The sequence below is a fragment of the Erythrolamprus reginae genome, chromosome 2, assembly GCF_031021105.1.
Source record: "Erythrolamprus reginae isolate rEryReg1 chromosome 2, rEryReg1.hap1, whole genome shotgun sequence".
NCBI classification, from domain to species: domain Eukaryota; kingdom Metazoa; phylum Chordata; class Lepidosauria; order Squamata; family Dipsadidae; genus Erythrolamprus; species Erythrolamprus reginae.
Window position 1 is genome coordinate 293,910,952 of NC_091951.1, and position 72,089 is coordinate 293,983,040.

The window sequence follows — 72,089 nt, forward strand, 5'->3', positions numbered from 1 at the left end:
TCATATATGTGACAGGCAACATGGCAGAACAATGATCAAGACAGCTGAAGATCAGATGTAGAATACTCTCAGCTGCTTGTAACTGCACACTATAACTTTCCCATAAAAAGTGGGACATTACATGGAAAGTCTTATCTGCTAATAATCTTTTGAAATTTATCCTTGCCTAGGGCCCGACTGAGAAATCCTCCTTCATTTTTTCTAATAGTTCTCACTCACATTGGTGAAAGAGTTTGCTTTTGAAATTCTTTTAAAGAAGAAGAGAATTTTGGAAAAATGTTTTGTAAGAAGAGGGAGGTGTCTTGCACTTATCTGGATAGTTAAATCTCAGGGAAAGATATTATGAGGGAACTTCACCCATTAAGCAAGCTGCCAGTCTAATCTTTTTCTTGGAAAATCTAGATAAAGCATTCAGCAAAAATATATTCACATGTGTTTTATATTAGTTCTGTATTTTAAATTAGTTCTGTTAAGATTTGAATTAATTGTTAGCTTCTACATTACTCAGGACAACTAGATGTTGTTTTAATTCAGGACAATTTAGCATGCTTTTATATTTATTTCAAAACTTTCAATATTGCAATGTATCATAAACTTATTGTGAATAAATAAATTGTATGTGTGTAGGATATGTGTGTAAAAAGGGTAGATACTTTCTAGGTAATTCACAGAGCCAACTGACCATTGTGTATATTCATTGCAGTTCTCATTTATGACATGTTGCTTTACTTTTCAGCAACTAAACACTGCAATATTTTTTTCCACAACAAGATTACTATATGTTTTTAGAACTCCTTCTGTTGTATCCTGAAATGGCTACCTTGTAACTCTGTAAATAGTTTGTTCCTCTTTCCAGCGCTGTCTGAGCCCAAGCAGGAAGTCGCTCCTGATTGGCTCAGACGCGGCCGGCTCTAGCTTTGGCGGGAACCGCAAAAGTATAAAAGAAGCGGTTTCTCCAGGCAGAGCCAGTCGGTACTCGCTGAATTGTCACTTTACCTTGCTGAGCTGTCACTTGTTCTCTGAGCTGAATAAAAGTACCGATTGCTCAAAACCCTGTCTCTGGGTCTACTTCACTGGCGACGAACGAACGGAAGAAACTTCGCGTGCAACATGGACAAAATCCAGATCGGCCAGGCTCCGGAACTCTTCGATCCCGAGAAAATGACATGGGACGAGTACATGGCCACCTTCGAGATATTCCTCGAGGCGGCGGGAATGCAGGACGCCGGAGCCGATCGCAGACGGGCTATTTTTCTTAACTACTGCGGCGCAGAGATCCGTAGACTTGCCCAAACTCTCACCGAACCAGAACAAGCAAGAACCACAGCGTGGGACGTCCTTCAACAGAAACTAGCGAGCCATTTCAAACCAACCAGACCAGCCATGGTTTACCGGCATCAATTTCACATGATGGCTCAGAGAGAAACCGAGTCGATCAGCCAATTTACAACGCGGCTTCGAACGGTACTTGCTCAATGCAAGTTTAAAGACCCGGAAGCTCGCCTCACCGACGCCTTGGTTTTCGGCATGAAGAGCAACACAGTGAGAAATAAACTCCTCACCGAAGAAGAGCCGACTCTACAAACCGTGATTAAATTAGCGCAAACCGCGGAAGCAGCCGACGCAGCGGCAAGAGAATTAAAAGAGCACGGAAGGCGAGAAATCATTGCCAAAATCGACGCCGAGTCTCCCAGCGCCATGGGAACAGACGACCGCAGCCAGCCAACTAGCAACGGGGACAACTGCCTCCTCCTGCAAGACCAGCCGAGACACCCTAGAGCTACTCACCCAGCCCCCTGCGCGGGCTGCCGGGGAAATCACCAGCGCCATCGATGCCCTTTCCGAGACGCTACTTGCCGCCGTTGCAACCGGAGAGGCCACATCGCCATCGCATGCAGGGCAACGGCACCAGAAGAAACTTTTGCCACACAACAATACCAGCGACCTCAAAACCAGCCCCCCCAATCGCGAGAAAGGAGACCGTTCCGCAACTCGGGTCAAAGGAACTACTCCACCGCTAACCGCGACTACAATAGAGGTAACTCTCAATTTTCCGTGAATAACACGGCAACCAAAAAGGGGGCTAAAATTGTTATCTCATTGTTACTAAATAACCAGCCTTGCTCAATGGAGCTGGATACGGGCTCGAGATATACCATCATGCCCTGGGAAAAATTTAAGCTATATATGCCTAATGTGTCTAAGGCTGACCTAATTCAAACCTCTTTGGTGATCAGAGACTTCCAAGGGGGGGTAATCTCGGTCCTGGGAACAGCAAATGTACCTATTGCATTCAAGAATGTTAAATGTACCCTTCCCATGCTTATTGTGACGGGGGCCAAACACTCCCTGCTAGGTCTAGCGTGGATGGAACCGTTGGGGATCGAAATTTCGGGTGTGTGTAATGTAAACTGTGATAATATGCCTAACTTTGTGAAAGAGTTCCCTGAAGTGTTCAGCCCCACCTTGGGATTGTATAAGGGACCCCCTATATCTTTCTCTATTGACCCCAAGGTCCCACCAGTTAGACTGAAACCTCGCAGGGTCCCCCTTCCGCTTCTCCCCAAGCTAGACATACAGCTGGACAAACTCATTAGTCAAGGTATCTTGGTCCCTGTGGAACAGGGGCCATGGGAAACTCCCATAGTGACACCCCTGAAGCCAGATGGCTCTTTAAGAGTTTGCGCTGATTACAAATCAACCCTGAATAAGGCACTCCAACACCACCCCTACCCCATCCCGGTTGTGCAACAACTCTTACACTCCCTGGGGGAGGGGAAAAGGTTCGCAAAGATCGACCTGGCGCAGGCTTACCAGCAACTTCCGGTCGATGAACAGACAGCAAACGCTCAAACGATTGTAACACACAGGGGGGCTTTCAAATGCACGAGGTTACAGTTTGGGGTAAGCATAGCCCCAGGAATATTCCAGAGCATCATGGAACGCCTATTGTCAGGGGTAAATGGGGCAATTCCATATTTTGATGACATCTTAATTGCAGGGGAAAACCAGGGACAAGTGAACAAAAGAATAAGGGAAGTACTTAAGAGGCTACAGGACAAAGGGTTACGAATCAAGCCTGATAAATGTGTCTGGGGAACTGACAGTATTGAATTCCTTGGGTATAAAATAGATAAAGAAGGTATCCACCCCACAACAGAGAAGCTGAGAGCAATTAGAGAAGCCCCAGAGCCACGAGATAAGAATGAGTTGCAGGCATTTTTGGGCCTCCTTAATTTTTATTCCGTTTTTTTAAAGCAGAAGGCAACAGTAGCAGAGCCTCTCCATCGTTTACTCCAGAAGGAAGCCCGCTGGACATGGGGGAAAACTGAACGTGAAGCTTTTTCTCAAATAAAAAATTTATTAACTTCTAAAAGTGTAGTAGTCCAATATAGTGCTTCACTACCCATTAGGCTCACGTGCGACGCTTCGCCGTACGGCATAGGAGGAGTCTTAGCTCACGTTCTACCTAATAAGACAGAGGCCCCAATAGCATTTTTTTCAAGAACCATGACCAGCACAGAGAGGAATTATAGCCAGTTAGACAAGGAGGCTCTAGCATTAGTGGCAGGGGTAAAGAAGTTTCACAATTACATTTTTGGAAGAAGCTTTGAGCTAGTCACTGACCACAAACCCCTACTAGGCCTGCTAGCCCCCAACAAGCCCACTCCACCTTTTATGTCTCCAAGACTAATCAGATGGGCTCTTTTCCTCTCAGGGTATCAGTATGAGCTCACCCACAAGGGGGGGAAGGAAATCAATCATGCAGACGGCCTCAGCAGATGCCCCATAGCAGACTTAGTAGAAGACCCTGTTCCTTCCACAGATGTGCTAATGATAGAACTCGAGGAAAACCCACTAACCACAGCAAAAGAGGTAGCTGCACACACGCAGCAAGATCAAATCCTTAAACAAGTGGTGAACTGTGTTCTAAAGGGATGGCAAAATGATATTGTTAAACCTGAATTGTGTGATTTCAAAAACAAAAGGCTTGAATTATCATATGTAAAAGGTTGTTTGCTGTGGGGGGATAGAGTGATCATCCCCAAACGCCTAAGGGAAAAGGTACTCAAAATGTTACACGTGGGCCATCCTGGGATTGTCAGGATGAAGAGCCTAGCAAGGGGGCATTTATGGTGGCCAGGGCTAGATGCTGATATTGAAAGTTGGGTTTCAAAGTGTGACCCGTGCCAAGAGTCAAGGCCCAGTCCCCCCAAAACAACTCCGGCTGAGTGGGAACAGCCTGCTGGTCCTTGGTCTAGGATCCACATTGATTTTGCTGGCCCAGTGGGGTCTCAGTACTTTTTAATAGTGGTTGATGCCTTCTCCAAATGGTTGGAAATAATAGCAATGAACAACATAACCACAAGTGCCACTATCAAGGTATTGAGCAGACTGTTTGCATCCCATGGTTGCCCCGATCTCTTAGTGTCTGACAATGGGCCACAGCTAACAGCCAGGCAATTCGAATTATTCCTAGATGGCCTAGGGGTCAGGCATGCCCTCATCTCGCCTTACTCGCCCTGGGCTAACGGGTTGGCAGAACGTTACGTACGGGTGGCAAAGGAGGCATTGCACAGGTCAGGCCCTGGGGATGTGCAACAGAACTTGGACCAATTCTTATTAACCCAGCACATTACCCCTAACTCGCACACACATGTAAGCCCTGCAGAATTATTGATGGGAAGAAAGTTGAGGTCACCATTAGACAGGTTAAATCCAAGGTTCTGTGTTAATAATAACCAAATGTGTATGAAACCAGAAAGAGAAATGTATTTGGGACAAAATGTATATGTAAAATGTTTTGATGGAAATGTAAACTGGATGAAGGGAATTATTGTTAAGCAAAACGCACCCAAGACTTATGTTGTTAAACTAGAGGATGGTCGTTTGTGGAAACGACACATAGACCACATTTGGAAACGAACTGAAAATCAATTGCCACAAACCGCTGACATGGACTCTCCCCCTTCAACAGACCTTAGTACATTGCCCGAACTAAGAAACACGCAAAGAGACTTATCGGGCCAGGGGGAACCATCCAGCGACGCCGAGCCATCCTCGTCCTCCGAAGCCTTCGTTGGGCCCGCCAGGCCAAGTCCGCCGCACCGGGAGAGCGGCGGCGAGCCATCCTCCACAGTCAGTGGCGAAGGAGAAATTGAACTGCGCAGGTCAGCGCGAGAGCCTCGGAGGCCTCACCGATTGGACGACTTCGTCACATGGCTTTCTTGATGGATGAGTCCAACTATGAGGGGAGGGGTGTTGTATCCTGAAATGGCTACCTTGTAACTCTGTAAATAGTTTGTTCCTCTTTCCAGCGCTGTCTGAGCCCAAGCAGGAAGTCGCTCCTGATTGGCTCAGACGCGGCCGGCTCTAGCTTTGGCGGGAACCGCAAAAGTATAAAAGAAGCGGTTTCTCCAGGCAGAGCCAGTCGGTACTCGCTGAATTGTCACTTTACCTTGCTGAGCTGTCACTTGTTCTCTGAGCTGAATAAAAGTACCGATTGCTCAAAACCCTGTCTCTGGGTCTACTTCACCTTCCCTTATAAATTATTTCTGTCCCATCCTTCAGAGTATAATTATTTCCATCTTTTCATCACAGAAAAATCATTAATGGCAGTATTTCTTTTAGCTCCTCTTTGTTGTTATTAAGGGAGTACAATGATAGCTCAGCAACAATCTGGGAACTGTGACAGAAGCAGCAAAAGCAATTCTAATGAAGTAAATTTGACCAAAAAATCCCCAGAGATTAGGAATGTATTTATTTATGCAATTCATTTTTTTTGAGATCTAAACAAAGCTGTCAGAAAAAAATTGCCTTTTTCACACAACTGAGTCTACTATCAATGTGATATGATAAATGTGGCAAAATAAAGGAGTCATCGGAGAGGGGTGGCAAATGAATGAATGAATGAATGAATGAATGAATGAATGAATGAACCGTAGAAATGGTGGTAGACTTTAGGAGAAACCCTTCCACCTCTCACAATACTAGACAACACAGTATCAACAGTAGAGACCTTCAAATTTCTAGGTTCTATCATATCTCAAGACCTAAAATGGTCACCTAACATCAAAAATGTCATCAAAAAAGCACAACAAAGAATGTTCTTTCTGCACCAGCTCAGGAAGCTCAAACTGCCCAAGGAGCTGCTGATACAGTTCTACAGAGGAATCATTGAGTCTGTCATCTGCACATCTACAACTGTCTAGTTTGGTGCTGCAACCCAACAGGACCGACACAGACTTCAGAGGATAATCAGAACTGCAGAAAAAGCAATTGCTGCCAACCTGCCTTCCATTGAGGACCTGTATACTGCACGAGTCAAAAAGAGGGCGGGGAAAATATTTACTGACCCCTCACATCCTGGACACAAACTGTTTCAACTCCTACCCTCAAAACGTCACTACAGAGCACTGCACACCAAGAGAACTAGACACAAGAACAGTTTTTTTCCGAACGCCATCACTCTACTGAACAAATAATTCCCTCAACACTGTCAGACTTTCTACTAAATCTGCACTTGTATTCTACTAGTTTTTCTCATCATTCCTATCACCCATTTCCTCCCATGTTGACTGTATGACTGTAACTTGTTGCTTATATCTTAAGATTTTTATTAATATTGCTTCTTCATTGCTTATTTGACCCCTATGACAATCATTAAGTGTCGTACCACATGATTCTTGACAAATGTATATTTTATTTTATGTACGCTGAGAGCATATGCACCAAGACAAATTCCTTGTGTGTCCAATCACACTTGGCCAATAAATTCTATTCTTCTATTCTATTCTATTCTATTCTATGAATGAATGTTGACTTGTTGAATCCAGCAATTACAAGGGGAAGACAGTTTTGCCCTGCCTTGCTACTGAAGCAAACACTTTAGTTGTATGGATTTTCTCATAATGTCATAGAGCCAGATGTTAATCTGTAAGGATTTTAACAATTTAACATGCAGATATGACAAGTGAGAAATAAATGAATTACCGATGAATGCTATTGCTAAAAACTGTTCTTACACAAATATTTCCCAACTATGACAACTTCTGGAAGTATGGCTTCTAGTGTATAAAATTCTCCAGTCAGCATAGTCATTGCTGAGAATTAGGTGTACAGTGGTACGTCTACTTAAGAACTTAATTCGTTCCGTGATCAGGTTCTTAAGTAGAAAAGTTTGTAAGTAGAAGCAATTTTCCCCATAGGAATCAATGTAAAAGCAAATAATGAGTGCAAACCCATTAGGAAAGAAATAAAAGCTTGGAATTTGTGTGGGAGGAGGAGGAAGAAGAGGAGGAGGACAGTCGCTGCTGAAGGAAGAAGATAAGGTGAACGGAATAAAAAATATCCAAAACTTTAAGACTTTAAAAAAAAGGACTCTGTGGTGGCAAGGAGGAGCACACGCATTCCGTACACCCAGCACAAGGCTGCCTCCCATATACTGCACCACAGAGAGATACCCAGGTGGGCGAGAGGGGGGGAACCGAAAGGCGGCGGCTGCTGCTACCTGCTTCCTCTTTCTTCCCATGCTGAAGGGCTCCCCTGTTCTCTCGCTCGCTCGCTTTGTAGCCAATGCCTTGACTTCATTGTGGTGACTCCTTGGTTTGGCTGAAGCCAAGTTGATTCAGCCGGGGTGAAGCACCCTCTTTAGCCTTTCTGCACCCAGATGCTCTGGGAGGTAACCTTGCACCGGGTGCAAGGGAGGCAGCACGAGGGAGCCACCACAGTGAAGTGGTTTATTCCCTCTTCAAGCGCCCAGAGAAAGGAAAACGTTCCGTTCACTCTGGACTGCCAAAGCCCCCTTAAGCGCCACCAAAAGGCTCCTCTGGCAGCCTAGAAAAGCCTAAAATGGCCGGGATTAAATGGAAATGGCAGGAAACTGGCCGGGTCTTCATGCCGCTCTCAAATTTCCTGGGAAATTTTTCCAGACTCAGGTTCTTAAGTAGAAATTGGTCCTTAATAAGAAGAGGCAAAAAAATCTTGAACAACTGGTTCTTATCTAGAAAAGTCCTTAAGTACAGGCATTCTTAAGTAGAGATACCACTGTATTTAGATCTAGCATCGGCCCAAATGTGCTTTTTTCAAGAGGCAACTGAACTTTCTGTTATCATTGAGAAATTAGAGCTGTGCTTTCTGTAGGGATATTTTCTATCCTGTGTCCCTTTACTGTGGAACCGGTGTGGCGATGAGCCGGGGTGGTGCAGCAGGTGGAGTGCTGTACTGCAGGGCACTGAAGCTGACTGTAGATCTGATCTGTAGGTCAGCGGCTCAGATCTCGTCACCAGCTCAAGGTTAACTCAGCCTTCCATCCTTCAGAGGTGGGTAAAATGAGGACCCAGATTTGGGGGCAATATGCTGGCTCTGTTAAAAAGTGCTATTGCTAACATGTTGTAAGCCACCCTGAGTCTAAGGAGAAGGGCGGCATAAATATCAATCAATCAATCAATCAATCAATCAATCAATCAATCAATCAATCAACAAACAAACAAACCCAGGCGCAGGCTGGTGGAGATTGAGTCTGTGTTATCTGCCTTTCGAACTGAAGTGCAAATGGTTCCCGCAGTCTGCAATTTTTCAGGAAATTTTGCTACCATCTTTCCCACTTTTCCACTTTGTCTTCTATTACCTTTATTTTTTGTTGATTTTACTTTAATGTTTGTTGCATATCTACTATTCTTTCGTCAATTCCCTTAACCTTATCTTTGAATTCTCCCATCTGTGTTTTTAATTCTCCGTGTTGTTTTTTAGCTTCTTCTCTATTGTTTTCTAATGCTTTTGTCATTGAATCTTGGAGTTGTATCAGCATGTCTTGTATAGATTGTAGACTAGTTGCAGAACTTGGTTTATCTTTTGTTAACATTGCATCTAGCATCTTTTGATGTATTGGCGAGTCTATGTTTTGTTTTTCTAACTATTTCTAAAGGGTTGTCTTTTTCTGTGCATCTTCAGAGAACAAAGGCAAGGTTTTCCTATATACGGACTTGTGGGGAAGAGATCAGGGTGGCCACCTCCAACAGCTGATTTGGTAGTTTGTCTGTATTGTACTCTAAGAAATAAACTTCATTCTGCTTCAAGCAACTACCTATGTCCTGCATTCTTTTTCTTGTCCCAGTATGGAACAAACTGGATTTCTTTCTAACAGATTGACTATGTTGTTTTAAAAAATTATGTTTTAACTAATCTTAATTCTATTGCGTCCCCACTTGGGGATTGCCAGGAAAAAAATGAAATTACCTATTTCTACCAAAAACTTTCAGAGAGACTTTTTTTGTAAAACTGTTTTCAGCATTGATCATACTAGAATTGATGAACATTAATGATGAATATTACCTGTCCAAATAAAACATTCAGAATGAAACCTTTTGCCAAGTGCAAGCTTGTGCTATCCAATTTACAGAAGAATACAAAGAGTGGTTTCTAAGCAGCTTAAGCCAAACTGGAAGAGAAAGCTCTATTTTACAAAGGAGACAAATTTAAGAAAAATTGGATACAGATGTTTTTAAACAATTATGTGCTGTTCCTATAGTCTGAATGTATAATTATACAGTAGCACACTAGGAAATAAATAACTACTAAGATATTTTTTATAAATCTCTATGTTGACTTTGTTATAGTAATTTTGAAATGATTGTGCCCTTCTTTCTTTTCTCCCTCATTAGTTTTTATCTGTGTACACACACACACACACAAAGACAGAGGGGGAGAGAGAGAGGAAGAGAGAGGAAGGAGGGATGAAGTTTAGGTTCTTTCTTTAATTTATTTAATTTATTCATTCATATGTTTACCACAGTCCATAAGTCTAAAGCTATCTAAATATATAGGGACTACAACTTCGACCATGCTGTCTGAAGCGGGTTCTAGGTTATTGTTTTAAGTATTTAGAATATATATATATAGCCTCCAATCTCCTAATTATCTTTGTTGCTCTTCTCTGCACTCTTTCTAGAGTCTCCACATATACTGTACCTGTGCATTTTGTTTTTCTTGTCTAAATGTAGAACCTTACCTTTTTCACAATTAAATTTCATTTTCTTAGATAGAGCCCAATGTTCAAGTCTGTCAAGATCCTTCTGTATCTTGAGCCTAACTTCTGGAGTCTTTTATCTTCCTCTCAGTTTGGTATCATCTGCAAATTCAATGAGTTCCCCATCTATCCCCTCACCCAAGTCATTGATGAAGATGTGGAAGAGTACTGGGCCCAAAACAGAGTTTTGGGGTACTCCACTGCATACTTCCCTCTAGGTAGATGCATTTCCATCGAGCACTACACTTTGAGTGTGGTTGGTCAGCAGTTTTGAATCTATCTGGTGGTGTTGCTGTCTAACCCACATTTTTCTATTTTATCTAGTAGTAGGTTAAAGTAAGTCTACTTTATCAAATGCCTTACTAAAGTCCAAGTAAATTCTACCAACAGCATTCCTCTGGCCCACTAATTTTGTTATTTTGTCAAAGAATGCAATGACATTAGTCTGGCATGATCTGTTTTTGAGAGACCTATGTTGGCTTTTTGTTATTATTTTCTTTGCTTCTAGGTGTTCATTGCTTCATTGCTTGATTATCTTTTTCAGAATCTTCCCTGGTATTGAGGTCAGGCTGATAGATCTGTAGTTTCCTGGGTCTATCCCACCCTTTTAAAGATAGCAACTACATCAGCTCTTTTCCAACCATCTGGCAGTTCCCTGGTTCTCCAGGATCTTTGAATGGTATAGTTCAGTGGCCCTGGTGATTTGAACTCAACTAGGATAGACAGGTGTTCATTTACCATTTTCTTCCCTATTTTAACTAGTGTTCCTAATATGTTTTTTTGTGGTGCTGTTTTTGATAGATTGGACTGTTTTTTTCCATTTGTGTAAACACAGATGCAAAAGAATGAGTTAAGTAGCTCTGCTTTCTCCCTGTTGTTTGACACCTTCTTGCCACTTTCTCCCAGCAATGGACCAATTGTTTCCTTGAATTTTTTCCTATTTTTAATACGTTGGAAGAAGCTTTTTTTTTTGTTATTTTTTGCTTTTGTTGCAAGCCTTTGTTCATTTGAGCCTTAGCTTTCCTCATTTCATCTTTAAAGGCTTGGGTTGTTTGCTGTTATTCTGCATTAGTTATTTCTCTTTCCACTTTTTTACTTGTTCTTTTTGTCTTTCAATTTGTCAAAGAGTTCTTTTTGCAACCACGCTGGTTTATTTTTCTTCTTCATTGGTATTGTGCTAGATGGGCTTTTAAAATCTCACTTTTCAAAATTTCCCAAGCTTCTTAAATTGTTTTCTCCTTGAGGATTCTCATCTGTGGAATTCTTTCCAAGCTTCCCAAGTTTATTAAAATTAGCTATCTTAAAGTCCAAGACTCTAGTTTGACTTTGTTCTACTGCTTGCGTTTGCATAATGTTTGTTCTGTCTGGGTTTTCCCAGACCTCCACACCCACTGAAAAAACAGCCAGACACTCTGGTAAAATCCAAAAGTATTTTATAGCAGGAAAAAATAAGCACAAAGGAAAACCTGTCTTCACAGCAGACAGGTTACAATACGTTACAACAGGGTCCTGATGTCCAGTCAATTTCACAAGCTTCTTGCTGGCACCCCCCCCCCCCAAGGTTTCAATAGTCCAAGGCACAAACCAGGATTGTAGCCACCAAAGTTCACAGACAGGTCTCACGAATCTCCAAGATAAAACTCCACAAGCCAGGAAGGGTGGGGCCGCCTTTTATCCTTTCCCAAGCACCACACCCAAACCCAGCTGTGACCTCTAATGCTGGAAATACCTAGCCAATTGAGTTCGTCTCTGATTAGCTCTCCTTTGTCGCATATCTATGATGTCATGAGCATCTTCCCCCAGGGAATCCAGGCTGCTTGCTGGGGAGAGCTCCCCCTGGTGGAACTCTGACTGTCCTTCTTCTTCAGCCTGGGATTCCGCTTCCTCGTCAGTCTGCACCTCCTGGTCCTCAGCCTCTCCCTCTGAGCTGGAAGCCGACAGCAAATCAGCCATTCCCAGAGGGGTCCCAGGCTGAACCACAACAATGTTGAATTCCAATATTTCATGACAACTTGCCCCCAAGATTCCTGTAGTTTCCTGGAATTAACTGGGATCCCTTTGCTCAATGATAAAATCCTGCCTTCAGAACTTTTTGAAAGAGTATCATGGTGGTGGTTCAGAGCAATATTATCTCTGCAGGAAATATGTTCCATCATATGTTCCACCAGGGAACTACAATTTAAAAGTTCCTTCATCTTGATTCCACTGGATGAATCTCCTTAATAGAGGGGACCCATAACATACCTGCCTCCCCACTCTGATTGGTCAGGTAGATGTAACTGGGAAAACACATTATTTGGATCATCTGTATTAAACCCTGTAGGACTTTAGAGATGACAAATAATAACTTAAATTCAACTCAGAAGCAAAGCAACAACCAATGCAAACTACTTAAGAGAGGAAACATGTAAATCTAGACTTGCAGCAAACCACATTTGTCATCATATTTTGAACCAGTTAAAGTTTCCTGACACTTTTAAATGTTAGCTACATGTAGGGAACATCATCTAATCAATAAGGTGTGGGGTATAATGAAGACAGATTGTTGGTCTAGAAAAGGGCATAACTTGTGTATATTCTACAGTTGCGCAAAGATGCTCCTAGCCATGATTGATACCTGCTCATTGAACAGTGATTTTATAGGAGAATCCCCAGATTATAACCTGGGTCTCTATGTGGCAATACAATCCCATTCAAGAAAAAGATGGCAATTTTCTCTGGACTAACATTCCTCCACCACCCAAAATCTAGATATTTTTCATCTTGTTGGAGTTCAGCTTCAGCCCATTGCTCCTCATCAAGGTTGGCCACAGGCTCACTTAATTCACCATGGACTAAGATATACAACTGGGTACCATCAGCATGTTATTTATTACTTAGATTTGTATGCCGCCCCTCTCCGAAGACTAATATTTAAGAATTGTTTAATTTATTAAATTAGTCTTATTAGAATTGGATTGGATAGACTCTTTTATTTTGACATTGGATTATTAAATAAAGGTAATATTTAATTTAATGACAGACATTTGCAATAAAATAATATCACAATGTCTATATAACATGACTATATTCATAATCATGGGAGGGAGGAGGAAGGAGAGAAGAAGGAAAGGAAGGAGAGAAGAAGGAAGAAGGGAAAGAAACGAGGGTGGAAGAAGTGGAAGAGTAAGGGGAGGGAGGGAAGAAAGGATGGATGGAGGGAGAGAGGGAGGGAAGAAGGAAGGAAGGAAAGAAGGAAGGAAGGAAGGAAGGAAGGAAGGAAGGAAGGAAGGAATTGGGAAAACCAAGAAACATAGTTTCAAGTGACTAAAATGCATATGTGATTTTGTGTCATGTATCTGCACTGCCTGAAATTACGGTGATCCACCATGAAAGAAAGGAAGTACAATCTGAGATACATTTTCCCACGCATTTTTAATTCCCATGCATTTGGATTCTGGAGCTTAGGAAAAAAATCTGTCATGAATATACTTCTAAATGTCTTTATTCATATGATGAAGCACCAGCTGCAAATATGTAGACTGTATAAAAATATTGCGTAGGAGGTTATCTAACAAACATTTACCAGAAGCAAATTGCTTTTCAAGGGAACAAATTAAGTGTACTGCAGGGATGTCATCGATTTATATGGCAGGTTCAGAGTATTGGGGAGCTGCCACCCATTAAACATTGAAGGAAATTACATTCTTAGAGAAACATTAGGCATTAACCTTCAAGCGCTAAAATAAATGTTGTAAAAAACATTTTAGTCTCTTCATTTTATTTTTTTTTAATTTGTAGACAACAATATAAAGGTGCTTAATGGCTTTGTTCATGAAAAGGTTAGCAGAGTAATAAATATCAGGGCTTAAGTCAATGGTTAATTAATATCACATAAATAGAGGCTGATACATAAGCAATCTTGTTTAATTCCATTCTTGTGAGAAAATGAGACAAATGCCTTTGAATGCCGGCTGCTATTTGACTAAATTCAAAGATCATTAATGCTCATGTCTATGAAAAGAAGAGTCATTACATACATAGGTTAGCAAATGATAGCTTCGGTCTCTATTGGAATTATGGATGCCATTACTTTATTATTTAAAACTTGTCATATTGTCTTTAGCAAGGTTATACTTTGAATACTCTAAGTCAAGTGATAACATAATTCTATTTATTAGAATTCCAACCTTTTCAAGTTAGGCTTAAGTCAAGTAAAAACACTAATGCAGATCTGTTCCCACACATGCAGATTTTCCTATTTCTCTGTGTACAGATATGCTGTGACAATTCTCTACTTGAAATTTTGGTTCTCTACTTGACTATTTCATTAAGGCACTTTATTTCAGTGAATGAGCTAGGACATACAACATGAATAAGCTAAGACTTACAACAAATGCCAAAAATGGGGGGGGGGGGGGATCTTTCAATATTGAAAGAACAAAAGGAAAATCAAGGAAACAGTTGGTCCATTAGTGGGAGAAGATGGCAAGAAGGTGACAGGCAGCAGAGAAAAAGCAGAAATTACCCAAAAGGTAATACAGTGATATCTCGTCTTATGAACTTAACTGGTTCGGGGTCGAGGTTTGTAAGGTGAAACGTTTGTAAGATGAAACAATGTTTCCCATAGGAATCAATGGAAAAGCGATTAATGCGTGCAAGCCCAAAACTCACCCCTTTTGTCAGCCAAAGTGCCCGTTTTTGTACTGCTGCTATTCCCCTGAGGCTCCCCTCCATGGGAAACCCCACCTCCAGACTTCCGTGTTTTTGTGATGCTGCAGTGGAATCTCAGCAGGGGAATCCCAGCAGCGCAAAAATGGGTGCTTCGCTGGCAACGGAAGTCTGGAGGTGGGTTTTCCCAGCAAGGGGAGCCTCAGCGAAATTGCAGCATCGCAAAAACATGGAAGTCCTCGAAACCCCACCTACGGACTTTCATGTTTTTGTGATGCTGCAATTTCGCTGAGGCTCCCCTCGCTGGGAAACCCCACCTCTGGACTTCTGTTGCCAGTGAAGCACCTGCTTTTGCACTGCTGGGATCAGTGTTCCCTCTAATTTTTTGGGGGGGTGGGCGGAAAAGTATAGTGTCTGAGAGGCAGTCCCTTCGGGACTGGGCGGCACAGAAATATTAAATAAATAAATAAACAAACAAACAAACAAACAAACAAACAAATAAAAAACCCACCCTGTTTTGCCTCAGAGAATTTCAAAATAAAATACTGTATGTGTCTATAACAGTGAGGTCATAATAGGGCAACTCTATCAATATCAAAATGCCACTTAAATAGTTGAGCTAGTTTCAAACTAGATTTTGATTTTCTTTCTCTCTTCCTTACTCCCATTCTTTTTCTTTCTCTTTTCCTTCCTCTCTTTTTTCTATCTGTTTCTCTCTCTTCCTCTCTTCCTCTCTTCCTCTCTCTCTCCTTCCCTCTCACTCTTTCCCTCTCGGCTTCTGGGCAGGTTTGAAAAACTCTGAGTTGATGATGATTTTTAAGTGAGCGATTGCTCACTGCTCAGCTTAGAGGGAACTATGGCTGGGATTCCCCTGCAGCATAGCAAAAACACAGAAGTCCGGAGGTGGTGTTTCCCATGGAGGGGAGCCACAGGGGAATACCAGCAGCGTAAAAATGGGTGCTTCACTGGCAACAGAAGTCCGGAGGCGGGGCATCCCAGTGGTGGCAGCTTGGGTTTGTAAGGTGAAAATAGTTTGGAAGAAGAGGCAAAAAAATCTTAAACCCCGGGTTTGTATCTTGAAAAGTTTGTATGACGAGGGTTTGTAAGACGAGGTATCACTGTATTGTCAAAAGCAGCTCCATGGGAGACACAAGGGCAATGCATGACAAAACAGGGAGGAAATGGTTAGAGAAAATCTACCTTCTCTGAATGAGTTTAAGTTTCCTGGATCATATGTTTACTGAAGGAGCTGGCAGATGTGTTTTTTTGGGTTTATAGCATTGACAGTTACACATTTTTGGCTCCAGCGACACAATTGTCAGTCATGTCTTCTTTCTGTGAGTATCAGAAACATCAGTTGCTGTGCTTTATGAAAAAGAGCAATGAAAATTAGCAAATAGAAGCTGCATGATGAAGTTATCACCTTAGCCTACAGGAAAGTGACCTTGACTTTCTAATGTCTTCTTAGTCAGCTCAGGTTCATGATAGGCAGCTCTACCTTCTATCACTGGCTTGAGATAAAATCATTAATGAAGAAAATTGCTGAACAAGTGGTTTTAGTTTTTTGGGGTCAAGGAGAGACAATCCGTAGCACCCAGAGTCCATCAAGTTTATAATAAGGACATTTGGCATAAAATAGTGGCACAATTTCTCACTGTAGAAATAAAATGTATAAATTAAGCCTTTTGTGGCATTTTTTTTCTGATTCAAATGGAACTAAATCTACGTAGCAAAATGAGAAAAGTAGGTTGGAAAATCTTGCCTTCTTCCTCCTGGGAGGTATGTTTGTCACCTTGAGTTATTTCTAGAAATAGTAAAAGTGAAATAAAAATAAGAATAAATAAAACAAACATAAATGAATCTCAGAAATTGAACTGATAACTTATGTGTGTGTGTGTGTGGGGGGGGGTTCCATCATCAAACTCTACCATCAGTTATTTTTGCACGATTCAGAACCCGTTAGATTTTTCTATATTGTCCAGCAGCTGGTTTTATTTGTGGATTTAATGTCTGGAAAAGTATTATTTTCCCAGCTTTGAGCCCACTTACATACACCAATGTAAGAGGGGAAATTATATTCATAGCACACAAGAAAGAAATCAATGCTATTAAAGGTGTTTAGAATTGTTACACTGCACTGGCAACAGTGAATAGGGCTGATTTTAGCCTTAGTCCCAACAAAAGGACCATTTGGGTGGAGTTTGCCCTGAGTAAGACTAATATTTTAGTTGTTCGTTTTGCACTGGATTATAGAATGCCAGCCTTTTCCTTATGGAAGGAGTTTATAATCTTCCTGAATATGTTCTTACATAGAAGGAGCTTCAATGAGAATAAAGATGCAGTTCTGGTTACATCCCTAATGTGAAGAATACTACTGATCCTGATAGTTTAGGATTATTTTCAGAAAGAAAGAAAGAGAGAGAGAGAAGGGAGGGAGGGAGGAAAGAAGGGAGGGAGGGAGGGAGGATATTTACTCCAATATGGACTTGATAATATAATGGATCAACCCAGCTGGATGTCCAAATTGTATAAAAACTGATGTCCAAAGACATACTCATATGTCTGGTTTTCTTCAACAAGAATACAATAGCTGATTCTTTATGCATTCTTATGGTAATGTAATAGCTCCCAATGACTTCATAATATCAAAATTAAATTGCTGGGAATAAGACATTATTGAATAGGATTACTGTGCATTGATTTGCCTCAGATTGTTTATCTTTTCAATCCTTAAATCATCACCCTATTATGTCTTTCAAATATATATTTAAAAAGTCAGCTAGTATGTTATTTTTCAAATTTAAATGTTCAATTCAGGCTGGTTAAAGATAAGATTTAGATGGTAGGAGAAAACATACATGAACCTAGGAGGGGACATACTGTATATTAGGAAATATATATACAGTGATCCCCCGAGTTTTGCGATCTCGATCTTTGCGAAACGCTATATCGTGATTTTTCCACCCGATGACGTCACTCCCTTCCTTTCTCATCTTTCTTTCTCTCTCTCTTTCTCTATCTTGCTTCTTCCTCTCTCACACTCTCTTCCTCCCTCTCTCATCTCTTTCTTTCCTTCTCTCTCTTTCTCTATCTCTCCCCCTCTTGCTCTCGAGCGGCGGGCGGCACCCAGGGAAGGTTCCTTCGGCCGCCCACCAGCTGATCTGATCGGCAGCGCAGTAGCAGTGAGGAGCCGAAGATGGGGTTTCCCCTTTGCGTGGGCAACGGGGAAACCCCATCTTCGGCTCCTCGCTGCTACTGCGCTGCCGAGCAGATCAGCTGGTGGGCGGCCGAAGGAACCTTCCCTGGGTCTTCAACTCCCAGAGCGGCGGACAAGCGGCGGCCGGACAAGCGGCGGACAAGCGGCGGCCGGACAAGCGGCGGACAAGCGGCGGGCGGACAAGAAAAGCGGCGGCCAGACAAGCGGACAAGCGGCGGACAAGCGGCGGGCGGAAAAGTGGCAGCCGGACAAGTGGACAAGCGGCGGACAAGCGGCGGACAAGCGGCGGGCGGAAAAGCGGCGGGCGGACAAGCGGACAAGCGGCGGACAAGCTGAAAAGCGGCGGACAAGCGGGCAGGCAGGCGGCTCCTCAGCTGCTGGGTCTTCCCAGGTGCGGAAGTAAAAACACCATCTGCGCATGCGCGGCCATGGAAAAAGGGGCACGCATGCGCAGATGGTGTTTTTACTTCCGCACCACTACATCCCGAAAAATCGATTATCGCGAGGGGTCTTGGAATGGAACCCTCGCGATAATCGGGGGATCACTGTATTAGCAATCATATATTAAAAAAGATTATTTCGGTTCTTGAAATATGTTTTCTTATCAGTGCTTTCAATCAGTGCCTTGACTGAATCTACCAGATCTACCTCTCTGGTTGCTATTTTGTGACTGGTACAGTTGTGAATGGTCCACTGGTCTGTGACCAGTTAGTCACAGATTTTGAGGAGGATGAACCGGGTCTGTCTTGGTACCCTAGGCCCGTGTTCTTGACAACTGAGTAAGAGAGTGAGAGTACGGAAGAATTGGAAACTGTGAAAGCTGAGGAACCACCAGAGACTGTAGCAACCCCAATGATGGTAATGTCTGACTCAGAGGAGAAGGGGGACCTATTAGATGCCCGGGTCAGGAGGTCATGAAGCAGGCAGGAATATCTTTATGAGAAAAGTTCTAGAAGGTGATCTCTTTATAAAATAAAATCTAGACAGTGAATATATCGAGGAAACAGTTGACCACACTCAGACAGTATAAAAGTGAGGATTTATGGGTAAAGAGGTCTGAAGTTTCAACGTTTCTAATGGAGAAGGTCTTAGATCTGGGGTTCCAAAAATGCCTTGCTGGCAAAATCCTTTAAATTCATCATGTGGAGATGCAGCTGTCTAAGGAACATCTGAAGACTGTGAGTGTGGGTTTAAAAACAAACATTACATCCAGTGATGGGCTCCTATGGGTAGGGTCAGGAACGCAATTCCGGTAGCAAAATTTGGAGTTCCACCTCAGATCACCCAATTTGCACTAAAAGATGTTGAAACAAAATGCATAAGCCACGCCCACAGTGTGGTAGCAAAAATCTATCTGTCTGTCTGTCTATCATCTATCTATCTATCTATCTATCATCTACCTACCTACCTATCATCTATCTGTCTGTCTGTCTGTCTGTCTGTCTGTCTGTCTGTCTATCTAGCATCTATGTACCCCAAATCACCTCCAATTATAGTTCTTTTCCTTATCATTTAAACTAATGTTCAGCACAACTCATTTCCAGTATCTCTTACAGAATCCAGCTAATGGAGAATCTAAAGTAGATAGTTATACTATTTCATCCCTGCCAATCATCCTTACATGAATTTCATTAGCAGTTACTGAATTTCAGAACTTATTAAGCATCAGAGCTGAGTATTTTCATATTCACATTGTCCTCTTATAAAAATATCTCCCTGTGCTGTCACAAATTAAATTAGAACTGGTAAAGGGGAATCGTCACATTCTCCTGACTTCTCAAGTAGTAAATCCTTTATAAGCCTACCTGAGAAATAAGGCATGTACAGAATTCTATTGTGAAAAATTTTAAAAGAATATCAGAGTAAGGGAATTTAAGGCTATCTGTTGGAAGACCAGTGGAGTTCCTTTTGCTTAGGGTCAGCCCCTGTGTCAAGAGACTTCTGGCTAAATGGGCGAGGGATCTGATCCAGCAGAACACTACTTATATTCTTATGATATTTATATGATGGACGTAATTTTCTTTATTGTGTACTTACAAAATATCCCTCTGTTTAAAAAATAAACAAATGCATTGATATAAGTTTTATAAAGTTATTTAAAATAAAAAAACCTAACCTTCTGAAATTGAACAATCTCTCCATTCTCTAAATCTATATAGCTATATTTATTTATTTGTTTGTTTGTTTGTTTATTATTATTATTATTATTATTATATTTATTATTATTATTTTTTTATACCACCCTTCTCTTTAGACTCAGGGCGGCTTACAACATGTTAGCAATAGCATTTTTTAACAGAGCCAGCCTATTGCCCCCACAATCCGAGTCCTCATTTTACCCATCTCAGAAGGATGGAAGGCTGAGTCAACCTTGAGCCAGTGATGAGATCTGAACTGCTGACCTACAGATCTACAGTCAGCTTCAGTGGCCTGCAGTACAGCACTCTACCTGTTGCGCCACCCCGGCTCTGGAAGGAATGCCCAAAGCAGGCGTGTGCACACCAATGCCCCCAAAATGCTATGCATGTGCGCCCTCACATGCACCCCACCCCATGCATGCATATGCAACCTCCACATGCGCCCCACACATGCATGTCAGAGACCCGATGACCCACTGGCGGATGGAAGGCTCACGCACATGTGCATCAGAGTGGAACTAGGGCAACAGCTTGAATGCCCACAGAAAGGGCACTGTGTGCCACCTGTGGCAGACATGCCCTATGTTTACCATTACGGTACCTTTACCTAAGAACACCTCTACTTAAGAATTTTTCTAGATAAGAACTGGTTGTTCAAGATTTTTTTGCCTCTTCTTAAGAACCATTTTCTACTTAAAAACCCAAGCCTGGAAAAATTTCCCAGGAAATTTGAAAGTGGCCCGAAGGCCCGGACATTGCCCTGCCATTGCCCCTTTAATCCTGGCCATCTCCCCCAGAGATCAGAACTGTCCCCACCCTCCTTGTCTTTCGTAAATTGCTTAAGACCCATCTGTATCATCAGGCAGGGGGAATTGAGAGAGCTCTGCCAGGCTTATATAGTTTATGTATGGTTTATGTATGGTATGCATGTGTTGTATGGTTTTTTAATGACGGGTTTTTTAGATGTTTTTTAAATATTAGATTTGTTACATTGTTATATTGTTACTATTCTTGTTGTGAGCTGCCCCGAGTCTGCGGAGAGGGATGAAATACAAATCTAATAATTAAATTAAGTTAAGTTAAGTGAAATGAAATAATGAAGTTAAGTTAAATTAAATTAAATTAAAAAATTAAATTAAATTAAATTAAATTAAATTAAGTTAAGTTAAATTTTAAATTAAATTAAATTAAATTAAATTAAATTAAATTATTAAATTAAATTTCGGGCTTTTCTGGGCTGCCAGATAAGCCTTTCGGTGGTGCTTAAGGAGACTTTGGCAGTCCAGAGCGAATGGAGGGAGGTATGTGCTCCTCCTCGCCGCCTCAGAGTCCATCATTTTTTTTAAGCCTTAAAGTTTTGGAATTGTTTTGATTCCCCTCACCTCACCTTCTTCCTTTGGCAGTGACTGTCCTCTTCCTCTTCTTCCTCCTCCTCATCCCACCCAAATTTCGAGCTTTCATTTCTTTCTTAATGGGTTTGCACGCATTATTTGCTTTTAACATTTATTCCTATGGGAAAAATTACTTCTACTTACAAACGTTTCTACTTAAGAACCTGGTCATGGAACGAATTAAGTTCTTAAGTAGAGGTACCACTGTGTATTGTATTTCAAAGCAGCCTAAGTCAATAAGTAAAGAAGTAAAATATAATGATTATATAAAATCTTTTTTATATATAATAAATAATAAATAAACTCAGAAGGTCAAATGATCAATTCTCAAAATGCCTTTTAGCCTGCTGGCTCCCATTCTAGAAAAACCAATGTGGTTTCAGTCATTCTACCCAGTGTTTTGCCTAAACAACAGAAAGTTAAACAGTAAAAACTCAACATTTGGCTGCTAAAATATGCAGTGAAATCTGTCTACAGCAACTGCTCAGGAGATTAACAAAAATAGCATTTGAAGATATATCGCCTCCTATTGTGGTTGGAACTGAAATGCAGCCAGTAATCTTGGGGATATATAAAACAGGAGATTGTTATGGTTCAAATAGTATAGGTTTCATTGGTTTTAAAATAACCCATTTAAAAGTTTTGTCCACAATTTCCTTCTATCTTCAAAGCAGCATATCTCATTTAAGTTTATTAATTCATTCAAAAGTCACACGGGGACTATAGCCTAAAGCCACTCATTATCTCCCATTATTAACACATCAAAATTATCAAATTTACAGACAACATTTATTATGTATACAATAAACACATCTTAAAAATTGCAAGCTACAAAAATGAAGGAAAGATGCAAGGTTGAAGATATCAGTACACCTTTTCAGATCCAAGTAAAGTTGGATGTAGGGGAACAGCATTGGGAAATCTGGAGAGATTTATTGAATGAATGAATGAATGAATGAATGAATGAATGAATGAATGAATGAATGAATATGTATGTATGTATGTATGTATGTATGTATGTATGTATGTGTGTGTGTGTGTGTGTATATATATATATATATATTCATTCATTCATTCATTCATTCATTCATTCATTCATTCATTCAATAAATATAAATGAAGGTCTTGGCATATTTGGGTTTCTTCCCGTGTAAGTTTCATAGATTTCTGGCGATGTTCGCCCTGGCACAAGGACAAAAGCACCAGCCTGAAGATGACGAGTGGGACCTCATCGAAAATGTCTGAAACTTACACAGGAAGAAACCCGAATATGCCAAGACCTTCATTCCTGTACCCGTGAAAATCTACGAAAATATATATATATCCAAACATATATACATATATATATCCAAACAATAGTCAGATTATTAATCAGGAGAAGTGATAAATAGAAGTCAAACTCTTTGCTGGATTTTCATGAATGTCTGTTATGTCTTAAATACAGAGTGAGTAAAAGTCATATTGGATTCTCTATAGAAGAACTACAGGATTATATCCCTCAAGAACTATCCCCATGTGTACACAGATGTAGGGAAACATTTATTGGATGTAAGGAACTGTTGTGAGTAACGATTCAGCCTTGCCAAAGTGAATCCTTTGAAGATAATGTAGCTTAGAACACTCTAAGGAAGGGGTGTGGATGACTACAATTCACTTAAATTTTACAGACACTTTCTGGCAACCCAAGAAACCAAGCTTTGTAGAAGAAAACTGTTCCCCATTTCAGACGAAAGCAATAGAGAGTGATCATTTGAGTTTCACTAACTGATAATTTTCTATCCTCTTCAACATACTGATTTGATCTCTGATCCAGTAGGGAATGATATATATTTATATATTTCAGTTCATTTGTGATACTGTACACAGACATTTTTTAAAAGGATAGCCTGACAGACAGATATTTATTTATTTGTTTATTTATTTTATTTGTTTGTTTATTTTATTTTGTAGCTTTGCACACTCATAGAAAATATATTAAAAGCAAAGGAGTAATTGAGTCTCCTGTCTTCTATCATATTCATCCAATGGTATTAGGTACATATTCTCTTTAAATATATTAAAGAAAAGTAGAGTTTAGGAAGTGTCGGATAATATGACATGTAAAAATCTTCATGCAATTTTATCTAATTTGCATATCTTATACTAAACATAAACTGTGTGATTAGTATCATTTGATTTTATAATTCTATAACATTTTAAAATTTCATAATTAGCTCTTCATTATTTATACTTTGAATTAAATATATGGAAGTACAGTATATGTTTAAATTGGTATTTTTCCATACCTCCTTTGTGTAAATCACACATTAAAGTGAAAATGGGGAAAACATCAAGCATTAAAAAAAAAAAAAAGGAGTCCCAGAAAACATCATTGACAATCTGTATAGTGGCAGGATTTTCAATTTTAGCCACTGTATCCCTGACAACTAAGAAGTGATTTTAACTAAATTATTTTGTGTAAGATTATGGGGAAAATATTTTTCTGCTCTGAGTAACAATCAGAACAAATCAATGTAGCAAGGATTAATAATTTTCATTATATTTCTCTTTTATTGAACTATACATTAGCATGCAAGCATGTGTGCTTTGATTAAACTTATAAATATACAAATACATCAATTACTTAAATGAATGTTTGATATTTTTCGCTCATGTTGGACCAATGCTTCTTGTACAATATAGATTTTTTTACTACTGACATCCCAATGAATCCAGATATGTACTGGTTATTCATGTGCCCCGTATGAGACTCCATTGGTGGAGATTAGCGCCGGTGGACTTACCCGCCGGCGGCGTTTGCGGGAGGGGCCGGGAAGACACCGGACCCCATGGCGGCCACCATCTTGGTTCTCGGGCGAAGTCTCGCGATGCGAGACTTCGCCCGAGATTTGGGCCTGTAGAGGCCCGGCTGCTGATTGGTCCGGGCGGGGCCTGCTCACCCTATTTAAGGGCGAGCAGGCCCGGGGCTCTGCCTGTTCGCCCGGGCCATCGCCCCGAGCAGACGCTTGTCAGTTCTGCTCGCAGCGGCCATTTTGGGTGCGGCCTCGTGCGCGGCCGCCATTTTGTGGCCTTGTTGGATCCAGAGAAGAGGGCCTCTCGATTGTCTCGGCATTTGGGCAGCAGGAGCTGTTTTCTCTCCTAGCGGAGCCAGTATCGGCTTGGCTCCGCCCTGGTTTTTACCCTCTGGTTGCCCCGGGATCGGGGGCATGGGGAGGGGTGCCCTTTGGGGGGTGCGGCCTGGTGTTCCCTCCAAGGTTGGGGGGGGGGGGGTGATTCTTCACCTTCAGGGAGCCTTAGGTTGGGCTGGTGTCTACAGGCCCCCTTGCTGGATCGGTGGGCAGTGAGGCCTTGATCCCATTGCTGGGGAGGGGGAGTGGATTGGCCTTCCTGGTGAGGCCTACGGTATTTCGGCCGGCCTTGCTTCACGGCTCGGGCCTCTTTGGGTCAGGGTTTTCTTTGGGGAATTAATCTGTGAAGGTATGGGCCCCAAGAAGAGGCAGGCTCGGGGGGCCCCGGCCCAACCGGTGGTGCAGCCTAGGAGGGCTTTGAGACCTTCTGCCCGGGCTCTGGCTGGTATGGAGGGGCCCCCTGGGGTGGTCCCGGCTGAGGGGGTGGTGGGATTTATGCCCGCAGCCCCTCACCCCGAGGTTTCTCCCTCTCTCTCCTGGGCCAGCGTCTTGGAGAGGCTTGATGAGCTGGAACGCTGGCGGTCCGGAGCGGGCCCAGGCGGACTCCCCCTGGATGCATTGGCAGCCTGGGGAAGGGATCCAGAAGAGGAGGCGGCCCAGGCCGGGCAGATGGCCCAGACCGGGCAGATGGCCCAAACCGGGCAGATGGCCCAATCCGGGCAGATGGCCCAAATTGGGCAGATGGCCCAGGCCGGGCAGATGGCCCAGGCCGGGCAGATGGCCCAGTCGGGGCAGATGTCAGCTTTCCAGGGCCCACCTCGGATGGGCCCTCCGTGGATGTCTTCCACCCCATATGGGGCAGGTGAGGTTGCACCACACTTAGCCACTACACCGCTCCTCCCTGTGCGGGGTCCGGGGTTTAGCCCGCCTGCATTGGGGAGTGGCATGAGTTTTTTGGGGTCCACGTTAGGTACATGTGGGCAGGTGTGGGCTCCGCCGGCCCCGCCGGCAGTAGCACCAGGGGTTGCTTTCCCACCTGGGGCAGGGGTGCACAGAGGGGTTAGCATCCAGCTTAGTGCGGCCGCCGACCAGTCGGTGTGTCCGGTGGCCGCCCTACAGCTTTATTGTGGCTTGCGAGGGTCTGGGCAAGGGTATCTTTTTAGGCATTGGGACGGTACCCCCCTGACCCGTTACCAATTTTGGGTGTTAGTGTCCAGGGCAATGGCCCAGGTAGGCATGGATCCTGCCGGATATGGAACGCATTCGTTCCGTATCGGCGGCGCCACTAGCACGGCACTTTCTGGTTTCCCGGCCCATCGGATTCGAGAGATCGGCCGCTGGCGGTCAGCGGCATATTTGGGTTATGTTAGGCCCGCTGAGGATTCTAGGCAGGGCTTAGGCTAGGTAACCTCTCTGTGTGTGTCCTCTTGCAGGTCCCCATGCCAACGTGAAACCGACGGCGCTGCTGTGTGGCCACAGCATGATTTTTTGGGCTGGCCGCTCAGCAGCCAGAAGCGCCATCGGGACCCAGTTGTCATTGGGACGGTGGGTCACTGTCGTTTGGATGGGCCGCAGAGGTATGCGGTGGGAGGGACTCCTACCGTCTTTGCTGGGAGGGCGGCATCCGGTGGCTGCGCCCAGATGGCTGGTCTTGCACCTGGGTGGCAATGACCTGTGCCTGCTTGGCGGTCTACCGTTGATCGTCCAGGCGAGCGAAGACCTATGACAGCTTCGCGAGGTGTGGCCCACCACGCAAGTGGTGTGGTCAGAGATCCTCCCCAGGATCGTGTGAAGGGACGCCCTTTCCCTTAGGGCCATTCACCGGGTCAGGCGTAGAGTGAATAAGGCCCTGGGACGGATAGTTAGGGAATTAGGTGGGGTTGTAGTGGCCCACCCCCTCATCACTGTAGATCGGCCGTGGCTTTACCGGGCTGATGGCGTTCACCTGTCAGAACAGGGGAACGCCATTTTCTTACAGGACCTGCAGCGGTCTCTGCGTGAGCTGGCGCAGCTAGAGGGGGGAGTCGGGGGGACAAGATAGAGATCTGACCTCCGCTCCATGGCAGGTTAGGGGCGGAAAACTGGGTGGTGGTCTAGCAACTGGTGTTCTCCCTTGGGCATCTTTGGGGATGATTGACAGGTTCTCTCCAAGCTTGTGGTGGAAGCGACCTGAGCAGTTGGGGGGAACCTGTCTTTGGGTCACGCACCTTTAAGTCCCCTGTTAGGGGTTAGCCGGCGTGACCCCCCTCATGCAAGGCATGGCAGGGTCTCAGGTGAGGGAGGGGTCCCTCACCTGGACTAGCATCGAGCTACGCCCATAAGTTGCCCAGGAAGTTTATGTGACGTAACTTTTCCGCCCCGGAAGCAATTGTTTGATCCTGCAGGTCCATTGTTTGGGTCTTAGTTTGTTATGCAAATTTATGTTAATTTATGCTAATTTTTGAATAAATTATGCTAATTTAATTTAATAAAAATGACCCAGTTAAATCCAGCTCTTGTGTCCGTGTCGTTACTCCGCCTCTCCTGCAAATGAGCATAATTATCAGCTGTTCTCATTACTCGGTGAGAAAGCGGAAATGAGCTAAAAGCATAAGTGACATATAAAGTCCCAAACCTTGGGAAATTCTACAAGATCAGAATAAATTCTTATACTAAACTAGAGTTTTAAACTTTTTTAAAAAAAAATCTTCTTTTCCCTATCTTTACACACTTCATCTGAAAAGTTATTTCTCTTGGAAATTTTATTACAGTACTCCTCTTTGAGGTCATGTGAATCTACCTCCAGTCACAAATATCATCTAAACCTTAAAAATCCTACCTCTTTGGCTTTTAAACTTAAACCTGGAAAATTACTAAATGATGAACCCACCTTATAACTCCCCTGGAAATGTTCATTGCAGAGAATCCTTTACAAATAATGTTTTTTATTATTTATTGCTTACCCAGGATATTTTTCCTCTCTTAGGAATTTAGTAAGGAATTGCTAGAAATAAAATGTAATATTAGCAAAACTGCACTCTAATACTTACATAACATTGCCATTAAATTCCATAATTGCCACATATTCATTTAACATTGGAATTTGACATTTAATCCCTTAAGAAAATGTAACAGAAAAAAACAGATGCTTTAGAATTATATTTCATGGAAGTTCTATGCATAGATATATCATAGATGTTCTTTTACCTTATAGGAAAGAGATGATGCTGATCATACACTGGATAATATTTTTGGATAATATATTATTATTATTATTATTATTATTATTATTATTATTATTATTTAGATTTGTATGCCGCCTCTCTCCGCAAACTCGGGGCGGCTCACAACAACAATGAAACATTGTACAACAAATCTAATAATTTAAAAATCACTAAAAAACCCTTATTAAAAAGCAAACATACATACAAACATACCATGCATAAACTGTATAGGCCCGGGGGAGATGTCTCAATTCCCCCATGCCTGATGGCAGAGGTGGGTTTTAAGGAGTTTGTGAAAGGCAAGGAGGGTGGGGGCAGTTCTAATCTCTGGGGGGAGCTGGTTCCAGAGGGTCGGGGCCGCCACAGAGAAGGCTCTTCCCCCGGGTCCCGCCAAATGACATTGTTTAGTCGACGGGACCTGGAGAAGGCCAACTCTGTGGGACCTAACCAGTCGCTGGGATTCGTGCGGCAGAAGGCGGTCCCAGAGATATTTTGGTCCGATGCCATGAAGAGCTATATAGGTCATAACCAACACTTTGAATTGTGACCAGAAACTGATCAGCAACCAATGCAGACTGTGGAGTGTTGGTTAAAAAATAAAGTTCATTTCGTTAGAATCTGGGTGAAAGAAATATACTACTAGACCTGTAATATAAAGACCTGAAAGAAATAGACTACTAGACCTGTAATCAGCATTTGATAACATTGACCATGGTATCTTTCTAGGTAATCATTTTACAGTGATCTTTTCTTTTTTTAAGGTTTTCAATGATATGTGAGTGAGAGCCAATAAGTCGCAAGTTTCCTATGGTATAACTGGGGCTTCAGTTCTTTTCCCCATGCTGCTGAACATCTACATGAAAAATCTAAGAAAAGTCAAGTATTGATTTGACTGAGGTTTCTGTAGTAGATGATATCACTTAGTTATAGATTATAGCCCAAACTGAGCCAGAGATAGTATACAACTCATGACCTGGGATTGTAAACTGAATAGATCGAAATAAGCCCAGCTAAAAATTCTTTTGAACTACCATCTCTTTGAGATAGTTCAGATAGGTCTGGAAAAATATGAGCACTAATAGTACCTTTATTGTAAAGTTACAGTAACAAAATCTTGAAAGTCTGAAAGCACTTCCTCCTTTCTGCTATCCCTTTGAGACCATTTTTGTATAGCCTATTCTCCTTTGAATCCGTATTTCCTTTATCATACTGTTGTCTAAGCTGCAGCTCTTCCTATTGTTCCCAAGTAATTCTCACAGCCCATTACAAGGACATTCTGTTGGAAATAAATCTAGCTTGATCCCAGGTCTAGGTTTAGCTGTAGATGTAGCCTCATTCTCTTAGAGCATTGTTTTTCAACCAGTGTGCCCTGGCACACTAGTGTGCCGCGAGACATGGTCAGGTGTGCCGCGAAGAAGGAAGCTCAGGCTCCGGTCTCGCAACTTTTTGCTGAGAGAGAGAGAGAGAGAAAGAGAAAGAAAGAGTGAGAGAGAAAGAAAGCAAGAGAGAGAGAGAGAGAGAAAAGGAGAGGAAGGGAGAGAGAGAGAGAGAAATGAGCAAAAAGGGGAGGAAAAAAGAGAAATGAGAAAATGATTGAGACAGAGAATGAGAGGAAAGAGAGAGAAACAAAAGAGAGAGAGAAGTGACTCTTGATTTAAAGCATATGATAAAAAGCACCCAAAGAATAAGAGAGAGAGAAAAACCCAGCCCTCACCTGTTTTTGGAAATGGTTCAAGAGTGTGTACATACACACACACACACACAAGGGGGGGAGGAGACAGGGATGGAAAAAGAGAGGAGAGTGTCTTAGGGTGTCATTTTGTGTCATTTTGGTTGGTGGTGTGCCCCAGGATTTTGTAAATGTAAAAAATATGCCGCGGCTCAAAAAAGGTTGAAAATCACTGTCTTAGAGTAACTAATCTATGATTTACAGGTCTTCCTTAACTCAGAGCTTCTTTTGTGAAAGTTGTGATCTAGTTTGAAACTACCCCTGATAAAACTGATTGAGGCCTTCTTCAACTCACAATTAACCCTACATGGTTCTGCCAATTTCAGAAGATCTAAAATGCATAGCAGATTCATAAATGTAACATCAATTCTGTAATCTGTGATTTTGCTATTAATTTGCTTCTGACTGTTGCAAAAAGCTGATTTTCATTCAATAGATAGTTTGGCTCCTGGATATCTTCAGAACTACATCTACTAAAATATCTGGCCCAGCCACTAAGTTTTTGAAAAGTGAGTTTGCTGTGGGTTCTTACTTCAAGGAGTGACTTAATCTCACCCAAAAAGAGAGTCAAATATACATTGGTTTATATAGTTTAGTACATTCTTTGAAAAGATTTCGTATCTTACATCTCCAGTTTAAGTAGTCATGGGAAACAGTTATATATCAAAACATAGATATTAGATGGTCAAATTATAAAAGGCCAGTGTCAACCCTGAAGCTGACCTGACTGAGGCCATTTTGAGACTTCAGTGCTGACACACTGGAGAAGAGGTATAGGGAGGGGGAAATAGAGATAGTTGAGGTATTGCAGTCAAAACAGCACACTTTCTGTTGAGAACCAAGGACATTCCTGCAGGTGCTTGGAGGGCGGGGACTGGAGTCACCTAGCAACTGGATAGTATCTTGATTGGACATTTGTGATTGATTGTTTTGAGAAAGTGAAAAACTTACTTTTAAGTAGGTGAAAACTGTGGGAATCATCGGAATCGGTTTTCATTAGCCTATGCCAATACGACATATCTAATAAATTTATTTTGGGGGGAATGTACCTTCCTCGGAGTCTTGTTTGCTAACACTATGCTACTTGGAACTCTGACAGACAGGATATTTGGTCATTAATTATTAGTTTTATGTTATGCCAAAATATAAAATACTTTTTTTGTATATTTTCAGTCCTTTATCGGGACTGCAAGCCTATGTTGATTTCATTAGAAGCCAATCTTTAAGATGAAAGATACATTTTTAATATAAATCTTGATCAAATATTTATTACATCCATGCCTCAACAGTGACAAAAATAGGTGTCAACAGTGACAAAAATAAGTTTCCAGAAAAAGAAACTGAAAGCATTTAATTTAATTGATTCACTTCTATCAAATACATGAGATTTTCTATCTTGCCTTATCCAAGACTGTCTATCTAAGATACTGTCAAATACTTATGAGAGTATTTTTCGAATTGTCAGCTTGATTCACACAAAACTGAATCTCCCATCTGATTCATATTCTTATATGAGATGTATCTTCCATTGCAATCATATTGTAAAATTCTTAAATCCTACAACTTAAATTTAATCTAGTATCTTTCATAATGTTTCCCACTTTTTGTATTTACTGTTTTAAGCATAAACTGTATTCTTCATTACTCCATCAAACCTCTTTTTAAAACCCTTGTTTCATGTGGGTTTTGTCAGTTTAAGTAATTTCTTTTTTATATAAAGTTTGATGTAGAAGTCAACATTTTAATTAACACAACTGACCTTTAAGATATTTGCCCAAATTTCAAAATGTTCACTAATTATCTGAAAGGTTATCAGGATTTTTAAATAATAAATCTGGCACATTAATTGCTTTCAGTATTTAAGTACTATTTCAAAACACTCTGCTAGTTGTCCTTGGGTTATACAGTGGTACCTCTACTAAAGAACTTACTTAGTTCCATTACCAGGTTCTTAAGTAGAAATGTTCTTAAGTAGAAGCAATTTTTCCCATATGTAAAAATGAATAATGCGTGCAAACCTATTAGGAAAGAAATAAAAGCTCGGAATTTGGGTGGAAGGAGGAGGAAGAGGAGGAGGAGAACAGAAAAAGGTGAGGTGAGGGGAATAAAAAAATCCAAAACTTTAAGGCTTTTTTAAAAAAGAGGGACTTTGAGGTGACGAGGAGGAGCATGTGCCTCCCATACACCCGGCATGAGGCTGCCTCCCATACACTGCGCCAGAGAGACAAACCCAGGTGGGCAAGATGGGGGAACTTCCCGCTCCTTTGACTGAAAGGCGGCTGCTGCTGCTGCTACTTGCGCCTCTTCCTTCCCCTCTCCTCTCGCTCGTTTGCTTTGTAGCCCACACCTTTCCTTCACTGTGGTGACTCCTTGGTTTGGCTGAAGCCAAATTGATCTGGCCAGGGCAAAGCGCCCCCTTTTGCCTTTCCATGCCCAGATGCTCCGGGAAGCAACCTTGCGCCAGGTGAATGGGAGGCAGCGCGAGGGAGTCACCACAGCGAAGTGGTTTATTCCCTCTCTAAGCACCCAGAGAAAGGAAAATGCTCCGTTCGATCTGGGCTGCAAAAGCCTCCTTAAGCACCACCGAAAGGCTCTTCTGGCAGCCCAAAAAAGCCCAAGATGGCCAGGATTAAAGGGGGAATGGCTTCGTGCCACTATCAAATTTCCTGGGCAATTTTTCTGAGCTTGGGTTCCTAAGTAGAAAATGGTTCTTAAGTAGAGGCAAAAAAATCTTGAACACCCGGTTCTTATCTAGAAAAGTTCTTAAGTAGAGGCATTCTTAAGTAGAGGTACCACTTTACCACTAAAGTTAAACAAAAACTTACCCCAATAACTAATCTATAAATTACCAAAGCATATTAAAGAGAAAAATAACTATGAAAAAGTAGTTAGAACTAAATCAAATAAATATTTGACAGAATGCCTAGCCAGCAGACTTACCCGCCAGCCAGATTTGTGCCGGGGCTGCCAATGACGCTGCCGGGGTGGGGCATTTGCCTGCCCGGGGCCTTCCTTTTCACCCCGGCATTCAAAGGGCGAACACCCACCCACCCACCCTCCCTATCTTTCAGTGTGCCTGGTGAGTCGCCCTTAGGGGGCCGAATAGGAATTTTTGGCTGTCTTGACGCTTTAGTGCGTGATGGATGGTTAGTGGGTGTTTTGCATATAGTTTTGATTTGGTTAATTTGGCTTACCTTGGTCACTGGGTAGGCAGGTTAGAGGCGGAAAATGGGAGGTTGTTAGCAACTTGTGTTCTACTTTGGGTGTCTTTGGGGATGATTGGCAGACTCTCTCCAAGAGCTCATGGTGTCATAAATCGGCCTGAATGATTGGGGAGAGGTTGCCTCTGGGACTCACCCCACCCAATTGCCTGTTTGGGATTGGATGGCGAGACCACCAACATGCGTGCCATGGCTTGGATCCAGGTGAGGGCATGGCCCCCTTCACCTGGATCAGCAAGAAGCTACGCACATAGTTGCCCAGGAATGTTTATTGATATCATCTCCTCCCCAAAATTCTTAGTTGACCTCTGCAGGTCCCAGTTTGTTGTTTAATTAAGTAAACTTATATTTATTTAATAAAAGTGACCCAATTTAAAATCCAGATCTGTGTCCACGTTTTCACTCTGCTTCCTGTGCAATATACAGTTATCAATAACAATTTAGAAAAGGGTGTAATTTTTACTTCTCAATACTCAATGCTCCATTAATCTTGGACAGTGGGTATGCATATATGCTTGTATATGTGTATTCACACACATACAAACATTTAAATCTTGGTGTAGAGTTGCCTTTTTTATTACAAAAACAAACAACCCAGCTAAATACAAATGATTAGCACTTTTTCAATTGCTAATTTCCATGCCAGTTTTACTTAGCAAATATGTCTATGCCCATTGCCAAAGAAAGAAGTTATCAATTTTATACAATTTATAATCTCTTTTATGAAGAAACCGTCAGGCATGGGGAAACTAAACATCTTCCCCTGGGCACGTTGAATTTATATATGGTATGCTTGTGTGTGTGTATGTTAGTATAGGGGTTTTTCTTAAATTTATAATATTTTAATTAAATTGGATTATGTATTGGATTGTCTTTTCACTTGTTGTGAGCCGCCCCGAGTTTTCGGAGAGGGGCGGCAAACAAATCCAAATAATAAATAAATAAATAAATAAATAAATAAATAAATAAATAAATATACCAAATAGACAGGAAGAGGATAGAAATGGCCCTGAATTAATTTTCTGCTCTATAGTGTATACAGTTACCAAAAGCATGGACAAAATGTGATAGTATATCTTGTTTTATTTTTGTTTAGAATTAGTTTTAATAAAAAGTAGGATGCAGAGTTCGGATTCGGAAATGTGTAATTGCTTATGGTGAAGAAACATAGAATGCAGTCTTATCAATTCTCTTCTTAATTCTAGTGAGATGAAGGATTCTCTAGGAATCTGAAGTGAAGGAGAACTTCAAGGGAATCAGATAATAAATCAGATAATAAATTATTCACTTTGTTCCACTAGAAGCCTCAGCTTGATCCCTGCTCTTTTCTGTAAACAGCCCCTCCCTTTTACAAAGGAAGAAACATGGATCCATTCAACTTTTTATTAATTCATACCAACAGTGAAATTTATCTACCTTCTCTACAGCTTTGAAATCATTTTGAGGGCTTTGAGCCTGCACAGAGATTTTTTAAAAAATAAATGGCAATGTCCAGGCGAGTGGGCAGAGCCTAACATGGCCGCCACTACCAGTTCCCTAAACCAGTGTTTCCCAACCTTGGCAACTTGAAGATATTTGGACTTCAGCTCCCAGAATTCCCCAGCCAATGAATGCTGGCTGGGGAATTCTGGGAGTTGAAGTCCAAATATCTTCAAGTTTCCAAGGCTGGGAAACACTGCCCTAAACTACTGGTGGCTGCCACTACTGGTACACCAAAACCAGGCCAAACTAGTAGCATATCACCATTTCGTACACTGCTGATCTGGCCCCATTTTTAAGTCTTAGGATGCACAAGTTTCTCATTTTATAATGTAGGGAAAGAGGCTCATAAATAACAATCTTAGGAAGATACATTTTCAAATCAGCAAACTGGAATTGCAATAGCTTGACTTGAAAAGCAGTTCTAAGCAGACATAGGCACAAATAATGTGAGATATCATAATCTTAAAATTAATAGAACTGTTAACATTTTGTTGCTTTGTTGACTATTGACATATTTTTTTCCAGCCGTGCATCCATTTTATGCTGTAAAATAGTGAAATACGCATGAATCATTGACAACTCCAGCATTTCTAAAATAAATAAAGTCATGCTAGTGATACACTAGAACTGATGGATGAAAGATCTAGTTACAATTAAAATGAGATGTCAGAAAGACATAAAAAAGACATTTAAATATATTTTGTCTTTAGGACTCTTAAAGCTGCTATTGATTTAAATTTAACATCTCATATATTTAAACCAACTTCAGTTTTCCTTCTTTCAAATAAAACAAAGCTACAATTTTGATAAATCAAAGGAGAAATAAAGAAAAGTAAGAATGATTGCATCAGAATGGTTTTTTAATTAATTAGAAAACAGGTGATAATGGTGCTGGTTGGCTAAAGTTTTCAAGATATTTCACAATAAAGATTTATACACAGGCCTACAAGGGAGGGAGATTCCTTGTAACATCTCAATAAAATACGGTGGAACAATTAAAATGGTATCACATGAAAGTATATAAATATAGCTTTACTTTGAGAACAGCAAGACAGATGACTATGAAAAACATGTGGAATTTTTTTTAGGACTTATAAAGCACTTGATGCAAATATCACTGAAAATTCAATTTTTACACTTGCATTTAATCTGATGTTAGAGCTTGTCGGTTTTCTTGCAAAGAGAATAAAAATGTTACATGAAAAACCAATAAATGAATGGAAGGTTATTGGCATCAATAAATTGTATGTTATTGGTATCAATAAAAATATACATTCATAACTATTAGTGTACACATCCCCCTCATAATTTTGAATTATGTTGACCTGAAGCTGTATTTTGGAAACTGGAGCCAATTAATACTCAGGACTTATTTTTTCTTTATTAGTGACCCAATTCTGATAAAATTAAGCTACTTTCATTTCTGAGGCTTTCTCCTTGTAAACCAGTGTAACAAATCATGAAAAAGTCATGCTTAGAATAATTTGTTTGGAAACATGACTAATGAAAAAAGTCATGCCAGGAGTGTAGAAACTACTTCATGCTCTAGCTCTAAATATCTTTCCATCACCTTATATCATACCAGATAGCAGATGGCTGATTCCCAGCTCTTGTTACACTTGAACCTGGGAAAAAATACCCAACACATTCCCTTTCTAGTCTTGAATAGAAGTACTTAGACAGGAGAGTCAGGATTGGAAATTTGGTTTTATTTATTATTATTTATAGGTAATGAAACAAAAGTAACTATTATAAAGATTGTGTAACTGTAAGCAAATTTTAGAGTAGCACTAACATCAGTTATTATTTTAAATGAAGCTGAGAACTTCTTCCCTTGTAGCTTGATCCTCCAAAAAAGTCTGTAGGGTAACTGTGGTTTTGAGACAGGGGTGGGCTGCTGCCCGACAGGAGGAAATACAGTTGGGTAGCAAAAATGGAGCTCCACCCAATTTGCACTGAAAGATGTTTTAAGAAAATGAAGGGCATCCTCCATAAGCCATGCCCATAGTGTGATAGTAAAAAATTTGGTAGCCCTTTGAGACCCTATTTGATATAGAAAAAAACTTAAGAAAGGAGATGGTGGCAACTACATTAGCCATAACAGAAAATTATAGAGAGATTATAGAGACTAAAAGGTGTGATTAATGATAATAATTATAATAATAGAAAATTCATATCCCATTGGATACATCATTTCAGATATATTTATTTACCTAAACAGAGAAACTATTGGGTGAAAATCAATGGGTGGGCAAAAAAGCCGTGAGAGCAGGAGTAACGTCCAATTTCCTACCAACTTTCCCATTGAGTTTCCTTGTAGTAAGTGCCAAGGGGGATTTGAAATCTTCTTTCCTTCCTTCCTTCCTTCCTTCCTTCCTTCCTTCCTTCCTTCCTTCCTTCCTTCCTTCCTTCCTTCTTTTCTTCCTTCCATTATCTTACTAGTAATTACGATAAATACAAATAAATATATTTCTTAACAATGTAAGCCACCTGAATTGATGTCTTACAGTCTACAGACCACTCTATAGCTGCTTCCAAACAACAGGTTGCACTTTAATCGAGTCATTGTGTAATATTTAAACAATTCTACTTGAATTTTGTTAATACTTTCAACTTTGAAGTTACCAATACTTTATAGGGCCCATATACTGTAACTTAATTATTTTTAAAAAGAAAAAATGAAAAGAAAAAAATTAGAATGATCTGAATTTGCATCCAAGGCAAGTAAAACAGCAAATAAGTAGTTCTTAATTTATGATAATAGGAACTGGAAAATGTTGCTGTTAAGCAAGATATTGTGTGACAATCACACAAGGTGCTGTGACATCACTAACACCTTCTCCATTGACTTTGCTTGTCAGACGCCAGCCGGAAGGTTACAAATGGCAATCCTGTAACTGCAGGATGCTGAAGCTATCATAAATGAAAACTAGTCATAAATCCCAATCTATGGCCATTGGAATTCTGTGATGGCCCTACATATGAGGACCACATGCCCCCTTTTTCAGATGATGTAACATTGAACAGCTGCTAAATGAAATTTGTAAGTCATAGACTACCTATAGTATATTAGGGTAATATCTGTTCTACAGTGTGTTGTGGTTCAGCCTGAGGCTACTCAGGGACCGGCTGTGTCTCTGCTGGCTCCATGCCCGGAGGAGGATGACAGCGAAGAGGAGGGGGCTGAACAGTCGGACAGGGGAGAGGAAAATCAGGAATGGGATGAAGGAGAACAGCATGAGAGCCCCGGGGAAGGGGGGGGGGCTCTCCCCAGCCAGTAGTTTTGAGTCATTAGGTGATGAAGCTCAAGACGTCATTGACATGCGACAGAGACGGTCAGATCAAAGAAAGGAGCAATTAAAGAAGTATTATCAGCACTGAATTAGGAACAGCTGGGTTTGGGTGTGGTCCTCCTTAGCAGGGTTTAAAAGGCAGGCAAGCCCTTGAAGCCATGTGGAGTGTTATCAGTTTGGAGTTGCGTTATCCTGTCTTGTTTCTCGGCGTCTCTGTTCCTGACTTGTGGCCCAGCAGCTTTGGAAGACCCGTGGGAGGTGTAGGTCTGCTATCTACAGCCTCGGCTTGGCAGCAAGAATTCTGTATTGCTACATGGACTTTTGCCTTCGTGGATATATCTGACGATACAGCATTTTCCTGTTTGTAAGGACATTTTCTGTTACCTGTGTTTTTCTTGAATTTTATAAAACTGCCTTTGCCTTTTACCATTGTTTCTGGCTTCTCTTTTTGGGTTGGTATTGGCTTCTGGAGTGACCCAGACAGAACACAGTGGAAGACCTGAAACTTTTCTTATGTAAGGTGATCTATTCTACTCCAGTTCTGATTCTGAGAATTCAATTTTTAGTCTTGATATTCCTCTCTGACAACATCATGTTTGCCCTGGTTCTTGGCTCTGACATTCCAGTTATAGAAATGGCATGTTTGCAGCATTGAAATTTCTAGACACGTTCTTGGTTTTTATCTGTCTGTCTGTCATTCAAGTACGTATTGGTAGTATACAATGATATAACAATGTTTATATATATGATACTAGTAAGAGAGAATCATCAGGACAGGGGACGAAGGCACTCTGGTGCACTTATGCACTTATACACACTGATTATCCTCTGACTTAATAAACTCCAGTTACCTGTGTTTGCTCTGTGTTCTTCCTTGGGAATTCTTTGGATGCCTTCAAGTCCAGATGGTTCATTTTTCAATAACGTGTTATCATTGTCCTCATTTGACAATGTCATTTGGGTTTGAGTGGTCCTTGGTGATGTCCGGGGTGGTGGTTTTCTTGCAGATGGTTCATTAACCAAGCTAAGTAAAATCATAAGCACTTCTAATAAGCAGGAGGACTTTTCATGAAAATAAGTCTGGTTATATTTAGAGACTTTTGACATGGGAGTCTACTAATGTGATCTACAATCTTATAAACTATAAAGCAATTTTAATAAACATAATTCAGGATCAACTTTAATGTACAGCCCTAATAACCTAGTATTAAATATTTCTATTACAGCTAGGAGTTTCCAATGAATTAATGGAAAAGAAGCATATTTATAGTTGTAGCCAAAGCCATAAAAAGATATTAGAAGGTAATTTAAGCATATATTACCTGTGACCTCCTAGGCTGTATGCAATGCCCCTTGGGTAAATCTCCCAAGGCCATTCAAAAATGTGCCGAATTGAAAATTGTTATGCGGTGGATTAGGAAAATTATATATATATATATATATATTCCATTTTACAACAACACAAAGATTGGAACTTTAGCCTGATGATGGTGAATGTGATTTCGCCGAAACGTCGCATAAACATGCAAAATATTACACAGGGCAAAACCCGAACTCAGAACAATCTACATATATATATATATATATATATATATATATATATATATATATATATATATATATATATAAATATACTTTATTGGTTTATACAAAAGGGAATAAAACAGGGGGAAAGGGGGATGGGAGTACAAAAAAGAGAAGTGGGAGGGGGAGGGAGTAAACAATATTGTTATATCACAGCTTATATATATTATTGTATACACATTCCAAGTATTTGTCCATATGTAGATATTTTGTATTCAGTATTCTTATTTGGATAATCTTATAGCTGTAATATTTGGTAGTCCAACAATAATGTGAAAAAGGAAGGGGTAGAAAGGGAAAGAAGGAAGACAGAAAGGAAGAAGAAAGAGAGAAGAGAGAGAGAGAGGAGGAGGAGTACCTGCAAGCAAGCAGGCATTTGGATTGTGACGGCTTAGTGGATTAGGAAAATTATTAAATTTACTGAAATAAATTAAATTAACTGCTCTCAGAAGATACCATCCACAATTTCAGCTTTGGATATGTATCCCAAGTCATATTTAAAGGAAGAATAAGTGCAGTTGAAGAACCTCGGAGATTCAAAGAATTATCCATTTATATGTCTAGATAAAACTAAATTCACCCTTCCATCTATCCACCTATCTGCCAAACTCTTGGTATAATTAAATCCTTTGCAATGAAATTAGAAGAATGACAGTCACGCTCACAATTTTATTTAGGATATTAGCATGTGGTATAATCCCTTTAGGAATATTACTAATCAAATTAATTCAGTGATCTTGAACAGGATCTGTTACATGTAGACTTAGAATGAAGAACAAGCTGTAGTATATTTCAATTTCTGTCATTACACAAATACAAAGTTCAAAAAAGAGATCGTTCAAACATATGATAATTCCATTTACTGAATATAGCAAATGAAACTGGGTAAAGATTAATCTCAAATTCTCACAATTATGGTTTGACTCTTCTTAATGTATATTGTTTATGAAACAAATGAAAACCCCACCTGCAAATATTTTCCATGTTCTAAGAAAGGGAAGCACCTTGCATCTAGAACAAGGCAAGGAAGGAGAAACATATATGATTGCATATACCTGTATCCATCTACATAGTGTAACAAGTAGGAATGTGCGACACTTCAGGTTCAGTTCCCAAAAGCTACTTTGAAAGACATTAAGATATACTGTATGCACAAATTATTATGTAATATCATTTTTCTCCAGGATCATGGTGGCATCTTCCTGCTTCTCAAATCCCTTTCTGGAATCGTATCTGAAGCCCTGCAAACTTATCTATTACCTGATCTTTTAGAACCCCATTCCATCACAATTTGTGTGATCAAAGTGTTTCAAGAGATTTCTGGAGATATGGAAGCACTAAATGAGATTTCCAAGTTGGAACATATTGCACCTAGAATCAGGAACAACAATGAGGAACAGCTATTGTTTTCTCTGGTTGAGAACAATAACACTTGAGATTTACCTGTTCAAGGAGAGAATCAGGCAAACTAGAACTAAGGAAAAGTTTCCTGACAGTGAAAATAAGTAACCATTACAATAACTTGCTTTCAGAAGTTCTAAGTGTTCTAACACTAGAAGTTTTTAAGAAGAAAATGGACAACCGTGTATGGAATGGCATAGGCTTCCTGCCCGAGCAAGGGATTGGACTAGAAGATTTCCAAGGTCCCTACAAACTCTGTTACATTCAGTTCTCATTTCTGGTTTCTATTTATGCTTCATAGAGCCTGGCTAAGCTTCATAGTGACCTATATCAGTGTTTATATAATTTCCTTGCCTTGAGTAATCCTGACTCACAGCCAAATTGTATTGATTTGCTGTAGCTAAAGCTACTGTATAGAAGTCCTGGATTGTGCTGCTATAAAAATACATAGTTGTCTAACTCAACTCTTCTGATTAACAAATCCTCTCACTTGGTTTACAGGTGAAATGAAGGCAGATATTTTTTTTAAAGTCTTCCAAAATGTATATTTGTTTCCTTCTCAGCTTTCTTCCCTGTTGTACCAGAATAAAGCAATAACTGAAAAAGGATATCTTCCAATGACGCTGGAGTTAAAAAAAGGTCAACATTTGTTTGTTGGCATTTGTTTGGCCAATATCAATCATTTAAATAAAGTAAATGGTAACAAACTGGAAAATAGAGATTAATGTATTTATATTAGTGTGTTTGTGTATGCAGGTGACTATTTCTATATAAGGGACAAGTGCATTTTTATTTTATTTTATAAAAAGCCAACTTGTATTTTGGATATGAACTTATGAAGAACAATTACAGGAACTGGATATTGTAGTCTTATGAAAATTGGAAGCAGTGTTCCAATTTTTTTTGGAAGGAGGCGTTCTACAAAGTTGAGGAAATCAAACTATTTTCCAAAGCATCAAAACACAAGACAAGAAACATTGGATAGAAACTAACCAAGGATAGAAGAAACCTATAACTAAGGAAAAATTTCCTAATGGGGAGAGCAATTAACCAATGGAGCAGTTTGCCTTCAGGATCTGTGGGTGCTCCACCACTGAGGCTTTCAAAAAGAGACTGTACAATCTTTTATCTGAAATGATATAGTGTCTCCTGTGGTGGGCATGGCTTGGTGGGCATTGCAGAGGAAGGATAGTGTAAAATCTCCATTCCCACCCCACTCAAGCAGAAGGATCCTGCAAAATTTCCATTTCCTCCCAATCATCAGAGAATCGGGAGACAGAAAATAAATGCGGGCAGCACCAATCAGAAGTTCTCAGAACTACTCAAGATTTCCACTACAGGTTCTCCAGAACTGGTCAGAACCTGCTGAAACCCACCTCTGATATGCATTCTCAGTTTTTCAGACAGCCTTGCTAAGAGCATGTTTTATTCAAAACACTTGACCACAAATAGATCATTGGTGTTAAAGGGGATTCTTATTATTTTCTTGTGAAGTCGAGAGTTATTCCACCATCCTTCCCCTTATTTATCACCACTCATCTGAATTTCTACCATTAATCTTTAAATGCAAAGCAAATACATGAAGCAAAGGTGAAGGCTACTTCCAGTCAAGCAGCGGGGAATTCAAAACTGCTTCAAGCAAAAGAGTAAATGGAGCTGCAGATTTGAAAGATACAGTAACGTTATTAAAAAGCTCACTTAATCACAAGAAATTAGTCATTTCAGCAAATGATTACTTGGGCATGTGAGGTCAGCTTGAAAGCAGCTTGTGTCACTAAAAGACACACAGACATTACAGGAGGAAGATATATTAGTTTATGGTAATAAAAAAAAATCAGGGCTCTGGTTTTCCAAATAGTATATTTCATTAAAAGAAATAAGCTGTTGTGAACTGCAACTTAGTTCATCAAATGGGACTAGATCATTTTTTAGAAATATAAGAACCCCTCATAGCAACCTAGGTAAGAGAACTAGATAAATTATCTGCCAGTATCTAAATGAAGCTTTCAAGAAAAGGGAGACAAGGAGGGATGTGAATAAATCATAAAATATTCACAATTTATTACTGACATAATAGAACATTCAGTTTCAAAATTAAACTTCTATATTTTTGCCCTATCAACATCATTCATTCACCTTCTATATTTAAAAGCATAGTTGATTGGGATCTTGAGCAGTCATTCATCATTACAACCATGTTACTGCAGTTCCTAGGTACTCAAAAATTTGTTGACCATGTCCTCACTGTTGGGTCTGCAGGTGTCATGAGCCCTGATGGCCAAATTTAGTGCTAGTTTTCCATATGATGTGCAAGCCTAGCTGGATTTGCAGTTACACCAGAGGTGGGTTTTTCCCAGTTCAAATCACCCAAACCAGTAGTGACCTACTAGTGATGTCACTCTAAGTGCTGGTGTGTGCGCGCCACCATATTTTTTAAAAAATGCAAATGCATTTGGATGGTTTCTGTTCTTCCACTGCTTGAAAAAGGGCCCTCTCACTCGCCCCTGGGATAATACTGACCTTTATTTCTTCACCCAAAGCACAGCTGATCAGTTCCTCAGCTGTGTTTTGGGCTGATTCCTGCTACTGAGCATACACAGAAGCCAAATTGCATGAGGGGATGTCTGTGCACTCTCACTTCACTTGTGTGTGCATGCAAAATATTGATATGAACCAGTGAGGAAGGTAAGTGGAAATCCACCCCTGAGTTATATCAGATATACAGTGTTCCCTCGATTTTCACGGGGGATGTATTCCGAGACCACCCGCGAAAGTCGAATTTCCGTGAAGTAGAGATGCGGAAGTAAATACACCGTTTTTGGCTATGGACAGTATCACAAGCCATCTCTTAAGACTTTAAATCCCTAAATTATCATTTCCCATTCCCTTGACAACCATTTACTCGCCATTATTACTGGTACTCACCAAAGAGTAAGACACTTAGTGATCCTGATATTTATAAACATAATTATTTATTAACAATAATTATTATTTTTTGTTATTTATTTGCAAAAATTATTAGTTTGGCAATGACATATGACATCATTGGGTGGGAAAAACCGTGGTATAGAAAAAAACCACGAAGTATTTTTTAATTAATTTTTTTTTTAAACCGTGGTATAGGCTATTTGCAAAGTTTGAATCCACGAAAATCGAGGGAACACTGTATAACCATATCAGTAGTCTCCGCTCCTCCACTTCACAGAAGGATTTTAACCCCAGCTTCATCTTCAGGCCCAGTTCTGGAGCACGACATAATAATCACACACAAAAATGCACAAAAATCTCAGCCATCTCACCAAGTCCCCCAGTATCAACCATTTTTTCTGTTATTTACTGTACCTTGTAAGCATAGTTTTTAAAATATCCCCTAGAAATAAACAGCATGCTAAATCAGACAAGCAAAACCTCTGATCCTTATCCTTATCCGCACTGAATGTATAATTGGTTTTAATAATTCCAGTTTTACTATAGTGTTCTACAGTGGTGAGTTTCTACCAGTTCAAGCAAATCAATAATAGTGGCAGGAGGCTCCTCACACCCACCCAGACATAATTACAGGTGTCCTTAGATATGCAGAAGGTTCTGCGCATGAACAGAAGCATCATATGTGCTCCCACTCCTGAACTGGTAGCAAAGTTAAGTGAAACCTACCACTGTTATTGTACAGTATCAATTTATATCTTATCCACATAGTTATTCTATCATTAGTATTTGCTTTCAAAATTCTAAGTTAGAGTATGGTAGTTTTTAAAAAGAGTTTAAAAATATACATATATTTGTTTCCTATGCACCTTTCCTTATTCAGTTTGCCCTGATCTACAAAACTTGTGTGATGCATTAACACCATTTCTATTGTGATGAAATCTATGTTTTCTTATCCCTAATCACAAATTGGTTACTGTTGGAAATAAGATAATCCTGCAAAGCTTTCCTTATGGGCCTAATAAAATATATTTCAAGTTTACAGAATATATTATTTTGATGGCAATTTGATTAGTCAACTGTGTGACAATTATTGTGGATTACTGTATAGAATAAACCATAGAATAAACATAATCTAGGAAAGAGCTGCATAATATTTTAATTCAGTAGAAAATATTATATTCTATCCTTAATATTAGACTGTGCCACCAAACTAATTTGTACAGCAATAGATAGTCCAGGCTTACCAACTCCTTCATTTAATGATTGTTGAAAATTAGGGTTGTAAAAAAAAACCCTTTGTGATTAATCTTTACATTTATGACCATCACAGAACTGCAGAAAAAACAATTGCTGCCAACCTGCCTTCCATTGAGGACCTGTATACTGCACGAGTCAAAAAGAGGACGGGGAAAATATTTACTGACCCCTCACATCCTGGACACAAATTGTTTCAACTCCTACCCTCAAAACGTCGCTACAGAGCACTGCACACCAAGACAACTAGACACAAGAACAGTTTTTTTCTGAACGCTATCACTCTACTAAACAAATAATTCCCTCAACACTGTCAGACTTTCTACTAAATCTGCACTTCTATTCTACTAGTTTTTCTCATCATTCCTATCACCCATTTCCTCCCATGTTGACTGTATGACTGTAACTTGTTGCTTATATCTTAAGATTTTTATTAATATTGCTTCTTCATTGCTTATTTGACCCCTGTGACAATCATCAAGTGTTGTACCACATGATTCTTGACAAATGTATATTTTATTTTATGTACGCTGAGAGCATATGCACCGACAAATTCCTTGTGTGTCCAATCACACTTGGCCAATAAAAATTCTATTCTTTTCTATTCTATCACAGCATCCCATGGTCATGTGATTACCATTTGGGTGCTTCCCAACTGCCTTGTGAAAAGCAGAGTTAATAAAGAAGGCAAAAGTAAAATTGTAATTCATGTTGCTTTAAAATGGTGGTCATTTCCTCAGCAACTGAATCATTTATCAAAGATAAATTACATGATTCTTGAATCCCAGGTTTCATATATGCTACATTTGGCTCACAGTTCTTTGAGGTTTGTTTGTTTGTTCATTTTAATTACTGTTGCTTATGTAGGTTTAATGGGAGGACTGAGTTTTCTCTGAGATTTGCATCCCACTTTGGCCAATCAGAGCAGCTCTGGGTTTGCCCAGGGTAAATGGAAGCAAATTTTCAAAGCTCTCCCCTTTTGCCTGTGCTAGCCTACAGCAAGCAACTATAAGTATGCAAAGTTGGAGAAATCCTGTGAGAGATACATTGCAATTTAATGATTAAATGTAGCGGGTATATTTCTTTCCTGCCCGACTCTAGGTTTATTCCTTTGGGAAAGAGTGTCACACAAATTTATTTATCACTTTAGAAGGTCACAGCCACAGTGTTAAGATGTATGTCCCTGCCCCAGAAGCAAATTAGTAATCTTCAGGCAATCAAATGATAACAATATTTTATATTTTTTTATCTATTCTTTATAAGACCTGGTTCACAGGCTCATTTTATAGTAGTTGACTTTAATGAGAAAGTGTATGACAGCATACCTAGAAAAACAAACCATGCAAATCTGTTTAACAAGAAGATTGACCTTCAAAACTTGAGCATTGGACATTCTGTGCAGTAATCAAAATGTTCAAGATACATTTTCCCCACTGAGAGATACTTTTATGGGAAAAGCATGCATATATCAGCAAAATTCTCTGTCTCTCTGTCTCTGTCTCTCTCTCTTTCTCTCTGAATATTATGAATATTGAATATTATCAGCAAAGATAGTTTTTAATAAATTTTAAACGTTCTGGAGATCGCAATGACTGTTGCTCTTCTTTTATAAATACACCCGGAACTCACATTTATACGCACACAGAGACACACATGCACACACATACACACATATACATACATACAGTGAAGGGCTACCTACACTGTGGGTATGGTTTATGCATTTTCTTTCAACATCTTTCAGTGGAAATTAGGTGCTGTGGGCTGGAGCTCCATTTTCGCTACCCCATTTCATCTCCCCCCCATCTGTGCAGTAGCCCATCCCTGGGTATAACTATTCTGCCGGCTACTAGTACAAGCCTCCAATGAAAAGTAAATTGGTTCAAAACAGACACACACACACAGTAGAAGTACAGTAAATGTTTTTTATCTCAACAAAAGAGAAGCAACACTCCCTTTTAGAATTCAAAGGGATTTCTTGTATAAACAAGGCAGTAATGGATTACAGTCTGATAACAAGGCAAGTAATAAATCAGCAATAAACCAGTACTGTGAAGTTCGGCACAAATACTGTTTGTTCCAGACGTGGCAAAAACTTACAAGGATTTCTTTTCTCAAACTCCGTGACTCCCAACAACTACGATCAGATAATCTCCATGCTGCTAAGCCTGCACGCTGCCCATATAACAGCTGCTATAATTACATGAGCCCCACCCAACCACAGGTGGATTCTCTACCACCTGTAATATTTCTTCAGTTGTTCTCTCCTATGCATAACTCTACGCATGCGTGGGTCTAGCAATTCATCATCCGATTCTACCGAAGATAATGGAGATTGGCTTCCTGTGCTGTCTGCCAAGCCCTCCTCTTCCAAGTCACCCCCACCTTCTTCCTCCAAGGAAACTTCACTACCTGACTCTGTCGGCAATAAAACAGGCCTATGATATGTTAATGTTTCCCCTGCATCCACCTCCACAGTCCTTGGGGCAGAAGCTGGGCCAGAGCCAACCACAACAATAACTAGCTGATGAGAGCCCCCATCCCTCCCAAAATGAAATAGATCTATACTAATCTCCCTTTATTTCTTTGTCAGCTCTTTGCAAGTTTGGAAAATATGGTTTGGTGACTGGATGTCCTCTGGAGTGGGGCTGAAAAGCAAAAGGAAGCAATATGCTTCCTCCCATATTTGGACATGCCAGAGGACTCGACAGAAAATTGTTTGTGTGTGTGTGTGTGTGTTACTTTATAATGTACAGTATAAGAAATAAAGTATATGCATTTATAATTTATAATGTACTGTATATGCATTGCTTTATGTATCAATAAAAATACTCTATGGAAAGACAAATATTCTGATGCATAATTTATATATACTATATATATATAGTGTATGTATATATAAATTCTGCATCAGAATATTTGTCTTTCCTTGTAATATTTTGATTGATACATAAAGTAATACATATACTTTATTCAAACCATTTCCTATCTGCTTTTGAAATCATTAAGAGGTTAATAACATTGCTGTTCTATACATTAGACCAGTGTTTCCCAACCTTACGCTGGCTGGGGAATTCTGGGAGTTGAAGTCCAAATATCTTCAAGTTGCCAAGGTTGGGAAACACTGCATTAGACTTTCATTACAGGATACATATAAACTATATAGTATGGTGTGATTCACAATCTAATGATAGGAGCAATGCTTTGCTCTTTTATAATCTCTGTACTCCTGATCAATCATAACAAACGTTGTGACTCTGGAGAGAGAGATGTGGATGTGGATGACAGATGAGATAGGAATTAGTAACATCATCCAAAGAGAAAAAACTGGAAATGGGCTTTGTACCTTTGGGGCAGTAGTGTACATGTGAGTGAGAAAATGAACAAGAAAATAATTTTTGAAAGTTGCAGAAATGACTGACCAGCTTCATTGCCTCTATTGTTCTGGTACATTCTTCTATGATGGAAGTGTGACATGAAAGTGAAAGCATTCCATGCTCTCATTCCCCTCTTACCAATTTATATTCTTGAACAAAAAATATGGCCTAATGGAATAGATGGATTTGAGATATTTTTTATCAATCATAATTCAATTGAATCATTTATATTTCATCAGGGGCTGCAGACTTAAAGGCATGCTCTGCAACAGGCTGGAGATGGAATAGGATAATATGGTATGACCAACTCACCACAGCAACTTGCCACAACTCACCACAAGACAACTAACCATGGCCAATGGGCCATGGGACAATTCAACAATTCAATTTAATTATTTCAATTAATTAAAAGTTATTTTAACTTTTAACTTGTCACTCACATTATTCCCCCCTCCTTTTGTATCCTTTATTTAATGATTCTATTCCACCATGTTTTCCTAGACCTTGCTGGGTTTTCCTAGACCTGGGAATGTGAAAGTGTCATCCAATTACAGTTCCTGAAAACCAATATGTTGCCTGTTGAATTCACAAAATGGCTGCAGATTCAGAAACAAATCTCCAAGTCACCTTCTGAATTGAAAGCGTGACATGGTCCGAGAATCTCTTTCTTCAAGCTTCAAGCTAAAATTCAATGGACTATTTTCCTTTTTCTAACACGAATACTGATAAATGAAAATAAATTTTGTAGAAGGACAGTCTATTACATTTTTATATTCATTAGCACAAATCATATTATATTATCTGTATCCAGGGGTGGGTTACGGCCCAGATGGGGGGGGCGCAGTGGAGTAGCAAAAATAGAGCTCCATCCCAGAGCACCCAATTTGCACTGAAATATGTTGAAACAAAATGCAGGGCATCCTGCATAAGCCACACTCACAGTGTGGTAGTAAAAATTTTGGTAGCCCTTCACTGTCTGTATCCATGACTTAAAACAAATAATGCAAGACTCTATTTTAAGTATTTTTCCTGTCTTGTTAAAATCAGAATATTATAAATTATTTAGCAAAGGCTTGGGAACATTTGCTCTCCCCTCTTGACTCTTAAATGGTATCAAGTTCCTTGTTTTCATCTGATGACAAATTCCCTTCCCTCTCATTGCCCCTGATTCTCTACTGGCCTATTCTTTGTACAGCCACTTTTGGCCCAAATGCTCCACTTCCTAAATGAAATTAATTCCCATAATCTATTCCACAAGGGCATTCTTGAGATGCAAAGCCTGGAATAAAATAATATCTACACTACACGCTGTATTCCCTGAGAAAAGATAAGTATTTCTAATCAATGTAACTGAGGTTTTAATCATACTAACGAGTATCTTAATGTATACTAATTGTTGCAATACAGTAATATTAGTACATCACATTAGTCTTATAATGTTCTGAAATCCTTTTTCTCTCCTCTCTATTCAGTTGTGTCTGATTCTTGGAGACTGCCTGGACAAGTCCATGAAGTTGGAACATCCAGGATAAGATCAACATCCACTGCCCTGAACTTCTTCAAGAGCTTGGAGACCTGGCTTTGCTGGTTAGCTTGGCACCCCAATGGGGAAATATGCCACTGGAGATGATTGATGGACCAAAAGCAGATCTCGCCTCATTCCCTGCATGCCCTGTTCCTTGATAACCAATTTTTAATTAAATTTTAATAACAATCTATATTTTTATTGCAATTAGAAATCTATGTATCTACAACACTCCGTGGCCTGCATTGGCTGCCGATCAATTTCCGGTCACAATTCAAAGTGTTGGTTATGACCTTTAAAGCCCTACATGGCATTGGACCAGAGTACCTCCGGAACCGCCTGCTACCGCATGAATCCCAGCGACCAATAAGGTCCCACAGAGTTGGCCTTCTCCGGGTCCTGTCGACTAAACAATGTCGTCTGGCGGGCCCCAGGGGAAGAGCCTTCTCTGTGGTGGCCCCAGCCCTTTGGAATCAACTCCCCCTGGAGATTAGAACTGCTCCCACCCTCCTTGTCTTCCATAAACTACTCAAGACCCACCTATACCGCCAGGCATGGGGGATTTGAGACATCTTACCCCCAGGCTCCTTATAATTTATGTTTGGTATGTATGTGCTGTTTGGTTTTTTAATTATGATAGGGTTTTTAGTTGTTTTTAATATTAGATTTGTGCCATTATAATATTGTTTTTATCGTTGTTGTGAGCTGGCCCGAGTCTTCGGAGAGGGGCGGCATGCAAATCTAATAAATTGAATTGAATTGAATGTCAGGGATGGGTTCTAACTTACCTCTCTACCAGTTAGTTTCCTCCTACACTCTGCGGGCATGCATACATATACGGTGTCGAAAACTCAGCTTCTGCACATGAAAAACAAAATGGCACTGTCCATGGCGCCATCAAGAGAGCCAGTTCAGGGGCATGGCCAGCTGGCCATCGCTTCCAGTTTGGCAAGTGGAGGGAAATTCACTCTACTGGTTCTATAGAACTTGTCCAAATATACGTATTAGTTTTATTACTTTTAACCTTGTAAACTGCCCAAAGTCATCTTGTGGCAGAACAGGCAGGAAATGAATGCATTTAATAATAAGTTTACTTGGCAAGATATTTTATTTCAGAAGTGGTTTGCCCCTGCCTTCTTCCTAGGATGAAAGAAAATGCCCAAGGTCATTCAACTCGCTTTCTGCCTAACATGGGACTAAAATAGATGGTTTCCCAATTTCTACCTCAGTGTGCTAACCAGCAGACCAACTGATGATCTTTCAGCTTAATATTATAAAGCAAACACATCTAAATTACATGGTTACAGTATAATAAATCTAGCTGAGTTTGCTATGCTTAACCAAGAAATCTGCAGTTACTTTAAATCTCTGGCTTTTCTATTCCATGAAAAGAAAGCTATTTGTTTTAGAGCTCTATTCATTAGTATTTCATGATTCAGGCAACTCTGAATTTAAAACAACCTACTCAAAAAAGCAATGACTGGATGAGGGGGGGGATGTGCCTCCAATCTTATCTTCAGTGAACCTGGATGAAGATCATCTACAGGTCCCTTAGAAATGACAAGACTTCTGCTTTTGTTGAAAAAGTATTTCAAAATAGAAACCCCTTCCCTCCAGATATGCCATATAAAATTTGTGTGGAAAGATCAACTGCTATTACTGCTTTTGCTGGAAGTGAAAATCAAAATGATGCATTTTGTTTTAGCTCTATATTTAGAAAATCCTCAAACACAGAGAGCTATCGCTTTTTAATTCCTGAATTCCTCAAACTGGATTCCCCAAAATTGCTACTTTGGAACTAATGAAATTGCTTTTCCTTTCCATTTCATATGGTAGTAAAAGTAAGTATAAGCTGATGGGAAGGGGGATATGGGAGGAGGCAGACAGCTTTTGGTCTGACTATAGAGGAAGATTTAAACTCTCACTCCTTTTTATTGTTTCTCCAAATGTTTACTTATTATTCCTGGATTATTTTTAATCTTCAAATTAATGTACAGGTCAAGTCATGAAATGAGGTGAAACTTACTTAACAACTGTCTTGCTTAGCAACAGAAATTTTGGTCTCAGTTGTACTTGTATGTCAAGATTATCTGTATGTTACTGACTTGTTTTTGACTGTCAAGCCTCCCCTCTTCTAAAACCATCAAACAAAAAAATAAGCATAACGTGTAGGCGGTGTTAATAATTACATTTGGACCTAAACAAAGTTGACTGTAACTTGACTGTAAAAAATATGACTTCAGTAACTGAGTTGTCGAAGCGTGGAACTCATTACCGGAATCCGTAATGTCATCCCCAAACCCCCAACACTTTACCCTTGGATTATCCACAGTTGACCTATCCAGATTCCTAAGAGGTCAGTAAGGGGCGAGTACAAGTGCACTAGAGTGCCTTCCGTCCCCTGTCCTATTGCTCTCCTATATCTCCTATACCTTTCTTCTATTCCTATATCTCTTCTTCTATTCTTTCATTGATATGTTCTATTACTATAGCTTCTTTTCTATTCTTTCATAGATATATTTTACTATGAGTATCTCCTCTATAACCTTCATCATGGATTTTACTATGTGTATATATAAACTGTATATACCCACTAAAACCCTCATTGTGTATTGGACAAAATAAATGAATGAATGAATGAATGAATGAATGAATGAATGAATAAATAAATAAATAAATAAATAAAAGTAACTGCAGTTATGGGTTCTTTTTCTGCAGTGCCTTATTTGCATACTAGGATAATATGGCAGGTGGTTCAGCATAAAATACTCTTGCTTTCTATCATTATCTACAGCCTACAGAATAAGGCAAAACTTCTTTTCCACAATAAAACTAAGTACTGCTATAGATCATTCTAGCCATCATTTATTAATAAGTTAGAAATTGTAATTAAACATTCCATATTTATTTTGCCAAATTAAAAAAAGGGAAATTGTATCTTAGGTGAAAAGGGAGAAAATTGTGAGTCCATGCATAAATCAAGAATAGATACTGAAATCACACATTAGTGCAAAATATGTATCTCTAGCCTTCACATTTTTTGATTTACTTTTGTGCAGTTTGGAGGAATAGGAGGAGGAGGGGTAGAAGTAATTGTACGTTGGTAACCCTAATAGGGGGGAAAACTATATTTTGATATTTTATGCAGAGCAAGCAAAGCCTGTGGAATTGAAAGGAAGTTGCTATTTTTAATAGTATAGGGAGACACTGACAAATGCAATTTGAAAAATGGATTTTGATAGAAAAAAAGAAATACCGTATTTTTTGGAGTATAAGATGCACCGGAGTATAAGTATACAGTATACTGAACCAAATGGTGTAGCAATATATCATTTAATAAAATAACAGTGTAGCAGAATGCTTTTTAAAAACATGTCCACTTTTTACAAACTTCAAACTTGACAGCTTTAAGACTAGTGGACTTCAACTCTCAGAATTCCTCCTCCTATCATGTTAGCTCAGGAAGTTGCCAAGTTTGAATACTCTTGCACCCCTAACCCAAGGGTCTTCAAACAGTTTGACAGTTTTAAGACTAGTAGGTTCAACTACCAGAATTCCTCCTACAGCCATGCTAGATGGGGTAATTAGAAAGCAGAAACAGCTCAATTCTTTAAAAAAAAATGGGCTGTTTTTGCACCAAAAAAAAAGGGGGGTGGGCATAGGGTCTGGATAGACTGCAGGGAACTCCTGGGTGCTGAGGGATAGCAAAAATGTTCCAATTTTTGTGAAAAGTGGGGACATTTTTGTCTTCCTGCAGTCGCCAGGAGCTCTCTGCAGACTTCCTTTGCCCACTCATTTTTGCAAAAAAACTCCCCCATTTTTCAAAAAAATGGGACATGGGAGGGCAGGGCTTCAGGCCAGCAAAAAGGGCTGTATTCTGTGCATAAGACACACCAATGTTTTCATCCTCTTTTTTTTGGGGGGGGGGGCGCCTTATACTCTGAAAAATATGGTAATTGTATGTCTTTTGCTTGTAAAGGTCTGTAAGATTTTATCACACAGAGATACAGAGACAGAGAGAAAGAGAGAGACAGAGACAGAGAGAGAGAGGAGGAAAAAGCTTTAGCGAATCTTTCCATAGATTTGGTGGGTTTGTAACTACCAGAATTCCTAACTAGTATTGGGAATGGTGACAACTATCAATTCCCGATTAATATCATTGAGGCCACTAGTGTGAGGTTTGGAGCTGACAATGAAAAAAATATAGAACCTAAAATCAGCAAGACCAAAGATGCCATCAACTGCTGAGCTGTGCCGCTGCCTAGCAGTCATTTTAAAAAACCCTGAAATGCAATTAAAAGATATTTAAAAGACAAATCGTAAACCTGAGAAAATAAAAGGTCTTCACCTGATGCTCAAACAATGTGGATGCCAGGAAAGTCACTCTGGGGGAGTGAATTCCATACAAAGGGTGCCACCACAGAAAGATATCTCCCCCCTCCTTCCTTATTCAGGCTGACCTCACTTCAATTTCTGGTAAAACAAAAATGAACTTATACTAGAGCAGTGATGGCAAAACTTTTTGGGTTTATTTATTTATTTTATTTATTTATTAGATTTGTAATCCGCCCCTCTCCGTAGACTCGGGGCGGCTAACAACAGCAAAAAGACAATATGAACAAGTCTAATACTAAAAGTAATGTAAAAAAAAAATCCCCCAGTTTAAGAAACCAATCATACATACAAACATACCATGCATAAATTTTTAAGAACCATTTTCTACTTAAGAACTGAGCCTGGAAAAATTTCCCAGGAAATTTGAGAGCGGCACGAAGGCCCATCCAGTTTCCTGACATTTCCCCTTTAATCCTGGCCATTTCAGGCTTTTCTGGGCTGCCAGAGGAGCCTTTTGGTGGCGCTTAAAGAGGCTTTGGCAGTCCAGAGTGAACAAAGCATTTTCCTTTCTCTGGGTACAGAGAAAAGAAACACTCCCTTCACTCTGTGCAGGCAAGGAGTCACCACAGTGAAGGAAAGGTGCCAGCTACAAAGCGAGCAAGCGAGTGAAAGGAGAGGGACCTTTCAGCATGGGAAGGAAGAGGTAGTAGCAGCAGCAGCCAGTGTATGGGAGGCTACCTTGCGCCGTGTGTATTGGTGGCACGTACTCCTCCTTAGAGTCCCTATTTTTTTAAAAAAAAGTCTTAAAGTTTTGGATTTTTTTGATTCCCCTCACCTCACCTTCTTCCTTCAGCAGCAACTCTCCTCCTCTCTTCTTCCTCCTCCTCCTCCTCTCACCCAAATTCTGAGCTTTTATTTCTTTCCTAATATGGGTTTGCACGCATTATTTGCTTTTACATTGATTCCTGTGGAAAAAATAGCTTCTTCTTAAGAACATTTCTACTTAAGAACCTGGTCACAGAACAAATTAAGTTCTTAAGTAGTGGTAACACTGTATATCTCTATCTCTATCTCTATCTATTGATCTATCTATCTATCTATCTATCTATCTATCTATCTATCTATCTATCTATCTATCTATCTATCTATCTATCTATAGTGGTACAATATTGTAAAGTTAGAAATTGCTTCTAAACTACAATATTCATATTCTTGTATTTCCATAATGTGGAGAATAAAAATCTTTGACCCAAAGAAGGCATTGTGTTTGAATTTATTAGACCAATTACTGTGGCTGAGTCTAGACTGAAACATGATTCAACTGAATCAGTTGTTTTTGGAAAACTGTTAAAGTGACCACTTTACCTAAATTCTCTAACAATCCCATGACCTATGTAAGAGATGATCAGGCTGACCCTGCGGTCAAATACATCATCAATGATGCCCACAAGAGATCTAAGTCCAATCCACCTTGAATGCTAAATATTTATGGAGATTCTCAGTCATCCAGATCATGGCTGTCCCAAAGGTGCTTTTTTCAAGAGGCAATTGAACTTTTTCTTTGAAGATGTTTCTTGGATGAAAAGCGAGGCATTTTCAAAGAAAACCCCAAAAATCCAGTTTTCTCTTGAAAAAAGCACTTTTGGGTCAACTCCTGCTAATTTCCCTTGACCATTATTAGCTCAGATTCTTGTAGAGAGCTTAAGCTTGCAATAAATCTTTAGATTCATTTGAACTGTCTGAATCTTCTAATTTCCCCAGCACTTCACAACATCTTGCTAAATAATCACACTTTATGTTAAAATGCATATGTAGGTAATCAAAGCCTGTGTAAATTACAAAAATATATAAAGTAAGGGATCAAGATTGCAAACTGAAAACTAGGTTGCCTGCTAATTCATTTTTAGTGATATTAAAGAGGTTTTTTAAAAAAATTCATTGATCAATGAATTCAGTTCAACTAGCAGTTCCCTGTTGCCTTTTCTTCTGCTGCTCTTTCATTGAACCTCACCTTGGAGAACAGAATGATAGCAGAAAAGGCAATGGGGCGTCTAACTCCAACTTGTTACTTTTCCTATTCAGATATTGGAAGTGGGACTTCAAGTCTCAAAAAGACACTTTGCACATCAGCTGTGCCTTCTACATATTGCTGGCAAAGTCTAATGAAGTAATTCTAGGGAGACACACATTTCCTAAACATCTGTTTAAGCTTGAATGCACAGGGTTTTAAAAAAAAATTATAGTAAATGTATTCCTTTATATTGTCATCTTGAATTGATTTATATTGCCAGAATGTATTGTCACTCGGATGATTAGAGCCAAATAAGGTTAAATGAATGAATATCAGAAATTACTGCCCCTAACCTAATGAAAACACCATAAATCAAAAATCTGAATTCATATCTCTCAGATGTTACAGCTGTTTGGAGAAGATAGGTTTAGTTGATCACTATCTCAGCCCAGGTATTATGCATAATTATAGCAAAACTTACATGTATATTGACATGTATATATTGGCTATACATTTTATCCTTAAGGCAATGATTTTCAACAGTTTTTGAGCCGCGGCACATTTTTTACATTTTAAAATCCTGGGGCACACCACCAACTAAAATGATACAAAATGACATCCTAAGACACTCTCCTCTCTTTTTCCATCCCTGTCTCCTCCCCACCCTTGTGTGTGTGTGTGTGTGTGTGTGTGTGTGTATACACAGTCTTGAACCATTTCCAAAAACAGGTGAGGGCTGGGGTTTTTTTCTCTCTTATTCTTTGGGTGCTTTAAATATGCTTTAAATCAAGAGTCACTTCTCTCTCTATTTTGTTTCTCTCTCTTTCCTCTCATTCTGTCTCAATCATTTTCTCATTTCTCTTTTTTTCCCTCCCCTTTTTGCTCATTTCTCTCCCTCGCCTTCTCTCTCTCTCTCTCTGTTGGTTTCTTTGTCTCTCTTGCTTTCTTTCTCTCTGACACTTGCTTTCTCTCTCTCTTTCTTTTCTTTCTGTTTCTTGCTTTTTCTCTCACTCTCTTGCTTTCTTTCTTTTTCTTTCTCTCTCTCTCTCTTGCTTTCTTTCTCTTTCTCTCTCTCTCTCACACACACTCTCTGCAAAAAGTTGCGAGACTGGAACCTGAGCTTCCTTCTTCGCGGCACACCTGACCATGTCTCGCGGCACACTAGTGTACCACGACACACTGGTTGAAAAACACTGCCTTAAGGGATTCCTGAGGAAAGGCGTGATTTACTAAATTAGGCCATTTAATAGTATTAACAACAACAAACAAGGAAGGTACCTAAGACTGAATAAACAGAAGCTATAATCTTTCCAATGCAAAATCAGATCTTACGTCTGAAATATTGCCCTAAAAACTCCTATTTTTCGAATTTCTATTGTTCAAGGGGGGGGGGGAAGCATGATTTTGTGGGGGGAACCCTCATATCATGTACATTTTTGTGAGCATTTGTTTCTAAAATTTCCTTCAAGAAAAAAAGAAAGAATTTCACATGATTTAAAAATGGTATACTCAAGTATGGTTCCCAGGGGTGAAAGGAAAAGTTTGACAAGCCCGAATTTCATTGTACAGTCATCATCTCCAGTGACTTATATTTCAATCAGATATCCCAAAGGAACACCTGGCAGCAAATTCTTCCCATGGAATTTTTTTTCTGATTGGAAAATTAGTCAATAAGCAAAATTTCAGAGGAGAGATGTGTAATATATCATAAGAAAGTTGATAATTGCAGCTTCTGTCATCTCTACCAATAAATCTTAAAAACATAGAACAAACTTTAAATTCTCAAGCCCCTGATGATAAAACTAAAGTCTTTTGGGGAATATGGCAAAGCGGAAATTAAAATGGAGATTTCTGCACAACCTTACTTGAAATGGTGGATCTCAAATTAGCACTTCCTGGGACCAGATATATTTGATGATTCTTGTATAAATTGAACATAAACAGGACTATGACAATGTTAAACCTATGACTTAAGTCAGAAGTAGCAAGAAATAAAATGTTTGCCGAAACTTCTCACAGTTGACCTCACCGATCTGCTGAGAAATTTCTGTTGTTGCCTATTTACTACTGAAGATAGTTTTCCCTTGTGTTGATGTTTCATTGCAGATTTTGGTCAAAAGATCAGATTAATGTTTTCATCCTTTCAAATCACTCAGTAAAAAGTTAGTGAATCAGTACATTTTTGTATTATGGATGACAAAGGATGTAATAAAAAGGAACAGGTACCCAGGCAGGCTGAATTGTGCAAAATCAATATGCCGGCAAAAGTCTTATCTTCTTGTATTGCTTCCTATTTTGTTGATGCCCAAGAGTGCCTGCTTTAACTGGGCAGATGTAATGGTATGGGGGAATGATCTTGCAAGATAGAGCAAAGAGACACAGCCAAGTTATGAGTCTGATAAAAAATCATTAACTTAATCTCACAACAAGATTGTAGCTGGAGTAAGAAATCCAGAAGGGTCTTCTTAGTTTCTTAGGATGTAAAGGAGATATGGGAATAGAAGTACTTTTACACTTGCAATTCTGATAATGTAACCTTATAATAAAATAGAATAAATTCAGCAGGTTGTATGTCCTGTCTCATTTTTCTAGCAGTTGACCTTTACACATTGAGGGACCCTGCTGGGAATATACAGGTAGTCCTTGACTTACAACCATTCATTTAGAGATTGTTCAATGTAAGGGCAGTACTGAAAAAAAGAGGCTTGGCACCAATCTTTGCACACCAATCTCCACAATTATGAAATGAACATTTGGGTAATTGTTAATCAACTTGAAGGTACAATAGTTTTAGCATCCTAGGGTCTTGTGATTGACATTTGCAATCTTCCTAGCTGGCGTCCAACAAGCAAAGTCAATGGGAAAAGTTGAATTTATTTAAAAGACTGTGTGATGCACGTAAAAACTGAAGTGATTTCCTTCACCACCATGGTAAAAAAAATGGATGTTATTCACTGAAGAAATACTTTGCTGGTTCTAATTGTGCTTGATGTTGAAAACACACACATTTTTGTATTATGGATGACAAAGGACACACACATCAGAGGTAGAGTTATGGATCCTTTCGCTAATGATTTATTCAAAGTTGTGCCGGGCACACGTGTACGCTTTGCATGCACACTCACAGCAATAAAAAATAGCTTATGTGCAGAAACAAAATCCAAGATAACACCATGTGTGTGTGTGTGTTTGTATATACCTGGTACAAAGCTGAAGTATATACAATATATAACATATTTTTTGCTGAATTTGAGAATTAACCTCTAGGCCATAAGATGTCATCCTTTCAGCTTTGTACCAGGAAGTGTTATATGGGGGAGGGGTTGTCGAATCAACCTGGCATATCCAAATATGGGAGGAGCTTAATGCTTCCTTTTGCCTCTCGGCCCAACCCAGAACCATATCCAAGGCAGTTAATTTTTTTTTTCATAGCTGAAAAACTATATTCTGTATGTGAAACATATATTTTTCTGAATTTGAAAAGGAAAAGTTACTAGTATAGAACTATATCTCTATCTATCTATCTATCTATCTATCTATCTATCTATCTATCTATCTATCTATCTATCTATCATAGAGAGAAAGGGAGGGAGATATTATGTCTCTCTGAATAAGTATTCAGAATAATTTTCCCACTATAGTTGAATGTTCCTTGCAGAGGTACTATAGATTTGTATCTGAGCATAGTTAGATTGTCACTGTTTGATAAGATCTAAAAACTGGAACTTGAATGTACTTAGGATTGTAGATATAATATAAAACAAAAAGGGAAAGAATGAACTTTCAGTTTTGTGCAAATAGTTACATATGCTAAGATTTCCAGTTTCAATGACAAGCATTTGTGGAATGTTGTCAAACAATGGAAGGATGCTGAGGTTTCCTTACATCTTAATTAGTACCATGAATAATATTTCCATAGACAATGGAACATTATAAACAGATATATAGTATCAATGCAGGGTGATCCATCTCATATACTTAGTGTGACAGCTTTATTGCAGAAGAGACGGAGTAACGACTCGGACACAAGAGCTGGATTTAAACTTGGGTCATTTTATTATAATAAATTTGCATAATTTATTAATTAAATTAGCATGAATTAGCATAAATTTGCATAAATCAACATACTTAACTATGACCCGGAACCAAATGGACCTGCAGGGTCAAACAAACACTTCCGGGGCGGAAATGACGTAAAAGGTCAACATTCCTGGGCAACTATGGGCGTAATCGATGCTGGTCCAGGTGAGGGACCTCTCCCTCACCTGAGACCCTGCCATACACTCGCATGAGGGGGGTCCCGCCGGCTCACCCCTACCCTGGGACTTCAATAGCGGGACCCAAAGACAGGTTCCCCCCAAGTGCGCAGGTAGCACCCACCATGGTCTTGGAGAGAACCTGTCAATCATCCCCAAAGATGCCCAAGGGAGAACGCGCAGTTGCTGAAACCACCCAGATTTCCGCCCCTAACCTGCCACGGAGCGGGGGTCAGATCTCTATCTTGGCCCCCCGACTCCCCCCTCTATCTGCGCCAGCTCACGCAGAGACCTCTGCAGGTCCTGTAAGAAAATGGCGTTCCCCTGTTCTGACAGGTGAACGCCATCGGCCCGGTAAAGCCACGGCCGATCTACAGTGATGAGGGGATGGGCAACTACAATCCCCCCTAATTCTTTGACAGTTTTTCCCACGGCCTTATTCACCCTACGTCTAACCCGGTGGATGGCCCTAAGGGAAATGGCGTCCCTCCAAACGATCCGTGGGAGGATCTCTGACCACACCACTTGCGTGGTGGGCCATAACGTGCGAAGCCGCCGCAGGTCTTCGCGCGCCTGGACGATCAACGGTAGACCGCCAAGCAGGCATAGGTCATTGCCACCGAGGTGCAAGACCAGCCATCTGGGTGCGGCTATGGGCTGCCGACCACCCAGTCCCATCTGGGCGCGACCCTGGGTAGCCGCCCGCCCAGCAGCGCCGGGTACCGCCCTGAGATGCTGCGTACCCAGCAGCGTCGGTAGGAGGCCCTCCCACCGCATACCCCTCCGGCCCATCCAAACAACATTGACCCACCGTCCCAACGACAGCTGGGTCCCGATGGCACTTCTGGCTGCTGAGCGGCCGGCCCAGAAGACCATGCTGTGGCCACACAGCAGCGCCGTCGGTTTCTGCCTGGACTGGGAACCTGGAAGAGGACACACACAGAGAGGTTACCTAGCCTAAACCCTGCCCCGGATCCTCAGCGGGCCTAACATAACCCAAATATGCCGCTGACCGCCAGCGGCCGATCTCCTGAATCCGTTGGGCCGGGAGACCAGAAAGTGCCGCGCTAGTGGCGGCGCCGATACGGAACGAATGCGTTCCATAGCCGGCGGGATCCATGCCTACCTGAGACATAGCCTTAGACACTATCGCCCAGAATTGATACCGGGTCAGGGGGGAACCATCCTGGTGTACAAAAAGGTACCCACGCCCTGACCCACGCAAAACACAAAATTGCTGCAAAGCAGCCACCGGGCAAACAGACTTATCGGTGGCTGCGCTAAGTTCAAGTCTAACCCCTCTGTGTAACTGATCTGTCTTGGAGTGTCTCACCAAAAGAGAGACACCCCCCTGTCTAAAGGTCAGATCAGCGAGCTGGAAGGCGCGGAGCGACAAGTCAGACTGCGAGGAGGCCATTGCCTCGCTGACCCTGAGGGCCCCAAAAAACATAACGCAAGTCGCTGCCCTGAACAGCCGAGCCTCGTAAGGAGAGGCGCACAGACTGCCAAATGTCTGATTAATCAGAGACAGCTGCTGAACCGTCAGGGCCCGACGAGCGTCAGCGGGAAACCCCTGTCGCTCCCTCACCCAACCTTCCAGCATCCTCCGGATGCGAAAATCACCCGTAAAATCACCAAACCCCCCCGCCTTGGACAGAAAGGCGAGGCCGGCTAACCTAGCCCTGATAGTCCTCACTGAAAGGCCACGCCCTTTCAGCAGGACACAGAATTCAGCTAGGTGCTCAACCGGGGCAGGCCAGCAATGGGGGTAACCCTTACCCAGCCTGAAATCCCCAAACTCCTTACCTGCACGCTGATAAGCTCGCAGGGTACTAGGAGCTACCGATAAGGCGATCGCCCTGGAGGCCTCGTCTCTCCAGCTCTCGAGAGCCCGCCCAGGCTCCACAGGTGGGCTGGAAACACCTCCGGCGACTCTCGGGCCCACGGGGCCAGGGTCCGAAACCTGGACAACTGACCACGGGACAAGGCGTCAGCCACCCCGTTATCTAAACCAGGGACGTGCCTAGCCAAAAACAAGGCGTTCAAAGACAAGGACCTGTGCACAAAATGGCGGACAAGCCGCATCACCCTGTCACTCTTAGAGGACAGGGCGTTCACAACATGGACAACCGCTAGATTGTCACACCAAAAATGCACAGTCTTATCCCTGAACTGCTCCCCCCAGAGCTCTAAGGCCACTATTAAGGGGAAAGGCTCCAAAAAAGTTAAGTCCTTAACCAATGAACAGGCACTCCATTCCGGAGGCCATGCCGACCAGCACCACTGGTCACCTAACACTACCCCAAAACCGCAAGTCCCTGCGGCGTCGGAACACAGCTGCAGCTCCGCTTCCAAAAGAAGCTCCTGCCGCCAAAACGACAACCCGTTAAAACGTTCCAAAAACTCCCGCCACACGCAGAGGTCAGCCCTGACCCCTGCACATAAGCGGGTACGATGGTGGGGCAAACTTAGCCCCTTCATCGCATCATACAACCGGCGAGAAAAAGCCCTACCAGGCACCACTACCCGACAGGCAAAATTAAGAATCCCAGCCAACTCCTGGAGCTGCCGAAGAGTAACCTTCCTGCAGCCCAGAACCGCCTCAAGCTTGGACCTGATTTTAATCAACTTATCCAGGGGCAATCTGGACGATTGCTCCACTGAATCCAATTCAATACCAAGGAAGGTAATCCTGGTGGCAGGGCCTTCGGTCTTCTCTGAGGCTAAAGGCACCCCCAATTGAGCACAAAGGGCTTCGAAGTCCCGCATCAAAGCAAAGCATTGCTCCGATTGCGCAGGCCCGGCCATCAAGAAATCATCAAGGTAATGAACGACGGACCCCAGGCCACTCCGCCTCCTGAGCACCCACTCGAGGAAGGTACTAAAGCTCTCAAAAAGGGAGCAGGAAATAGAGCAGCCCATCGGCAATGCCCTATCCACGTAAAACCCACCTTCGAAATGGAAGCCCAGCAGCTCGAAGTCGCCTGGGTGAATGGGGAGGAGCCGAAATGCCGACTTAATGTCGCATTTACCCATAAGGGCTCCCTCCCCACACTCCCTAACCATAGCCACGGCCGCATCAAAGGATGCGTACCGGACGGAACAAAGCTCGTCAGGAATGAAGTCATTCACTGACTCCCCTTTCGGAAAAGACAAATGGTGAATCAACCTAAATTCACCACTCGCCTTTTTGGGGACCACACCTAAGGGGGACACACGAAGATTCGGACAGGGCGGCTCCGGGAAGGGCCCTAGGACCCTGCCCTCAGCCACCTCCTTTCGAATCTTAGCCCGTACAATGTCTTCATGTCCGACAACCGACCTGAGGTTGTCGGACATGAAGGCCCTCCTAATACCCACATAAGGGATCCTAAATCCCTCGGAGAAGCCCCTCAAGAGCAACTCGGCTCTCGGGCGAGGGTGGTAGTCGATCAACCAACCCTCAAGCACAGAAACATTAATTGGGCTGGGCCCCTTTTCCCCCAGCTGGTGGGGGAGGTTTTCCTGGACCCCCGCCCTTCTTCTCCGCCCCTTTCTTGGGGCGGGGACAGACTGAAGCCGCATGGGACCCCCCACAATTCCCGCAGGCATGCTTGTACTTACAAAAGGGACGAAAACATGCCCCTTTTGCAGCAAACTCATGACAAGCGGGCGAGGCCCCCTTGCTAGCCACACCCGGAGTCGCCTTGGCCGGCGAAGCCGCGCCGGGCTCCTCCTCCATAAAGTGCCCACTATCCGTGCGCTCACACCCTTCCTTCCCGGACATATGCGTGGCCCGGAACCACAGGTCCGGGACCACCATATCCCACGGCAAGTTGGGCTCCACAGACATCCTCATGCGGAAACCCTTATCATAATGGCGCCAGATGGTGCCCTTATATTCAAAGTGGGCCCTGGCAATTAAGTCTATATACTTAAACATGGCAGAGGCCATAGCCGGCTGCCGTTGGATCACTACCGACCCATAGGTAAGAAAGGCATACAGCCAGGAGCTGAAGCATTTCGTTACCTTGGTCTTCTTCGTTTTCTCCCCCGGGACAATCTCTTTCTCCTGCTTGGGAACCTCACGGTTCAAAAGCGAAAAAAGATCAACGTATTCGCCCCGCCAAATAGCCTCCTTGACCGACGGGTGAAGGTGGCATCCTAGAGGGGTGGACGGCAGCCCGCACGGTATGGCCCCCGCTTTAATACAAGCAAAGGGGTCCCACACCGAGTTGGCCGCCACGCCAAAAACACCCGCCCCATGGGGGTAGGGGAAAACCGGGAGCGGGGGCATGACAGGAGGGGCCGGAGGAACCCACCCCCCTGCCCCTGGCACCGCTGGTGTCCCCGCAGGACCCGTCCCAGACAACGGAGCAGCGCTGGCCGCCGGCGGCCCCGAAGGAGGAACCGGCGGAGCCCACACCTGCCCGCAGGTGCCCGCGGGGGACCCCAAAAAGCTGGACCCACTCCCGACCCCCGCCGGGGGAAAACCCGGGGCGGGGGGAGGAAGAAAAGACAGGGATGTGGTGTGTGGTGCAGCCTCACCTGCCCCGTACGGGGTTGAAGACATCCACGGAGGGCCCAATGGTGTGGGGCCCGGGAAAGCCGCCATCGGTCCTGCAGGGGCCTGCCGTCCGAATGGAGCCGGCTGCCCAGCCTGGGCCGCCGCCGGATCCCTCCCCAACGCCGCGGGCACTTGATCGCTGGACGCTCCGGGGACCGCACCGCTCCTCCACTGCTCGAGCTCATCGAGCCTCTCCAACACCCTGGCCCAAGACATAGCAGGAGAAAAATCAGGTTGAGGGGCAGGAGGCAACGAGACCACCCCCCCCTGATCAGGGACCACCCCAGCAGTCCCCTCCCTGCTGGCCCGGGCCCGGGCAGAAGGCCTAAGGGCCCTCCTGGGGCGCGCTGCTGGCGGAGCCATAGGAGCAGTGGCGGGCCTCTTCTTGGGAGCCATCACACTTTTTCCCTTTGTATGCAATAAGCCACTAAAACCCCCTAGGCCGAAACCCCCAGCACGAGTGGCAGGCCCAACTCCCCAACCACAGGGCCCTGCCTAGGGCCTGGGAGCACCTGCTACCCCTTTAACCCCTTTATTGGGTAATACCTACAATTATATATAATTGAACAGTATTTATTGTTTATGTAGTATTACGATTGCAAGCCTCCCTGCGCAGGCAGGCCTGAAAGGCCTGTAATCCAGTAACACCAACCCTCAAGACGGGGGCCCAGACCCAACACCCCCCACCGCGCCCTCCTCCCAGCCGGGAGGAGGTTACCAGTCCCCCTCGGGCCCGAGGGGGATCCTGAAGACTGCTGCCACGTGGGGAGTAGTAAGGCCTCAGCGTCGTCGTGCAAAGGAAAGTTTACTGAGACTCCGGATAAACCTCGTTGCGCAACGAGCACAGCACTTTTCGCCCCCTCGGCAGGCCACAAAATGGCGGCCGCAACACGAGGGAGACACAAAATGGCGGCCGAGCAGCACCGAAGAAGTGTCTGCTCAGGCAACCAGGTCCGGGCGAAAAGGCTGTTTCCCGGCCTGCTGCCCCTTAAATAGGGCCAGCAGGCCCCGCCCGGACCCGACGTCATGCCCAGCCACGTGGGCAGGGCATTCCCGGCCGAAATCTCGTCTCGCGAGATTTTGGCCGAAAACAAGATGGCGGCCGCCATCTGAAGGGTCCGAGTCTGCCCGGCCCTTCAGCAACATCGCCGTGGGGCCGGTGAGTCAGCCGGCGTTATTATTGTAGCAGGCAAGCACTGCAACTAAATAAGTAACCAGAATTAGAAGAAAATTGTAGTTTCAAGGGCCAAAGCATCAAATGTAAAACAATTACAGTTTTCATCAACCAGGGCATAATATGATAGTATCTTTGTTGTTGCTGTTGTTGTTGTTGTTAACCTCAGTAATCAAAAATTCCTGGTTTTCGTATATAATGTATTTGCCTATAAACATTTTGGTATCTATCCCATATCAATGTAATACAAGTGCTCTGACTTTGTATAGCATGTACATTACAACTATTATGTGCTCTCCTTGTTAACATTATTTGAAGTGGAATGCAAGACTAGGCTTTCTCCCATAGGAATGAATAGTAGCCATTCATTTTTGTATGAGAAAATAAAAATATATAAAGAAACTTGCATTGTATGTAAGCTTCCAAACACATATGGCAATATATGTGGAATGGCATTGGCCCAATTGCATGTCCTTGCTGCTGTCCTTAAGATCAATCTTTCTCTGAAGCTGAATTCTGAATGATAAATTGATTACTCCACTGACTTAGCTCAGTGATGAAGGTCTCCATTATATTCTCAGACATAACAGCACTTCAGCTGTATGGTTTCTACTCTGCAGATGCAAATTAGTGTTGGGTGAATACAAAGACTCTTGCACTAGTGAGACAGTAGAAGCCATCCCTACCCCCCTCTCCCAATTTGTAATGAGTTCCATTGTTGTTGTTATCATTTGTGTGTATAAAGTTTGGTAAATAGTGTGATAAAGTTAGGTAAATAGCTACAATAGGTGGGTATAGTTGGTAGGTAGGTAAGTGAGTGAGAGAGAGAGAGAGAGAGAGAGAGAGAGAGAGAGAGAGGCAGGCAGGCAAAAACATAGGCAGAAATTCTTGTTGAGAAATTATTCTTGTCATTAAGCCAAACTACAAGACAGGATTAGGCTGAAAATTTTATTTGCATGAAAGGTAAGGAAGGGAGCAAAATGGTTAAGAAATTCTCACCATGGGGTTTTCTGACATGATCAATATATAAGAGATCTTGTATGAATTTGATTACAAGACAATTTTTTGCAGATAGAATCAATCATCCACAGGACATTTCTCTGTTCATGATTTAAACTATTTCAGATACTGCAGAAAATTTAGTACAGTGTTTTTCCTTTCAATCTTATATTGCACACACTAATAACCCATTAAAGAAGTTGGTTAAAAAATATTATGGGAACATATTTGATCTAACACAGGATGTGTGTGTGAGAGAAGGGGGGGAGACGGAGAGAGGGAGGGAGGGATGGAGAAAGAGAGAGAGAGAGAGAGAGAGAGAGAGAGAGAGAGAGAGAGAGAGAGAGAGAGACTTTTCTCAACCTTACCTTCTACCAAGGGCCATTTCATGTCCTTTAACATTTGTGAAGGACAATTCCTGGCTAAGTATGAACTGATTATTCTTTTTTAAAAATCATGTTCTAATAGGGTAAAAATTATCTTGGTGTTTTACCAAAGTGCAATCTCCATCTATCTCTTTTCTCTTTTCCAACTTAGTTGCTTCACTTTGGGGAAGGGAATAAAAACATTTGTAAAAGTAAATCATTTGCCAGTGTTCTTAACTCTCAGTCAGGCAAGTCCATATGAGCAATCTATTACCAATGAAAAGTCCAGAAATTATGAAACTTTATTCCTTATGATCAGCAGGATGAATGCTATTCCTAACATGTTACATGTGTTCCAGATGCAAATTGCCCCTCAGACACAAGAGCTATCTAAGCTATTTCAATCTCTTTGTATTGCTTGTACAGCCATCTGTATTTGGAATTGTTCTACAAGATGGGGCAGGAGATAGCTTTCATGATACCACCCACAGCTTTTCCCACAAGTAGGCTTGCTGTAGGGAATTGGATTGAATCCAGATGTAGGCAATTACAAAGTGACATCTGTAAAATATAAAATAAAACAAAAGCTTAATTCTGTATCTTAGACGTTCGTGTGGAGGAAAAGTTTCACTACAATTGAATAGGATGTGATCCTGTTGAATAATATCCACAAAGTGGATATTGAATTATATCCATAAAGTGCATCAGTATGCCAGTCATCTGCTAGGTCTACCCACATTCAAAATTGAAGCCAGCAATTTCACATGATAGGATCCTTTTGACTGTATACTAAGTCTGACCTTTAAATCAAAAGTTATCTTGACTCTGCTTTGTTTCTATTGTTCCTGAAGACAAATGCCTTCATAATGGAGGGATAGTTAGCATTCTCGTTCTTCTGTAAGCTTCACTTGCATCTTCTCGAGAAGATTAAAAGGCTGTTTGGATTCAGTGTTCATTTTCTTTCTGTCAGTTTCCAAAGAAACAAATTGTAAGATAACTTTCCTTAGCTTTTTTTAAAGTATTTTTTTAAAGACGTTTGTATACAAAGCTGACTTGGCTTGCCCTAATGCTCTCAGCACATTCTGTACTTCATCAACAGTGTAGCTTCTTCATTTTTCTTTCTTCTACCTGACTGCCCCCAGGTACATACAATAGCTCTTCAGAAGTGGCAGACTTTGCACATTATCTTTTGATTCTGTTAAAATGTTAACCCTAGGTAAAAGGACCTACAGTTAAAATATTACCGATGGCCGTAGGATGCATCTCAAAGTCAAGAAACAATTAAATTAAACTTTGATATTTCTTTGAGTTAAACAGAAATAGAATGAACCTACAATTGTAGCTCAGAGTTGAAATGAAGGGTCCTTGGTGCTCTCTGAGCTTGCAGATGTTTCAGCACCCAAATACCATCACCAATAGAATAAGGCATCACCAGTATAGTAAGGCTTCATTTACAGTATATTCTATTGATTTGTCCTGCCTGTGTTGGTGGGAGTGGTCTTGGGAGTTCTTTGGATGGGCTGCTTACTTTCAGCTTACTTGGCAGTTCCTTAATTAGAGTATTGTTTACTTCTTGCCTGTTGGTTTGATATTAATCTTGGAATTAATCTGAGCTCATTTGTATGTTGATTGCTGTTGGGGAGGTGTTTTGGGGGTGGGGTTGTTCCCTTTTTGGCTTGATAATTGTCTTTTTTGCACAGTATGTAGGTGTTATTTATGTCTGTGTGTCTATTGATGGGTAATTTGTCAGAGTGACAGGCAATGCTAGACATTCCCTAATGTTTTTGGATTTGCCTTGATCTCAGAGCTCATGGCAGGATATATTTTCTTATTCAGGATGCACACACACACACACACACACACACACACAAATGTGGTCCTGCAATAAGAAAAGGGAATATGAAGGAAGAAATAATGGAAGATAGAAACATAGAAACATAGAAGATTGATGGCAGAAAAAGACCTCATGGTCCATCTAGTCTGCCCTTATACTATTTCCTGTATTTTATCTTACAATGGATATATGTTTATCCCAGGCATGTTTAAATTCAGTTACTGTGGATTTACCAACCACGTTTGCTGGAAGTTTGTTCCAAGGATCTACTACTCTTTCAGTAAAATAATATTTTCTCATGTTGCCTTTGATCTTTCCCCCAACTAACTTCAGATTGTGTCCCCTTGTTCTTGTGTACACTTTCCTATTAAAAATCAATACTTTTATATAGGAAAGTTCATGAACCTTCACCAACAATAGAAAATATAAAAATATATATGAGAGCATCTACTTCCTTCTCTTACTGAAAACTATTTTTCATGTCTGAAAACAAGCAATAATTGTAAATAAAAAATATTAAAAGCTATCAATATCTGTCATCCTAAATTATAAATGCTTTGTTTCTATCAAAAATGACTTTTCCCGTGGATTTCTAGAGCAATTAGCAAAGTTTAAGACCACAAGGATAACTAAAGTAAGTATATCGGTGTGTAGTAAGTGTGTACCCACCCCAAGGAGTTGACTTGATTATACATAATAAATCGCATTGCTCTGTATCAATTTGATATCCATTTTCACTGATTTGTTCAATTTGTACTTGGAAATATCATATATTGCTAACTTAAATTAGAGTGTAGTTGTTGTTCTGAATCTGGTAATGTTGCTTTCTTTCTTAGCCTTCTTCTTACTAATACTGTGTAGTTGATGAAAGGAAAAAGATTAGTAAAACATTTTATTCTTATATATACAATTAATGGAAAACCAAATGGGAAAGTTAATTAACAGTTACGAACATTGCATAGAGGAAGAAAAATCTTAAACCACCTGTTTGTTTGTTTTTCACATTTTTAAACTACCCACCTCTCTCAGAGAGTGACTCATCTAAATATTAAATGAATGACCTTGCCTATGGAATTTAAAAGATAGAATCAGTAAAATATAAAAATGTTGAAATGTGGATGAAGAGTTATAATCACTTCTAAAACTCCAATAAACAGCTAAACAGAAACTAAAGGTAAAGTTGCACAGTACAAATCTTTAAACTGAAGGATGATGATAACAGATTGGGAATATCACTGTTATGTAAGTAGCTCTGAAATAATCAGAACTCTCCCCCCCTCTCTTTCACACACACACACACACACACACACACACCATTTCTGAGGATTATTCCTTTTTAAATAGAACAGAACAGAATAGAATAACTGAGTTGGAAGGGACTTTGGAGGTCTTTTAATCCAGTGTTTCCCAAGCTTGGCAACTTGAAGATATTTGGACTTCAACTCCCAGAATTCCCCAGCCAACGAATGCTGGCTGGGGAATTCTGGGAGTTGAAGTCCAGATATCTTCAAATTGCCAAGCTTGGGAAACACTGTTCTAATCCAACCCCCTGCTACGGCAGGAAACCATACACCATTTCAGACAAATGGTTATCCAACATCTTCCTTAAAACTTCCAGTGTTGGAGCATTCATAGCTTCTGGAGGCAAGCTGTTCCATGGAGTAATTGTTCTAACTGTCAGGAAATTTCTCCTTAGTTCTATGTTACTTCTCTCCTTGATTAGTTTCCACCCATTGCTTCTTGTTCTACCCTCATGTGCTTTGAAGAATAGTTTGAGTCCCTCTTCTTTGTGGCAACCCCTGAGATATTGGAACACTGCTATCATGTCTCCCCTAGTCCTCCTTTTCATTAAATTAGACATACCTATGTGTATCTGTAGCAAATCTTCATATGTTTTAGCCTCCAGTCCCCAATCATCTTTGTTGCTTTTCTCTTTACTCTTTCCAGAATCTCAATAATAAATAAGTTGAACAGTTTAGATACCAATTTCAATATTAATAATTCCAAGCATGTTGCTATCATAGTTATCTGTGTTATCATAGAACTATAATTCTATGAATATTATAATTCTTGATGAACACCTTAAAGGTTTTTGAATATATCTAGTATATATCCTTACCATATATCTGAACAATTGGTCATTTTACTGTTGTGGTGTACAGTGCAGTATGATCTCTGCTAGGATTCTGTTGCAATACATTAGCAAAAAATTGAACTACATGTAAGTCATTATAAAAAAAAACCCTCTACTGTGCATTATATTAAGTACTGCAAGTTTATGCTAAGTGAATTGAATAAAAAAATTCAAAAAATGTATCCAGTTCATGCATTAAGCATGTAAAAAGTGATCCACGTGGTAAACAGTACTCAACCAGTCATATCTCTATTAATCCTGACTTTTGCTCTCAGTCAAATGAAAGTCTTGGACTTTATAGTGGCCATGTAAAAACATTCAATTAATCTAGATGATGGTGGCGGTGGTGGTGGTGGTGGAGGGGGAGGACGAGGACGAGGAGGAGGACGAGGAAGATTGTTTGTTTCTACTGGATCTGTGGAAGGATAAAGGTCCATAGGAATGATGTCTGGGTGTCATCTTTTTCTCTCAAAAAGATCAGGCTAACTGTGAAAATACATGAAGCAGTTTGGATTCTTGGTTCTTTCTTTATTTTTAATGAAAAAAATAGCTCATAAATTCAACAGTAGACTGCTTTTCCTTGGCAGTGCTAGTTTGATTTACCATGCAACAATAAGAACCTATTGGGTGAATTGGTTAATAGAAGCCATTTTAATGTGGCTTTTAACTACACTGTAGATAAATATCTCAGCAACATTAAAGAGCACTTGTGTGAAAACTATATTTAATACCTATGAAAAGTAGACGGTGAATCCACTTTATGAAGGAGATTATCCATACTAAATTCAATATTAATAGGACAGATTGTATCAGTTCTTCAAAAAGTAGAATGTTCATGTTTTATAGCAGAATATTGGAATTATATTCACCAGCTGTATAATTAGAAT